The sequence below is a fragment of the Budorcas taxicolor genome, chromosome 24 (assembly GCF_023091745.1).
Source record: "Budorcas taxicolor isolate Tak-1 chromosome 24, Takin1.1, whole genome shotgun sequence".
NCBI lineage: Eukaryota > Metazoa > Chordata > Mammalia > Artiodactyla > Bovidae > Budorcas > Budorcas taxicolor.
In genome coordinates, this window is record NC_068933.1 from 15,594,353 (window position 1) to 15,666,159 (window position 71,807).

Here is a 71,807-nt window from a genome sequence, read left to right on the forward strand (position 1 = left end):
TTTTAGTGGTGCCTGTTGCAGTGTTGATTTTATTAAATGTTAACTTCCATTTTAGTGTACATGTGTGTGTGCTCAGTTGCTGAGTTGGGTGTCTGACTCTTTTCGACCTCGTGGCTAGGCGCTTCAGTCCATGGGATTTCCCAGGCAAGAATACTGGAGTGAGTTGCCATTTCCTTCTCCAGGGGATCTTCCCAACCCAGGGAGCAAACCCGTGTCTCTTGTACCTCCTGATTTGGCAGGCGGATTCTTTACTACTGTGCCACCTGGGAATCCCATATACTCAGGACAAAGAGCATTTATTCTTCATTTTGATTACTTAATAAAATGAATCTTTTAATGAATACTTGTGTTTCCTGATATTCGGACTTCTGAGGCATTAGAAGAAACAATTCTTTTGCTTACAAGTGTTTCAGGAAGGCTTACGTCCCAAAGGTTAATTAGCAGATTGGCTTTGTGGAAACAAAATCTTGTCTTTTACCCTGGTCACAGACTCAGGAGATGGCCCTGGCTGATTCACTTGGTTCCACTGGGATTTTCTGCCTGCTGATCTTGAAAATTATAGTGATTAACAAAATCTTAACTATTCCTACCTGACTCATTTGAAAAGACCCTAATGCTGGGAAAGATTGAAGGCAGGAGGAGAAGGGGATAGCAGAGGATGAGATGGCTGGATGGCATCACTGACTCAATAGACACGAATTTGAGCAAGCTCTGGGAGTTGGTGATGGACAGGGAGGCCTGGCACACTGCAGTCCATGGGGTCGCAAAGAGTTGGACACAGCTGATCCACTGAACTGAACTATTCCTATATCATAAGTGATGATGATCGTGGTATAATATATTCACATAGACTGTATTATTATAACCATTTAAAAAGTATCCTGTGTATAAGTTACTCCTTATGATTATTTTGTTTTACTTTCATTTTACAATTTTAAAAGGGTCTAATTATTGGAAATTGACATGAATAGCTTTTTAAAACCTTTATAGTTCTGGTATTCAAATATAAGGGAGAGTTGAAATGATCATGCTGAGATACTTTCTGTATCTGAAGCACTCATTTGTCTGCTCAATTTAGGAAGCATGTGAGATGTCACATTTTGGAGATTTGGTTTAAATATTTTGTATTTCATATTAACTGTATATATATATATGAATACAGAACTATTTAATAGTTCTGTATTCTCAGGGTAGGTTCATGTAATCCTAAATAAAGTACACTCGCTGTACTGCTGGTTCTGAAGAACTCTACAACAACGTGAGTATACGGAGAATTCACTTTCACTCTCACATTTATATGCCACCTTTATGCTTGAGATGTTAGTTTTATTGTTTTTTGTAAAGATTTGTTTTCTAACTGGGAAAAGTGAAAGTGAAAGTCACTCAGTCGTATAGTCCATGAACTGGACTGTGAGAGGCAACTGGACTGTCATGAGGCAACTCTTCTCATGAAGTGGCCAAAGTACTGGAGTTTCAGCTTTAGCATCATTCCTTCCAAAGAAATCCCAGGGCTGATCTCCTTCAGAATGGACTGGTTGGATCTCCTTGCAATCCAAGGGACTCGCAAGAATCTTCTCCAGCACCACAGTTCAAAAGCATCAATTATTTGGCGCTCAGCTTTCTTCACAGTCCAACTCTCACATCCATACATGACCACAGGAAAAACCATAGCCTTGACTAGACAGACCTTAGTCGGCAAACTAATGTCTCTGCTTTTGAATATGCTGTCTAGGTTGGTCATAACTTTTCTTCCAAGGAGTAAGCGTCTTTTAATTTCATGGCTGCAATCACCATCTGCAGTGATTTTGGAGCCCCCAAAAATAAAGTCTGACACTGTTTCTACTGTTTCCCCATCTATTTGACGTGAAGTGATGGGACCAGATGCCATGATCTTTGTTTTCTGAATGTTGAGCTTTAAGCCAACTTTTTCACTCTCCTCTTTCACCTTCATCAAAAGGCTTTTTAGTTCTTCTTTACTTTCTGCCATAAGGGTGGTGTCATCTGCATATCTGATGTTATTGATATTTCTCCTGGCAATCTTGATTCCAGCTTGTGTTTCTTCCAGCCCAGCGTTTCTCATGATGTACTCTGCATAAGTTAAATAAGCAGGGTGACAATATACAGCCTTGACGTACTCCTTTTCCTATCTGAAACCAGTCTGTTGTTCCATGTCCAGTTCTAACTGTTGCTTCCTGACCTGCATACAGCTTTCTCAAGAGGCAGGTCAGGTGGTCTGGTATTCCCATCTCGTTCAGAGTTTTCCACAGTTTATTCTGATACACACAGTCAAATGCTTTGGCATAGTCAATAAAGCAGAAATAGATGTTTTTCTGGAACTCTCTTGCTTTTTCCACGATCCAGTGGATGTTGGCAATTTGATCTCTGGTTCCTCTGCCTTTTCTAAAACCGGCTTGAACATCAGGAAGTTCACGCCTCACGTATTGCTGAAATATTAATATAGCTATTTAAAAATCATATTCATTGAAGAGCTAGCTACACGTGCCTGTAGTTAGTCACTAAGTCATGTCCGACTCTTTGGGACCCCATGGAGTGTAGGCTTCTCTGCCCATGGGATTCTCCAGGCAAGAATGCTGGAGTGGATTGACATTTCCTTCTCCAATATGTGCCTAACCCTATGCTAAGCACTGTGGGGTACAGCTGGGTCTGAGATGCACTGTAAGAAATGGGGCAGTAGAAGTTGAGGTGGGAAGGGATGCTCAGAGATGGACCTGGCCAAGGAAGGATTCTGGTGAGTGACAAGGAAGATGGCAGAACGAACTGTAAGATGGAAGGGAAGGAGGGAGACATGGCTTGGTGCTGGAAGACAGTCAGGGTACGCAGAGGATGGAACCATATTGCGGAGGGCATAGCAGAAGAGCTTAGATTTAAGGGGTTAGGTATTTTGTGCTTATTTTGGTTTTGCTTGTTTCTCATATTTATTTATCTATGTAGCTGTGCCTGGTCTAAGTTGCAGCACACAGTCTTTGGTTGTGGCATTCGGGCATCTGGTTCCCTGAGCAGGGATGGAACCTGGGTCCCCTGCATGGGGTACTTGGTATCTAAGCCATTGAACCACCAGGAAAGTGCTTAAAGTATTTTGAAGTTGTAACTGGGTGGATTTCTATTGGCAAAATTAGAAATTATCATAAAATTCCCTCTTGGGGTCTGTGACTTCGATTTACATGACACCTGGTTGAACAGAGGAACATAACTTGTAACTTCACAGTCCACACAAGCCAGACTTACTCTCATATAACACAAGGGGATTTGAAGCGTTTATTTTTTTTCCGATACATATATAAATCTGTATTAAAATAGTAAAGCATGATAATCAACTGATCACTAGTTACTAAGTACACCAGGCCATTCTTAGCTCTTGCAACCAAGCTTCAATCCATATTACTGCTCAGCGGAAAAACTGGTTCTGTGACTTTCCCCCCACCAGCTTAACAAAAAGTCACGAGGGAGGGGTCACGGCACTATTCAGTGATGGAAAACTTTTCCAGTTCTGTGTGAGAATTCCTGGGAAACCTGTTCTGAATTCTTAGCTCACTTTTATCTTAAATCATTTCTCCAGAAAACAGACTCCTGCATGGAGATTAACTGAAGCAGGTGTCGAGTTAAAAAATATTCACAACCTAAAAGTTGAGTCATGTTTTATTCGGCAGGAATGTTTAGAACTTCAAGCCTGGGAAGCAGCATCTCTAGTAACCCCGAGAGAACTGCTCCGAGGAGGCGAAGGGAGGAGCTGGGTTTCAGAGAAGTTTTACAGCAAAGACCAGGTAGTCTGAACATCAAAAGATACTTGTTAATTAAAGAAAATCAGATATCTCAAGTTAAGAAATTTAGGGCTTTTCCGCCTATGGGCTTCCCACGTGGCTCAGCAGTAAAGAATCTTCCTGCCAAGCAGGAGACCAGGGTTCAATCCCTGGGTTGGGAAGGTCCCCTGGGGAAGAAAATGGCAACTCGCAATAGTTATCTTGTTGGGAAATCTCACAGACAGAGGAGCTTTCAGAGGTCTACAGTCCATGTGGTTGCAGTCAGACACGACTGAACGATTAAATAGCATGCATGGGAAGGTGCAAGAGTCTGGGATCACTGAAATCATTCCTTTGATGTGCACCTCAGCTATCTGGGGCCAGTATCTCCTCTGAAGAGACCTAACCCTTGACACTTACAAGCTTCCTAAACATGCCTCCTCTGTAGAATGAGTTATAGAACTTTATCTTAGATCAAGTACTCTTGGACAGGAAGGGCCCAGGCTCCTAAACACCAGGAATGCATGGGAGGAGTCACAGGAGGGAACAACCTTAGGACCCACTGTTACTGATGCAAGCATCTGTACAAACCCAAAGCCCTGGTAGAAGAAAGGGCTTTGTCTTGGCTGTGGCCTCAGAGGGGACTCTCAGATCAGAGACTTTTCTCCACTCTGCTTGTTTGCTGAAGATAACCCTTCGGTGCAGGGGGATTTAAAGAGCTGTTCTGCTGGGGTTGTTTTGGTGTGAAGCAGCCTTGACTGGGATAAACACTGGGTCAAATGAGATCGTCCTTCCTCAGAGAGACCCGGTTACCTAAGCAGTGGTGAGAAGCAGAGGATCCCTCTAGACTTCCTGATAACAGTGATTCTGCAGCCTCTCCTGATGTAACTTATCTCTGGTGGCTCACAACATTCCCTGGCCTTAAAGGGCATGTGCTCCCAGGATCAATCCTCACCCAGAAGAGAGAGGAACAACCCTGCCCACCACCAGATCCACACTTCCTAGGGGACAGCAGGTGAGTTCTGGACAGGATAGCAGAGTCTACAGAGGGAAGGTGGTATTTCAGGGATGGTCCAGGACTGAGGTTAGGAAACAGAAGTTCTGGTTAATCTTTTGAATAGGTTCTTTTTATCATTCATTTTTACTTCTCTATGTATTTGGGGCTGGGTCGTCATTGCTTTCTCTAGTTGTGGGGAGCGGGGCTACTCTCTAGTTACAGCGTGCAGGTTTCTCATTGCAGTGGCTTCCTACAGGCTCTAGGTGCACAGGCTTCAGTAGTTGTGGTCCATAGGTTTAGTTGCCCACAGCATGCAGCATCTTCCCAGACCAGGGACTGAACCTGTGTCCCCTGCATTGGCTGGCAGATTCTCAATCACTGGCCCACTTGCGAAGTCCCTTAGCCCATTTTAGAAATTGGGTTATTGGGCATTTTTTATTGTTGTTGTTATTGAATTGTAGTTCCTTATATATTTGAGAAATTAATTTCCAAGTTTTAATGTGTGGTGGTGTGGGTGAGTTCTCACACAACCAAGTAGTCCTCTGACACAAGCTGGGTGTCCTGTAACTCAACTCAATTCTGACACTATCTACCTGGAGAGAGCGTTAGACCCCAAAGGTTGAGGGCTCAGTCCTACAAGACTGCCCCCTCCCCCAACTTCAGACAAAATCACACCAAAGTCACCACCTGATTGGATCAGAGTTCCCCGTGCCAACTCCTTGGGTTCCATTAATTTGCTAGAGTGGCTTGCAGAACTCAGAGAAATATTTTACTTACTAGATTGCCAGTTTATTAGAAAAAGATATAACTCAGGAATAGGCAGATGGAAAATATGCCTAGGGCAAGGTAAGGGGAAAGGGTGTGGAGTTTCCATGCCCTCCTGGAGTTCAGCCACTCTCCCTGAATCTACCGGTGTTTGCCAACCCAGAAGCCCTCTAACCCTCATACTTTGGGGGTTTTATGGAGGTTTCATTACATGGGCAAGATTGATTAAATCGTTGGCCACTGGTGGCTGAATTCAGTGTCAGTCCCCTCCTCCCCAGAATGTCAGTCCCCTCCTCCTCCAAACCTCTAATCACATGCCCAGCTCTGCTGGCACCCAGCCCCCATCCTTAGGTTCTTTTCACGTCATCTCATTAAGTTAAAGCCAGTTGTGGTGGAAAGGGACTTCTCAACAGTTGTGGTGAAAAGTGAAGACACCAAGCTTCACTTTTATGGCTCTGAGTATTTCAGGAACTGAGATCAAGAAACCAAATATTATAACAAAAGCTGCTCCCATTGCTCTTCTTACTGGAAGAATTTCGAGGGTTTTAGCTCCGTGCCAGAAATGAACAAAGGCCAACACATATTATAAATCACAATATCACAACCCATTATCAAATATACAGCTTACAAATGTTTTCTCCCATTCTGTAGGTTGCTGTTTATTCTTTCCATTGTATTCATTGCCGTGCAGAAGCTGTTTAGTTTGGTGTAGTCCCACTCGTCCATTTTTGCTTTTGTTGCTTGTGCTTTGCGGGTCATATCTGTGAAATCATTGCCAATACCAAGGTCTTGAAGGGTTTCCCCTGTATTCTCGTCTAGTAGGTTTACAGTTTCAGGTTTTATGTTTAAGTTTTTCATCCATTTGAGTTGATTATTGTGTATGGTGTAAGATGAGGCCAGCAGGTATATGGATAGATAATCAGCATCAGGGAATTGCAGATCAAAGCCACAATGTGATATCATCTCACATCTGTTGAAATGGATTTTATTGAAAAAACCAAAAGACAGCACGTGTTGGTGAGGTTGTGGAGAAACTGGAACCCTTGCACACTGGTTCAGTTGCTATGGAAAATAATATGGAGATTCCTCAAAAAACTGCAAGTATCAAATGATGCTGCAATCCCATTTGTGGGTATTTATCCTGTAAAACATTAATAAACAGAGACCAGAAGAGGGCGCTCTCATACCCATGAGGATAGCTGAGCCAAACAGGAAGAAAGACTCTCTTTCCTGGCAAGGACCCAGCCAATGAAAAGTCAGGGACTCTGTTTACTACAGCTCTCCTTACTTCGCTGGGTTTTCTTCCTCCCTAGAAAGATGGTTTCCTTCTCTTGTGTGGGAACTTGCACGTGGCTCACCCTGGTTATGGACCCCCAATTGCAATTCTATGCTGATCCCAAATTAGCTCATTTTTGCTGGAGAAATATCTGGCATTTGTTTCAGGTCAGCAATCCGAAAGAGTTACTGTTCAGGATCTCAAAGAGATACTAGCAGGTTCAATACACCACAACAGTCAAAGGCACAAAAGTGCAAACAACCCAATTATATATTATTATTGTCTATTATTATCTAATGTATGCATGCATCCGTGCTCAGTCACTTCAGTCCTGTCTGACTCTTTGCAACGCTATGGACTATAGTCTGTCAAGCCCCTCTGAACATGGGGTTCTCCAGGCAAGAATACTGGAATGGGTTGCCATGCCCTCCTCTAGGGGATCTTCCTGACCCAGGGATCGAACCCTCATCTCCTGTGTCTCCTGCATTGCAGGACAATTCTTTACCACTGAGTGACCTGGGAAGCCCTAATCTAATGTGTGTGTGTGTGTATGTATAATTATTTTTTATAATATTTATAAGCTTCTTAAAGGCAAATTTATTTATATACAGCTTGGACAGTAATTAACACACTATGACATTTTGTCCATGCTATATGAGAAATTATCTATTTTTAAAAAAGGAGATATTGGAACTTCCCTGGTGGTCCAATGGTTAAGACTCCAAGCTTCCAATGCAGGGCCCTCAGATTCCATCCCTGGTTGGGGAACTAAGATCCCACATGCCGTGTAACATTGCCAAATTAAAAACTAAATCAATAAAATATTCAAAACTTTCCTTGAACTCACCTTTCTGTGACCCCCTTCTTAATCTTCCGCTTTTCCTTGTGTGCTCATTGGCCACAGAGCTTTAAGCAACCAGGGAAAGCTTATGGCCAGTTACCATAACCTCAAAGAAATGACCGCTGGAGGAGTCCAAAGAGAGAAGGTCCTTGACTGTATTCCTGGAAAATTGATGAGGCAGTCCCCAACAGTGCTGTCGTTTTTGAAAACTGTTTAAATTTATCATATGAATTATCTCTGTGCTTTTTAAAACCAGTTTCCTCACAGTGGCCTTTTCTTGCTGTACTTTAAAAGTCAGAACTATAAGCATGATGTCCTTTATAATCTACTGAACTTTAAGCACTTAAAGTGTTATAAGTCAAAGGTAAGAATATTTTATGCCCGTCGTGCTTTGTATACCACTCCAAAATGTGTGACACTGGCATAAGCGTCCTTTTGACCTGATGGCAGTTGAGAAAAAGGACAACCAGGATGAGCAATCTGCATCCCTATCCACCTTCCCCCCAACCATCTGCATGAAAGCAGAACAGAAATTCTCATGTGAAGGTGAACCCCCCCCCCCCCCCACCGTCTGCATCAAAGCAGAACAGAAATCCCCATGTGAAGGCGAACCCCCACCACCAACTGCCACCCCCCAACCTCCTGAACCAGGAGCAGGAAGAGATAAGATGGCACCATGGAAAGGTCAACAGTAACAAACCTCACTAAGCAGCCGTATCATCCATTACTCTCCCCATGTTTTCACTGTCCCACACTTTGCTGTCCCTAGAAACGTGAAGTCCTTTTCCCATGCCTTCTTGATCTCAAGTCACTCCAACCTACAGCGCCTTTAAGCAGCATTTTGATTTTTGACCAGAGATGGAATGAGGTCTCAGAGTGAGAGTGCTGACCGGGGGCCAGTGACAAGGCCCCTGGCCCGTCAGCTTTGTGGAAATGAATTTCCACAATGTAATGGAAAGCAGTGAAATAAGTCAAGTGTTTATTAGTAGGAACCAGAGTGCCTGTGAGCAGGCATAGGGGGCAGAGGCAGAGAGTCATGCCCTCGTGGTACTTTGAATCTCTTACATGGGGCGTTTCTTCTGAGTTTCCTCTGACCAGTCACCTTGCTTTGCCTTGTTCTGAGTTCTGTGTTTGATTTAGCTCAGGGTCCTCCCATCTGGGCGTGCATCTCTTAGCCAAGATGGATTCCAGGGGAGAGGCCTATGGGTAGGTTGACGTCAGCACTCTCTTTTTGACCTCCACCGAGCCTTTCTGTACAAGTGTAGTCAGGAAGCTCTCCTTGACCCTGAGAATGAAGAACATGTGGTCTCTATCTCTTATCTGGGCAGGGCTCAGCCTCTTTTCTTATCCTCCTACTATGGTCTTCATCTTGGAGTGTCTGTCCACAGGGGAGGAACTCCAGCTGAAAACCTCTGCTCCGGGTGACTTTCCTCCTCTGGATCAGTATGTGCTTTGTAATCCCAGCCACTGGCTCAGTCTGTTCCAGTGTCAACTGCCATATGCTCTGCTTCAAGTGGAGAGCTCGGCTTTCGTGAATTCTTTGTATATAAATATTTGTTACCAATATTTTATCAGATGCTTTCAGTTTCTCTTGTTGATGCATTATCTTGGCTGGTGTTACAGAAAAATAGTAGAAATATTATTTCCTTACTGGGAACCTTCTTAACTTCACTCTTGTTAATCTTTCTTTTATCAGTCTTTTATTTTAGGGCCCAGCCAATGAACCTAAGATATAGAGAGGAAAATAATTTTCTTCCTCTTCTACAGTTGCAAACTTTTTTTTAGAGAACTGTTAACCAATCCTTTAGTTTCCTCTCTATTCCTCTTTTGGAGTGTCCTGCTTTGTGAAATGTTTTTCATGAAGATTCAGGGATTTTTCCTCCCCCTCCCATCCCCCAGCAATGACCTTGTTTTCAGATTTCAATTTATCAGTCTTTTGCAAGACTAACACATGTTATGGAACAGAAGTTCACGTGCTGAATGCACGGTGAGGCCAAACAATCTGAAAGGGCACAGTTTGGAGCAGAGAGAGGTTTACTGAATGGCCAAGCAAGGAGAATGAGTGGCTCGTGTTCAAAAAATCTCAAACCCCTCAATGGTTTTCAGCGAAATGTTTTTATAGGCTTAGGGTGTGGACTACAGGATGTGTGACTTTCTTCTCTGGTTGATTGCGAAATAAGAGACGTTCCAGGACTCAGGGGGAAGTTACCATCCTCCACGTGGGTGGAAACCTTAGTTCTTTCAGAACTCAAAGGTATTGGTCTCTGTGTCCTTTGAGGAGGAGCCTGGACCCTGCCTTAATCCCTGCACTATTGTTTCTTGATTGTTCCTCCTTTGTTTCCAAATTCCTTCATTTCCTTGATTCAGTTCAGTTCAGTGTCTGACTCTTTGGGACCTAATGGACTGCAGCACGCCAAACCTCCCTGTCCACCACCAACTCCTGGAGCTTGCTCAGACTCACATCCATTGAGTCAGTGATGCCATCCAACTATCTCATTCTCTGTTGTCCGCTTCTCCCACCTTCAATCTTTCCCAGCATCAGGGTCTTTTCCAATGAGTCAGTTCTTCACATCTGGTGGCCAAAGTATTGGAGTGTCAGCTTCAACATCAGTCCTTCCAATGAATATTCAGGACTGATTTCCTTTAGGATGGACTGGTTGGATCTCCTTGCAGTCCAAGGGACTCTCAAGAGCCTTCGCCAACACCACAGCTCAAAAGCATCAATTCTTCGGTGCTCAGCTTTCTTTATGGTTCAACTCTCACATCCATACATGACTAGTGGAAAAACCATAGCCTTGACTAGACAGACCTTTGTTGATGAAGTAATGTCTCTGCTTTTTAATATGCTGTCTAGGTTTGTCATAACTTTCCTTCCAAGGAGTAAGCGTCTTTTAATTTCATGGCTGCAGTCACCATCTGAGCCCTGAAAAATAAAGTCTGTCACTGTTTCCACTGTCTCCCCATCTACCTCCTTGATTAGCAGAGGCTTGAATTTGCCTTTTGGAACTCTGGGAAGTTCCAGGAGGCTGAAGAAACCTTTCCCTACAAACACAGAAAGGATTTATACCCAGGTGGACTCCGCAGATTCTTGCCCCCTTTCATTAGTCTTACACACAGTTACTATGTGCTAAAACTGAGGCTTTATACCAAATCACTCTCAGGCACAAGGCTGCTGTGTACCTCCCAGTTCACTTTAAGCACAAACTTGGACGTGCAGACCCTTGAAGTGGACAGAGACCTGCTGGTGAGACCTAAAGCCCTTGAGCCCGGCAGCCCTGCGGCCTGCACTGATTTCCTGTGCTCCGCTGGAGGGCAATGCAGCTGCAGGCGCTGCTGCCTGAGCCCTGGGCTTCATCTGTGCTGAGATAAAGAGGATCCTGTCAGTGTAACTCGGTACCTGCTGCTGCTGCCGCTAAGTCGCTTCAGTCGTGTCCAACTCTGGGCGACCCCATAGACGGCAGCCCACCAGGCTCCCCCGTCCCTGGGACTCTCCAGGCAAGAACACTGGAGTGGGTTGCCATTTCCTTCTCCAATGCATGAAAGTGAAAAGTGAAAGGGAAGTCGCTCAGCCATGTCTGACTCTTGGCAACCCCATGGACTGCAGCCCGCCAGACTCCTCTGTCCATGGGATTTTCCAGGCAAGAATACTGGAGTGGGGTGCCATTGCCTTCTCCAACTTGGTATCACATGTGATGAAAAACCAACATCTACTGAGAGCTTATCCTGTGGGATCATATCACATCCCAAGTATGTGTCAATTAATGTAGCTCTCCAAGTCCCATTATTTGAGATGGAAACTGTTATCACCCTGGGATTACAGGTGAGGAAACTAAGGAACAGAGAGCCATGGGTGTTGGCCAGTAGCAGAGACAGTGTGAACTAGAAGTCTAGCTCCAGAGGCTTCCATACCGTACCGTCTCCACCCAGGTGCTAAGCTAAATCTTTGTCTAATCAACAAATGCCTTTCCTTGCCCAGAAGTTTAGTTGTTTCTTTTATAAAATCAGGCTTCCCTGGTGGCTCAGACGGTAAAGCGTCTGCCCACAAAGCGGGAGACCTGGGTTCGATCCCTGGGTCAGGAAGATCCCCTAGAGAAGGAAATGGCAACCCACTCCAGTACTCTTGCCTGGAAAATTCGGGGTCACAAAGAGTCGGGCACGACTGAGCGACATCACTTCACTTTATAAAATCAGATTTGATAGTATTTTTCGTTACAGAATCTTGACCGTGGTGTCATGCTGAGACAATATAAATCCCTTAACAGATTAATTCCTCAGGCTGTTTTAACTTTCAGGTTTCCAAAACATAATATCTCTACATAGCAACATGGTCATCACTTCCTAATACTTTCTCAGTGATGTAGCCAAGCATCATTATACACATCAGAAAACCAATTAATTAAACAACTTAAGCAGGAGAGTTTTATCACATAACACACAGCTTTGACATTTCAAATAAAGTCTATCCAAAATCAACACTGTCAAAGTTAGAAAGGATGATTTGCTGCCTTTACTCACATTTCCCTACTCTGCCTGAGCCAGGCCATCATGGTACATCACCCGGGGCTCATGTTTTAAGAATGACATGCTACTGGTAATTAACAGAAAAGCAGGGTAGCCTCTAACATCTGTCTGAAAGACTGTTGACAGATGAACAATGGGTATAAAAGACCTAGCGTCTTGTGTAGAATTGTTTATCATGTTTGCAATTACTGTCGTTTTCAAAGGACCTTCAAACAAAAGGATCAATCACTTATCCATTGTGCCTTCTTCATGAAGCTGGCTGACCAGAAGGTTCTTACGTCCACTGTTTAAACCACGATTATATTTTTTTCTGTCCTTTTTATATATTCTGTCATCCTCCTTGTAGATTTTTTTTAGACAATTATGATAATTATTTTAATTTGTAGCCAGCTTTTTAGAGCCAATACACCCAGTGAGGAAAAGGAAATGGCAACGCACTCCAGTAGTCTTGCCTAGAGAATCCTATGGACAGAGGAGCCTGGAGGGCTGCTGTCCATAGAGTCGGACAGAGTCAGACACGACTGAAGCGACTTAGCATGCCTGCATGCGTTGGAGAAGGAAATGGCAACGCTCACCAGTATTCTTGCCTGGAGAATCCCAGGGACAGAGGAGCCTGCTGGGCTGCCGTCTATGGGATCGCACAGAGTCAGACCCGACTAAAGTGACTTAGCACAGCAGCAGCACACCCAGCGAAGGCTTTCATAGAGGTGCCAGAAAGATCCTATGATCATGAAGCACCCCAAATATTAACTACTACCCCAACAGTGTATTTGTGCCCTAGGGCTGTTATAACAAAGTGTCACAAACTGGGTGATTTTATTTTTAATATTTATTTATTTATTTTGGCCGTGCCAGGTCTCAGTTGCAGCATGTGGGATCTTTTCATTGCGGTGCATGGACTCTCTAGTTTCGGTGCATGGGCTCAGTAGTTGCATGGGCTCCAGAGCACGTGGGCTTCAGGAGTTGTGGCACATGGGCTTAGTTGCCCTAGGGCATGCAGGATCCTAACTCCCCAACCAAGGATTGAACCCACATACCCTGGTGGCTCAGCTGGTAAAGAATTCACCTGCAATGTGGGACACCTGGGTTCAATCCCTGGGTTAGGAAGATCCCCTGGAGAAGGGAATGGCTCCCTACTCCAGTATTCTGGCCTGGAGAATTCCATGGACTGCATAGCCCATGAGGTCGCAAAGAGCAGGACACAGTTGAGTGACTTTCACTTTCACCCTTCATTGCAAGGTGGACCACCAGGGAAGTCCTACAAACGGGGTGATTTAAAACGATAGAAATGTTTCCTATCACAGTTCCGGAAACTAGAAGTCTGATAACAGATGCCAGTGGAGCCAAGCCCCTCTGAAACCTGCAGGGAAGGGTCTTCCTTGCCTCTTCCTAACTTCCGGGGGCTGGCCTTCAAAGACTGCCACCCCTGGGCTTGCAGCTGCCTCACTCCAGCCTCCACCTCTGGCATTACATGATGTTCTCCTTGTGTGTTTGTGTTCAGAGATCTCTCTTCTTAAGGGTATTGGATTAGAGCCCATGCTAATGACCTTGTCTTATGTTGATTTTATCCGTAAAGATCCTATTAATATCTCCAGATAAGGTTACATACACACACAGAGTTAGGACTACATCGTATCTTTGTGGGGAACACAGTTCAGCCCATAACAGAGAGGCTACCTGCAAACACACCTCAGAGACAAACTACCTTCAAGGCTGGGACTTGAAAGAGCAGGAACTTTTCTGTTGGCCTTATTGACAGTATCTTAGTATTTAAAGCGGTCTTCCCTGGTGGCTCAGAGGTTAAAGCGTCTGCCCGTAATGTATGAGTCCTGGGTTTGATCCCTGGGTCAGGAAGATCCCCTGGAGAAGGAAATGGCACCCCACTCCAGTATTCTTGCCTGGAGAATCCCATGGACGGAGGAGCCTGGCGGGTCCACGGGGTCACAAAAGGTCGGACACAACTGAGCGACTTCACTTTCCCAGGTGACTCAGTGGTAAAGAATCTGCCTGCCAATGCAGGAGATGCAAATTTGATCCCTGGGTGGGAAAGATCCCTTGAAAAGAAAATGGCAACCCACTCCAGTATTCTTGCCTGGGAAATCCTATGGACAGAGGAGCCTGGCGGACTACATCCATGAGGTCGCAAAACAGTTGGACACGACTTCGCAGCTATACAACAATAATAGCATGTATGTAAAAAAACAGGCCAGTGCAATAATGGAAGTGGTTAGTAATGAAAGCATAGAAATAACTAAAGTTAGAGAGCTGAAGACAGGTGGGTGAATTCCCTGCTATTCATGGAGAAGGGTGATTTGCTCCTACATTGCTGCCCTCTGTATATGAAATATATATCATATATATGACTCACTCCCCTTGCTTTGATTCTGTGCTCAACTTAATTTGACCTCAACAGGAATTCCTCTCTTTGAGAAAGAGCAGACAACACTGCAGCTGTTATTACTTAACACATCTGAGTTGGATTTACACATCAGTATTTTATGAGTTAAGTTACTGGGGCTCCATCCTAAGAGGTTGCTCAGCTATGAAGGTCCTGGGCCTGTAAAATCAGAAACCCAGAGAGGTGGCAGCAGACAAGTGCAGCTCTCAAGGAACTGGGTGAGTTGAATCAAGCTTCACTCAGCAATGACCCTTTGTGCTGACTCTCCCTTCAAGTTACATTACTTGTGTTCAGAATCAATCTGATGATTAGGGGCTTAAACCCTGAAAGCTCATACTCTAGAAATGATCTGAATACAGCTTCTTATTAACCTTCCCTCCTATCAGAGAGCTGGCCATGGTTCATTTTGGCCTTTGGCTAAGTCCCAGATCTTTTGGAATCAGGGTTATGGTTCCCAGGTTTGTGTTCAAACTTCGTATTTTGCCCAGAGTCCTGCGAATCTGGTGAAGTTCTAAGGGTGATGGAGAAATTGGAGAGTGTTCCTTTAAGGCGAGGTTCAAGGAGGAGACCCAGGTGTCTATTGTAGACGCAGCCTAGGCTGCAGTCTGGGGCCCAATTAGCAGTGAGCTAATCCGGTTTTTGTTTAGCTTAGCAACCGCCTGCGCCGTCCCAGGGGCCCGTCGGGGTCTCTTCGGGGGCCGGAGGCCCGGGTCTGAGTCCTCCGCCCGCAGTGGCACCGGCGGCTGCAGGAGTCGCCCCCCGTGGGCACGGGGACCCCTGCCCTCGGAGTCTCGCAGCAGCGCTAAGGCAGAGAAGGATCTGCTCACCGCAGAGGGCGGCCAACCCGACGTCGGGGAAGGTCTGGCCGAGGAGTCGCGGGGCCGAGCGCCCCGAGGGTTTCCTCCGCGGGGAGAGAGCATCAGAGGCCCCCCGGGGGTGCGCGACTAGAGGGGACCCCACGGGCCCCGCCGCGCTCCCCCTTTCCCCCGGGCTCAGGGCCGCTTCGTCCCGAGCTCTGCGGGCGGCGGTGGATGGAACCCTGCAGCCCGGCTCCGCGTGGACTTGAGGTTCGGGCCACAGCCAGGACGGCGTATCTAGGGCCGGGACATGAAGGTCGCGGTGTTGGACCTTGGGTCTCTCTTTGCCAAAATCTTCAAGACCTCGACGGCGCCCCCTGCGGCCCCCTCGCCTGTTGCCTCCTCCAGCCCCTCGCGAGGCGCTGCTGCCGCGGGGACTGCGGGTTCCCGCCCGGGCACCTCGCTCAGCGCGGCCCGGACTTTGACCGTCCTCCCGGCCCTGGCCCCCGACTCCCCGTCCAGCTCTCGGGGGCCCTCGGTCCTGCTGCAGCCGACGCCCGTCGCGCTCCATCTGCTCGCCGCCCCCCACGCCCGAGTCTCCGTCGCCGGCCGCCGGGCAGAGGCTGTGGAGACTCCCGCTTCGCTGCCCAGTAGCCCGGGAGCAGCCAAAGTCGGGTCCTCACCCCTGCCCCTGCCCTTGGCTCTGCCGCCCGCCCCCTCCAGCGGCGGCCGCAGCTCGGCGGGCTCCCCCGCCCACCTGGTGGTCGTGGCGCGGCCGCCCCCGGACCCCGGCGCGGTCTGGGCGGCATATCCGTCCACCGGGGGCTCGGCGGGCAGCAGCATCAGCAGCAGTGTGACCGCGAGCCCGCGGAACCCTCGCCCCCCCTGCCCTGGGGAGAGAGAGCCCAGCGCTCGGGTGCCCCCCGGGCCTGGCCCCAAGACCCTGTTCTTCACTTTGCCGGACATCGGCGAGGAGTGGGCCTCGGACAGCGACTCAGAGGACGGCCGGCGAGGGTGAGTAGCCCCGCTGGGGCCAGGCAGGTCCTTCTGGGGACCCCACCCCTCCACCTGCCACAGCCACCTTGCCGGGCGCCCGGTTACAGAACAGCGCTATTTGCCATTACTTCCACTAACTCCCCTGGATCACCCTCCTTGCACTTTTCTTGGGTCCTGATTCCTTGGCTTTCTGTTCTTTTAAAATACAGGCTGTGACAGGCTTGCGCTCAGCTTTCTGGGAAATAATCCTCTGGTGTTTACCATCAGAGAGGGAGACACGATGAAACAGGGCTTGCAGGAAAGGAGGGCAACATTTTGTTTCTTTTCTGGCTGAAGCCTTCCCATTTAGATCATTTTAGAGTCTGGTTTCCTTAAGGACTTAGAAAGGAGCCTTTGAGTCCTTCTGTCTGATGCAGGATTGACAGATGTGCAGGTAACCCAATTCCTACACTGGCAGCTCTCATTTTAAGAAATGGTGAGACTCATGCCACCCCCTTTGTCAAGAATCAGCCCCAATTCTCATCCCTTTAAGTGGGATTTTTTTTTTTTTGTATGAGACACGGAGTTAATTTATGTATGTATAACATCACCTGACACAAATGGATTTGTTATATCTTGCATCCTAGAGCTCCTGCGTTCTTGCCATGGGGCCTTGAGATACTCCGGAAACACTGACTGACTTCATGGGGACCATCTCAATGGGAATTGGGAGACACTTCCCTCAACACACACATTCCTCTTGTAAAATGTGGATGTCAGAAGTCAGGCAAATTTTATTAATGAGCAGAAGATATAGCTATTCTTAAGTGGATATAAAGATGTTCAGCCTTTTGAATTTCACAAAAGGATATAGTCAAGGGCAAATGTAGTGAAAGGGTCAAGCACAAACCAGGAAGTCCCGTTCCAGAATGCAGATTTCTTCATTGTAGTCTATGAAGGAAGAACGGTCAGGCCTGCTAGCAGAAAAGCTCTCCTCTGCCCACAAAAATGGACTGGAAAGCTTTGGCATTAAGACTGATTCTAAGTCATTCAAAATTCAAATAACTATTTTCACAAAGCCACATGACACTCATCTCAGTGTTAGAATAAGCAGTTAAGTAGTAAGTTGTTTCTTTTCACTTGAATTATTGTATTATGAAATAGATGAATTAACTGATTTTTCCCCCTAAAGGAAAATCAGTTGCATTTGGTTGAGTGGCTAGAATCCCTGGAGGAGGGCATGGCAACCCACTCCAGTGGTCTTGCCTAGAGAATCCTCACAAACAGAAGAGTCTGCCAGGCTATAGTCCATAGGGTCGCAAAGAGTCGGACAGAAGCAACTGAGCATGCATGCCTGCAAGTGGCTAGAATACATATACCTAAGGAATCAGACCTTTGTCATTGGCTACTGGTCCTTAACATTTATGCAATTAATGTTTTATGAGCAAACAGATATACACACTGATCTTGAACTCTAGTCAGTCCTTTTTCCAGCAGGCACTGAAACAGGGCCAGTGAAAGCACTAGTGTGGTTTTCTTTCTTGAACATTTTAGTCTATGTTAGCATTGTCCAAAAATGCTCAATGGATACTTTTTTGAATTACACTGTATTTGGCACTATTTACAGTATGCTAATCTGCATTAGCAGAGATATCCAATTGTCCTGAAAGGGCAGACACTGAATTTTATAAAAGTGCTTTGAGGAATAATAGGCACAGATACATATGTTCAAAGATCTTCCTATTTATGCTTGTTTGTTCTCTCTGTGGAACACCCTACAACGCTTTTGAGTACATTAGTTGTTTATTTTTTTTTCTTTTGCATATACAAATAGTCATATTCCCTTCCTTTCATACCTCATTTCTTTTTTTAATCATGAAATTTACAAAGGGACAAGGGGGAAGAAAGAAAGAAATTTTTCTTTCAATCTTACAGACCTTTTGCATCTTGAAATGTATTTTCTCCCTCCTGGACATCTGGGTTGACTATAACACTGAATAAGAAAACATCCTTCAACAATGGATTTAAATTGCACAATTTTCAGCTTATCTATTTGTTTTCAGATAGCTGCTATTAATCATTAGCCCGCTTAACTAATAATAAAACCATATATTTGGTTTTCTCAAGCCAGGTATGTGAAGAGTGGAAGGTGGTTAAAGTAGGAATAAGAGAGGGAAGAGGGGGGAAGGCATAACTAAAGAGAATGTTAGATACATGTCAAACAAAGGTAAGAAAATCTTGAGAAACAGTTAATCTAATTTTAAGACCACCACTCATTTACGAAGAAAAGTCCTCATTCACAATTTATATATTTTGGAAGATCTATGCATCTTACCTTTGACCTGATTCTGTTCTTGGCCTTTACTAAAATTAAAAATACTGAAATTAGTTTCAGTGGGGACATATGCAAACTTTCTTTTAGTTCAGAGCCTTTTTCTTTTTCACTGAGGTGGTGTGTAATAGCATAAGTTTTGATCTCTGAGTCATAGATTAAATAAATGACTAGCCCACAGAAGAGGGGTTCGCTCTTTCCAGTGACACGTTTAAACCAGAGGCAGAGGTACTGAGTTGCCTCCTTTACCCCATTCTCCCACAACCCCCAGTGTGTGAGCCAGCACTTGTCAACTTCACCGTCATGTCCCTGTGTCTTTCATAGACACATTGTCCCTCCTTCACACTGATTTCCCGTCTCCCCATCCTTCATCACTACCTCCTTTTGCATTTCTGGTTTGATCTATACAATTATCACCTTGTTAAAGGACGTATTCTTTCTTTACGAACAGAAGAACTTCTATCAGTAGATAAGATAGGCAGATAGAGAACTGTTGTTTGTGAAGACTGGTAGATTGAAATTTCATGTGGTTGGAAAGTATTTCTATCTTTTTAAAGTTATTGCTGATAATATACAGTCATTGCTTTTGTGAGTGGTTGAGTTCCCTTGTTAAAAGTCTTGTAAGTGTGGAAATATCACAGTAGCTGTCTGCAGGACTTGTGAACTTGACTGCCAATGAAAAAGAATGCAGGGACTTCATTCTGGACTCTGTGAGTCCAGAGCTGGGGTGACTCTTCAGGACTCGGGCAGGAATCGAATGAGTTGAATTCCAATCTCAAACCATTTGCTCACTCTGTAATTCTGGGTAAGCTCTTCAGTTTCCACCATGATAAAATGGAGATAATAATGATGCTTTTCTCATACAGATGTTCCAAAAATTCATTGAAATAATATTTTAAGTGCCTAACATAGAGAAATGTGTATAACCCTGGAGGCTCAGATAGTGGGAGACCTGGGTTCGATCCCTGGGTTGCAAAGATCCCCTGGAGGAGGGCATGACAACCTACTCCAGTATTCTTGCCTGGAGAATTCCATGGACAGAGGAGTCTGGCGGGCTACACTCCATGGGGTTGCAAAGAATCAGACATGACTGAGTGACTAAGCGCATCTGATTCTTATCTACTTCTTGGCACAGAAATAGAATAAAAAAGTATGTTTCATTGAAGAATACATTCCAGGAGAAGAAAAGAGTGACAAAAATTCATTTATATTTATCATCTTGACTGTAATAAATGGAATCTTTTAGTGCAGTCATTAGGCAGAATAAATAAAAGTACACTCTAATCTTTCATCATTTTCCCTGCAAAGCTTTCAAAAGATACAGGCTACTTTAATTAGTATTACTACTGATTGCTGTACAGTATCTAGAAGAAAATGTATTTGCCACCTGGGGATCAAACTTTTAAATTTTAGAGACACTGCAGAGTAACCAGTAGCCTCACAAATCAAATCATATATGGCTAATACTTCATATAGCCCTTGACATTCCTACTCAATGATGTGTTCTTTATATGTACATCATATCTTTTTTAAACTATAAACTTTGTCTTGTGACATTTAAGACAGCACACATCCACAAAAGGCATTTAATAAATATTTATTAAATGAATAAATGAAAATATTTTCATTACAATACACTTTCATATGTCCCTAATCTTGTAAAAATCCAGAGGAAACTTAAATGTACTTACGTCTTGTTTTAATATGTATTTATTTATGGCTGTGCTGTCTTTGTTGCTGCTCAGGCTTTTCTCTAGTTGTGGGGAGCATGGGCTTCTCTCATTGTAGTGGCTTCTCATTGCGGAGCAGGGGGCTCTAGGCACACAGGCTTCGGTGGTTGTGGCATTTAGGCTCAGTAGTTGTGACCCACGGGTTTAGTTGCCCCATGGCATGTGGGATTTTCCTGAACCGGAGATTGAACCAGTGTCCCCTGTATTGCAAAGCGGATTCTTAACCACTAGAGAGCCAAGGAAGCCCTCTTTAAGAAAAAGAAAAGTATTTATTTGACTACGCCGGGTCTTACTTGTGGCACGTAGGAGCAACATCTTTGTTGTGGCATGCAGGATCTGGTTGCCTGACTAGGGATGGAACGCAGGCCCTCTGTGTTGGGAGGTTGGAGTCTGAGCCACTGGACCACCAGGGAAGTCCCTGAATGTCCTTCTTTAAGAATAATTGTCTCGGGCCTCTCTGTTCCCTTGTCTTGGAGTTTTCCCAGAGTTGGTAGTGCTTTCTGTTGGGACTTTGCATTCCCACAGGGATGAAAGGTGCGCTCAGTAGACAATTGTCATTTTTTTTTTCTTTTTATTTTACAATACTGTATTGGTTTTGCCATACATTGACATGACTCCACCACGGGTGTACATGCGTTCCCAAACATGAACCCCCCTCCCACCTCCCTCCCCATAACATCTCTCTGGGTCATCCCCGTGCACCAGCCCCAAGCATGCTGTATCCTGCGTCGGACATAGACTGGCGATTCGATTCTTACATGATAGTATACATGTTACAATGCCATTCTCCCAAATCATCCCACCCTCTCCCTCTCCCTCTGAGTTCAAAAGTCCGTTATACACATCTGTGTCTTTTTTGCTGTCTTGCATACAGGGTCGTCATTGCCATCTTTCTAAATTCCATATATATGTGTTAGTATACTGTATTGGTGTTTTTGACAATTGTCATTTGACTATTACTTTCTATTACAGTCAGATGACCATAAATTTTATTAAAAAATAGTAATGAATCTGACTTGGGCATTCATGCCTCACATTTGCTCAAACCCAAGAAGAGAATTTTGTTCTTAACGTCTTAAACAGTAGGTTTTTAAGCTTTAAATTATCTTCTTTACTTTATTACTTTGAAGGCTCAAAAACTAAACTTGAGCTATTATGTTCTTCTGCTGTGTATTTAAAAGACACATATTGAACATTTTCTAATGTCATAGCTAATGTAATAGCTAATGTGTGTAACGCTTGGTTGTTAGCAGTTACTGGTTACCATTCCATGATAAGTATGGAAAGTAAGGACAAATTCCTGGTGGTCCAGGACTCTGTGCTTCCAGTGAAGGGGGCATTAGTTTGATTCTTGGTCAGGAAACTAAGATCCTGAATGCCATGGGGTATGGCAAAAAAAAAATAAATAGATAAAAAATTTTAAAAGGATATCAAACTCCTTACCAAATTATATTATATTAAAAATAATAACCTTTGAAAAAAAAAGAATGAAAATAAATGTTTAGGAAAGTTTTTAGCAATTGACGGAGTAACATGTCTGTTGACTGATAAAACTTTTGGACTTTTTTGTGCATCTTTTCTTCCATTTTGCTTTCTAATAATTTATTTTTATTATACTTAAAAGTTATAACATCCACAATGAGTAGGAAAGAAAAATTGAATAGTCAGACTACACATTAGTCCTTGGGGTTGCAAAGAGGTTGCAAAGAGTCAGACACAACTTAGTGACTAAGCCTGTAAGCACATGTTAGCCTGAGAAGCACTGAAGCAGACTTTACTTAAACACTTGTAAACCACAATGAACAGCAAATTTCAGGACACCAAGAGGGAAAAAAACAGCTGGATGACCACACTAGCATTTTACTCTTCCTAAAATACAGGGCTAAGCAATGTTTGAACAGTATCCTCTGATTAAAGAAGACATTCTCTAAATGACTGTTCAAATCTAGAGTCAAGAATATGCTCTAGTCACAAAGTTTTTGGGAGCCCTGGCTGTGGGGATATAATCTGTGGCCAGAAGGAGGAGGTTTCTCACACTTAATGCCTTTTCTTTTTTTTTCTTTTAAGTTTTACACCAATGCTGTATCCGATCAGAGCTCATTCACAGCCCTTGATGGCAGTTGTTTCTCTCGTAAGGCATAACTTGCAAGTACAGATAATGTGTTTTTTGTTTTTAAAGGAACTTTTAAGAGGAAATTTATAGACATGACATACTTTTCTTCTCTTATTGCCAATCTGTAGTCTGTTTGGAAGAATCCCTGACTTACCACTAATAAACGATCAGATGTATTAATCCCTTCTGAACTGCGTTGGAGGGAATCATGTCCCATAGGAGGGAATCCTATGACCCATTAAGTTTTTTTAAGTTTAATTTACATTTGAAACTCACTTTCTTCCCCTGGTGGGAATGAAAGCCCAGTTATCTGGGATTGCTCTCATCTTTATCCTTAGACTTGAGCCTCATTCTGGGGGCTTACATAAGACCAGGGCATTCATCAGCGGGGAAGGAGCCCACTTGTTTTTTAATAACCTCTGTTACTGCTGAATATACTGAGATATCCGTAATCTTGTCCTTCGTAATGACGCAGGTCCCATGCCTTTATCTACAAAGGCCCTTCCAGTTAGGGGTCTCCCCGCTTAACTCTGTGGTATTTCTGGGAGGAGCCCACTGCTCTCATACCAACATTCTCTGTCACAGGACTTCCAGGAGGATGCCAACGCACACCACACAGCCTTCCTCTGGGGTTCTACCAGCCCACCCAGGCTGTGTACAAGGATCAGCGCCCTCTGATCCCTTACCTCGTAACATCGTCGGTCAGCCTCTGTTACCCCTGAGGTCTGCACTTTGTGCTTCTCGTCAGTTTCCTGAAGGACATCCTCTAGGAACTCCCTGGTGCTGAAAGGCTGATTCACGGCTCCACTGGCCCTTGGGAATAAGAAAAGAAGCACTCTTCCAATGATGGGCTGGATGGATTTCCGCCCTCATTAACTTCCTGGCCAGGCACCTTCCTTATGGTACAGTGTTCCACTGCTTTAAAGCATTAGTTTTGTGACTGTTTCTCAAATATGTATTATCCGATGGAGCCAAGGTTCTTAGCATGATGACTAGTATTTCCTTGTCTACCAGGTACCAAATGCTGTGTACATGTTCTATAGTCATTATCATGAATCCCCAGAACACACACAAGGAAGGAATTATATTTCCATTTACATATGAAGAAATTGAGGTTCAGAAAGGATTATAAATGGTCTCATTCAGATGGTTAATATGTGGAAATGAAAGATTCAAATTTAGGCACTCAATTTTTATCACCCACGCTTACGTGTAGCCAAGTTTTTTAAAGAGTTAAGATGGTAATAAGGATTAAAATCTACTTCTAAGGAAATCGGTAGCATTTTTTCTGAAACAAACTGACTCTAAGAAATTGTACTCTTTCCAATAAAAATTAGTTTGAACATAAAAACTCATGTTAATAAGTAAAATTATCTTTCTCAAAATAATATTCCTAGTAATACTATAAGGACACAAAAATTAAAGTGTACTTTTGTCCACTTTGAGGCACAGATAACATGATTTTTTTTTATAAAGCTAGAATTTCTTTAAGGCATTTCCTTTCTTTAAAGCAAAACTGTTGTCATCTCTCTTTTACTTTATTATGTATGTGTTTCGCATAAATTATTTTGTGTATATTTAATAGTAAATCAAATATTTTATTTGTACAAGTAAGGCAGATAATTAGCAAGCATTGCCTTACTGGCGAAAAATAACAGGAGAAGCAATTAGATATGCCTTTGCTAAGGGGAAAACGTACACATTAGCATTTTCTTAATTAGCCGTTTCACTTAAAGGGTTTAGAAGAAGCCTTATATTAATAATTAAATATTGACAACTGTAAAGATATGGGAATGGAGGTGAAAGGGCTAGTCTTGGTAAAACTATTTTTTAATTTCTAATTTAATTTAATTAGAAATTTAATTAATTTAATTTTTGGCTGTACCATCCAGCCTTGGTAGGGTCTTAGCTCCCCTACCAAGAATCAAACCCAGGCCCTCTACAGTTAGAGCACTAACTGGACCACTGGACCACCTGAGAATTCCCTACTCTATTTTTAAAAATGTTAATTACTGATAAAATTAGTCCTAAATTTCTTGGTTCAGATTTCACACAACTGAGACCGAGGTGAAGGACAATGATTTTAGGTGAGATGTGGGTAAGAAGAAATTGTTCTCTTACTTACAAAACAGACTCAGAGACTTCGAGAACAGGCTTATATTTGCAGGGGACTGGGGGGAGGAAGGATGTGGGAAGGGATAGGGAGGGAGCTTCAGATGGACTTGTACACACTGCTTTATTTAAAATCGATAACCAGCAAGGACCTACAGTATAGTACAGGGAACTCTTCTCAATGTTATGCAGAAACCTGGATAGGAGGGCAGTTTGGGGGAGAACTGATACATGTGTATGTACGGCTGAGTCTCTTCGCTGTTCACCTGAAACTATCACAACATTGTTAATCGGCTATACCCCAATAGAAAAGGTTGACATTAATACATGTAATAGGCAGTTGACTAAAATAAAAGCAAAGCAAGAAAAAAAAGTTAAGAAATTTTTCTCCATAGAAAATTTGTTTAGTAACCTTATCTTCAACAGTAACTCAGCTCAGTGTTATAAAAAAGTGGGACACCTCACTACATAATACCTTTTTTCCCCCTCCTTATAATGAGGAAAATGTGCTTTTACCTTTATTTTAGCCAAGGATTGACGTGTGTCTTAATGTTTCAGAGCTCATGATTCTTGTGAATTCAAAGTCAGTATGAAATTCAGTTTAGGAATGGAGCACTTTTCTTTACCATTTAATGTATTTAATGTTGCTCTTTTGCTTAACATGGACACTTTGAGTTTAGCATCGTGTGTGTGTGTGTGTGTGTGTGTGTGTGTGTGTGTGTGTGTCAACTCCAAATACACATAAGCCATCTACCTGTCCCTGTTGGAAACCTCTGTTTTTGCCTCAAACTGACTACAAAGCAGCAGGCAATCTTGTTTTCACCATAAGTAACAGTGAATTGTTCTTGCATTAAAGAATTGCAGGAGGGACGGGGGCCTTCCCTGGTAGTCCACTGATTCATCCTCTGAGCTGCCAGTGCAGGGAGTGAGTTTTCCATCCCTGGTCAGGGAACTAAGATCCCTCATGCCATTCAGTGTGGACAAAAGATTAAAAAAAAAAAAAAGAATTAGGGATAAAAATGTGTATTTTCCCTTGGGAGATGAATGGAGATTTGTATCACACATTGTACAATATTTCAGTGCAGAAATTTCCTTCATTCTACTTCCAACAGTGACAAACTAGGTTGTTTTAGGAAAACCACCACCTGAGTGCATCTAGAAGAGCTGGACAATAAATTTTAAAAAACCACTGAAGTTTTTATAAACTGGAAATAGACCAGCCTCATAGGAACTGAAACCCAGCTTTAAATCTTCTTAATTCCTGATTGGATTTAGGTGATTTGAATTTGCTGGCGCTGCTAGCCCTGTCTGCTATAAGAACCTAATTTAATCCCCTCTGTATTGAAGATTATAGCAACAACTGTATATTGTTCATCAAAGACACAGTTTATAAGAATACAGAAATATTGAATATAAATGTTTATGGATGAAGAGTTTGTACATGCAATTTCTAATGAAAAGAAACACACACTTAGAATTTCCACAGCAGAGAAGTAGTAATATTAATCATCTGACAAATTATGCTGGTACAATGTCATTTTCCAGTTTAGACTGCTTTTTAATAAAGGGTTACCTTTTCTATACAAAAAAGTAGTCACCTTTTAGGGTTTCTGTGAGGTTTGGGAGTAAGGTATGTAGGTCCCTGACCCCTAATTACCTGCCAAGCTGAAAGCACCATGCATGGAGGGTGTCAGTGAGGTGACACTTTGTGTTGACTGCGCAGACTAGATATTGTTCACTGAAACAGTGATTTCTGACCTAAGCAGGTTCTATACCTGTGGTGGTGGTGGTAGTTTAGTCACTAAGTCATGTCCGACTCTTGCGACCCCATGGACTGTAGCCCACCAGGCTCCTCTGTCCATGGGATTCTCCAGGCAAGAATACTGGAGTGGGTTGCCGTTTCTTTCTTCAGGGGATCTTCCTGACCCAGGAATCGAACCTGGGTCTTCTGCATTGCAGGCAGATGACCTACCGACTGAGCTATGAGGGAAGCGTATATCTGTACTATAATGAAAATTCACTAAACCTTGCAAAAGCATTGTTGTTGTTCAGTCACTCATCCATGTCCCACTCTTTGTGACCCTATGGACTGCAGTACGCCAGGCTTCCCTGTCCTTCACTATTTTCCGGGATTTGCTCAAATTCATGTCCATTGAGTTGGTGATGCCAATCCATCCATCTCAACCTCTGTCTTCCCCTTCTTCCCCTGCCTTCAGTCTTTCCCAGCATCAAGGTCTTTTACAGTAGGTCAGCTTTTTGCATCAGATGGCCGAAGTATTGGAGCTTCAGCTTTAGTATCACTCCTTCCAATGAATATTCAGGACTGATTTCCTTTAGGATTGACTGGTTGGATCTCCTTGCAGTCCAAGGGACTTTCAAGAGTCTTCTCCAACACCGGTCTTCTCCAACAGTTCAAAAGTATCAGTTCTTTGGTGCTCAGCCTTCTTCATGGTCCAACTCTCACATCCATACACAACTCCTGGAAAAACCATAGCTTTGACTAGACAGACTTTTGTCAGCAAAGTAATTTTTCTCCTTTCTAATATGCTACGTTTGTCATAGCTTTTCTTCAAAGGAGCAAGTGTCTTTTAATTTCATGGCTGCAGTCACCATCTGCAGGGATTTTGGAGCCCGAGAAAATAAAGTCTGTCACTGTTTCTGTTGCTTCCCCATCTATTTACCATAAAGTGATGGGACCAGATGCCATGATCTTAGTTTTTGGAATGTTGAGTTATAAGCCAGCCTTTCACTCTCCTCTTTCACCTTCATCAAGAGGCTCTTTAGTTCCTCTTTGCTTTCGGCCATAGGTGGTGTCATCTGCTTACCTGAGGTTATTGATATTTCACCTGGCAATCTTGATTCCAGCTTGTGCTTAATCCAGTCCAGCATTTCTCTTGCCTGGAAAATCCCATGGAGGGAGGAGCCTGGTAGGCTGCAGTCCATGGGGTCGCAAAGAGTCGGACACGACTGAGCGACTTCACTTTCACTTTTCACTTTCATGCATTGGAAAAGGAAATGGCGAACCACTCCAGTACTCTTGCCTGGAGAATCCCAGGGACGGGGGAGTCTGGTGGGCTGCCGTCTACGGGGTCGCACAGAGTCGAACACGACTGAAGCGACTTAGCAGCAGCAGCAGCACCCTGCATATAAATTAAATAAGCAGGGTGACAATATACAGCCTAGGTGTACTCCTTTCCCAATTTTGAACCAGTCCATATTCCATGTCTGGTTCTAACTGTTGCTTCTTGACCTGCATTCAGATTTCTCAGGAGGCAGGTAAGGTGGTCTGGTATTCCATCTCTTTCAGAATATTCCACAGTTTGTTGTGAGCCACATAGTCAAAGGCTTCAGCATAGTCAATGAAGCAGAAGTAGATATCCTTCTGGAATTCTCTTGCTTTTTCTATGATCCAATGGATGTTGTCAACTTGATCTCTGACTCCTCTGCGTTTTCTAAATCCAGCTTGTACATCTGGAAGTTCTCAATTCACATACTGTTGAAGGCTAGCTTGAAGGATTTTGAGCATTACTTTGCTAGCATGTTAAATGAGTGCAGTTGTGCAATAGTTTGAATGTGCTTGGCATTGCCCTTCTTTGGGACTGGAATGAAAACTGACCTTTTCCAGTTCTGTGGCCACTGCTGAGTTTTCCAAATTTGCTGGCATATTGAGTGCAGCACTTTCACAGCATCATCTTTTAGGATTTGAAATAGCTCAGCTGGAATTCCACCACTTCCACTAGCTTTGTTCGTAGTGATTTTTCCTAAGGCCCACTTGACTTCGCACTGCAGAGTGTCTGGCTCTAGGTGAGTAATCAGACCATCATGGTTATTTGGGTCATAAAGATCTTTTGTGTATAGTTCTTCTGCATATTCTTGCAACCTCTTCTTAATCTCTTCTGGTTCCTTTAGGTCCGTACTGTTTCTGTCTTTTATTTTGCCCATCTTGTATGAAATGTTCCCTTGGTATCTCTAATTTTCTTGAAGAGATCTCTAGTCTTTCCCTTTTTATTGTTTTCCTCTTTTTCTTATACAAAACATAATGGAATTAAAATGTTAACTGGGCATGGTTTTCAAAGTGCGAGAAGGGTGCCATCTAGTGCTTGTGTGCCAGTATTGCATGCAAACAACTCAGTTTTAAGGACTTGGCTCCCATTATTGTGGCTGCTGCTGCTAAGTCACTTCAGTCGTGTCCAACTCTGTGCGACCCCACGATGGCAGCCCACCGGGCTCCCCCGTCCCTGGGATTCTCCAGGCAAGAACACTGGAGTGGGTTGCCATTTCCTTCTCCAGTGGAGGCGGTGGTAAATCCCATACCTGCAGGGTAGATCAGCGGGCTAAAAACCCAGGGGAGAATTTTAGTTGCAGTTCAAGTCCAAAGGCAGTCTGCTGGCAGAACTCTTTCTTGGTCTTCAGAGCCAAAGGACGGACATGCTCCCAAGGAGGAGGCTTCTCTTCCTCACTTGGCCAGGACTGGGGTGATGACATTTTAGGGGATTCTTGAGAGGCCTGAGTGTACTGGGCATGTGGGAGGGATGGAGACTCAGAGAGGATGATGGCAGAGTAAAGGAGTCTGCAGATTCTTTACCCTTTTCCCGCTGAGAGAGGCATTCTGTCTTCCAGCAGGAGGGAGAGATGGGCTTCTTTATACCTGCTCAGGGTTAGAAGGCCTCGGATCTCACAGGAGAATGGACGGCCAGGGCAGGCCGTGTCCCCTTTATTCGTCGTAATTATTAAGAACTTCTTAGTGGGAAAGGGCACACCCCAGGTAGTGCCCACCTTTGGACATCTTGCTTTGATAATATATCTTACTTCAGCCAACTCACTCTTGTTTCTTTTAGTTTATGAAAGCAGTGGCTTGGCCACTTGGCTGTCTCACAGCATAGCTTCTGGTGACTCTCATCCTGGTGTCATTGTGTGACTTCAAGACTGAAACAAGCACATATTAATAAACCAAAACAAGGTGTCTGAGAGAAAGCATCTGAAGATGGAGACACCGGACCGCACAGGAAGTGAATCCGGGTGCCTAATGAGACCTAGTGCTGTGTGTGTGTGAGACAGAGAGAGAGAGTGAGTGTGTGTGTCTGTGTATGAGAGAGAGAGAGTGTGTGTGTGTGAGAGTGTGTGTATGTGAGAGTGTGTGTGAGTGTGAGTGTGTGTGAGTGTGTGGCAGAGTGTGTGTGAGTGTGTGTGAGTGTGGCAGTGTGTGTGTGAGTGTGTGAGACAGTGTGTGTGAGTGTGTGTGTGTGAGTGTGTGTGAGTGTGACAGTGTGTGTGAGACAGTGTGTGTGAGTGTGTGTGAGTGTGAGACGGTGTGTGTGTGAGAGAGTGTGTGTGAGACAGTGTGTGTGTTTGAGTGTGTGAGGGAGTGTGTGGCAGTGTGTGTGTGTGTGTGTGTGTGTGGCAGAGTGTGTGTGTGTGTGAGACAGTGTGTGTGAGACAGTGTGTGTGTGTGTGAGTGTGTGTGTGTGTGAGAGAGAGTGTGTGTGTGTGTGTGAGAGAGTGCGTGTGCGCGCGCACAGACTCTTGTGACTCCAAGGAGTGTAGCCCGCTAGGCTTCTCTATTCATGGGATTCTCCAGACAAGGATACTGGAATGGGTTGCCATTTCCTACTCTAGGGGATCTTCCCTACCCCAGGATCAAACACCCCTCTGCTGCTGTTTCCTGCACTGGCAGGCAGATTCTTCACCACTGAGCCACCTGGGAAGCCCAATGAGACCTTGAGTTCCCTGTTAATCAGATTAGCATCTTGCCTTTACCAGACTGAGACTTCACTTTTTATTAAACCTCCCTCTACTTACCCTCACCCCCACTAGGAATCCTTTGACGCGAGGAGGGATGTGGGTGAAATGGTTCCGTATTCCTTCTGTTGATTAAAATTCTGTTTTTAAAGATTAAGGATGTCAGACACCTGTCTGGGCAGACCCCGGGGAAGGGGGTGCGAAGGCCAGATCGGTGCGCTCTGGAGGCGCAGAGAGGGCAGTGGAGCGGGTGGACGCCTGCGGTCAAAGCTCAGGGCACTGGATTGTGAAAGGTGGCCCCTGGCAGCGGGAAGAGGGCACGCGGACCGAGGCCCTGGGAGGCTTGGTGGGAGCAGGGAGCGCCGAGAGTCTCTGGAAGACGGGGACGCAGCCAGGGAACCAGCCTCCGGCACTGCCAGACCTCCGCGAGAGGCGCGGCAGCCACGGAGGCGGAGGGGAGGGCGGGCGCGGGCCGGGAGGCGTCGCCCCGCCGCGCCGGAATCTGGCCGGAGGAGCCGGAGGGGGAGCAGCGCCGGGCGCCCGACGATCGGCGATCGCAGTGCCCATGGTCCGCGCTGCCTGGGCCCGGACGCCCCCGGCCGCACCCCTAGAGACTCGCGGTTCCCGGCGGCGCCTCGGAGGCACATGCAGGGCTAGCTAGTGGGCTGGGGCGCAGAGCTGGGCGGCCGGGGACCCCCCGCCCCCGGGGCGCGGGGGCGCCGCCTGCAGGGTGCGGGTTGGCAGCGCCCAGCGGTGCCCAGGCCTCTGGGCTCCGGGCCCGGCCCACAGGACGCAAGCCCAGGCCTGGGGCTGGTGGTGATTGGGTAAGTCCTGATCTGGAAAGGTAGGAGGCATGAACTTGCCTCCGTATAGATAGCATTTTTGAGCCATGCGCTTGATTTTTATTTTCCCCCCACTGCTTGCAAAGCCAGAATCCATCTGGTCGGTTCCTCGGCATCCATTCATGAAATCTCGTGCTGACATCATCCAGCCTCCTAGAGCCAAGATGCTCGCTTGGTCTGACGAGCATTCGTGGCGTCTGAGATGACTTTTCATCAGTCCTGAGGGCAGAGAGCCTCAGTTGCTTCTAGGATGTGCGTGTGTAAATCCGGGTTTATCATCCTGCATTTCAGCCCATTCACGTTTCAGACAGTCTTTTAAAGCAGAAATATGCATTTTGAAAGCTGCGGTTACTGATTACTAATCGAATTTCTGTAGAGCAAAGTGACAGAGGTTTGTGGGCTATCGAGGGTTTTTTTTTTCCCTTTCTGCTGTGGGGCGCTTGTAGGATATCAGCTCGCCAACCAGGAGGGAACCCTGGCCAGGCAGTGAAAGTCCAGTTAACTGGACTGCCAGGTAACTCCCAAGAGGCAACTTAGAAAAAAAAAGTCGATTATCTAGTCATTTCCTTGACATGGAATAGAGTGACTGAAGGAGACAGAGTGCACGTGCATGCTAAGTCACTGAAATCGTGTTCGACTCTTTGCAACCCCGTGGACTATATCTGGCCAGGCTCCTCTGTCCATGAGATTCTCTAGGCAAGAATCGTGGAGTGGGTTTCCATGCCCTTCTCCAAGGGATCTTCCCAAACCTTAGCCTTAATTTAACTTTCATGTAGCAACCAATTAGTGCAATAGAGTTCAGTGGTTGCCTGCCCTTCAGTCTTCCCTAAGACCCAGATCCTGTGCCCAGATCAACAGCCTTAAATGTACCAACTAGTGGCATTTTACTATTTCTAAAACTTAAGCAGAATGGACAGGAAATAGTGTAAAACTCTTATATGTCTGTGTATCATGTAATATAAGCTCACTAGACATCTCACCACTTTAAAGTTTTAAGATATTTATAAGACATACTTTTAAGTTGTGTTTACTTTCCTAGACTCTATAGATGACAGAGGAGTTGACAGTTTACAGGATATTAAAGATGCTCAACATTATGTCTGATATAACTATAGTACATGGTTAGAGGACAGAGAAACCACAAGGTTCAAAATAAACTGTAAAAGGAAACATGACCAGTTTTATACATTTTATCCTTCATTCACTGCCTCAGTAACTTGTGGTTCCTGGAGAGACATCCAGATTAGACGGCCTGGGTCCCAGGACCAGCTCCAACCCTCTCTTCATGACTGAGCAGTCATTGAGTTTGTTGGGCTCAAATTCCTCTTCAGAATTCCTCTGAACTTTGTGGTCAAATGTATTTGCTGTTCAGCTGAACTCTGATGTTGAAGGTGTCCCACAGAAATACAGGTGTTTCAGAGAAGATGAGGCAGGGAAGAGGTGAGGAGAGAAGAGTTGGAGAAATGGTGTGGAGGTATTTTCAGGCATCTGTTTTCCAGCTATCTGCCCCCTCCCAGCATCCTTGCATCTTTCAGTCCTCTTGTCCTCAACTACACTTTGAAGTGAGTAGGAATGCTGATCTGAGCAAGAATATGGTGTGATGTGAAGAGAGGGGTTCCTTCTTCAATTTGTAAACAGCTTTCTTCTTCGTCTGAAAAGATATCCCCTTGCTCCCTTAGAAAAAGGATGATTTTTTTGGAAGAAGAAATTACTGTTCATTGAAAACAAAGCAGACTGGCATGAGTCTGATTAGTGAATTTAACTTTCAAATGCAGAAAAAGCAGAGGAAGAGCTCAAAATGAGAAAGGTGGACTTGAGTGGATTAGGTGCTCCATAAATAGTCATTTTTGGAGATAGCAGCTATGCTAAGAACTGTGAATCTTCTTTCTTTATCAAGGATAAAGAATTCTCCAGCAATATCTTAGATGTGGAGGATACTTTCATTTTGTGTTAAACAGAAACATTCAGAGTGATTAGAGGGCCAAAGCATGCTCTTTGAGGTACTAATTTAACTAGGGATCCTTGCAGCAAACTGAGAGCATCTCTAAGTGAAAGGAAGTATTTTGGGTGCTATAGATGGAAAATATTAATAAGGTATCAGGATCATCCCAAGAAAAAACTTAAGTAGGGGCTTCCCTGGTGGTCCAGTGGCTAAGACTCCACGCTCCCAGTGCAGGGGGCTGGGGTCAGTCCCTGGTTGGGGAATTAGATCCCACATGCCTCAACTTAAGTGTTCGCATGCCACAACCAAAGATCCCACGTGCGGCATCTAAGGCCTGGTGTAGCCCAATAAATAAATAGAAATATTTTTTAAAAACTAAAGTACCCAGACAGATGAATAATAGGAAATGCTGGGAAAAGTGAAATAACGTAAGAACGCAGTGTTTTCATTGAGTGGCATATGCCAACAAAGGAGTGATTTATCTGGCCTGATTATGTAAACACTTCACATATTCATCTAGTTTAAGTCTCACAACAACTGGAGAAATAACTTGGTCAAGCACACAGCCTTGGGCAAGATTCTAATCCATGCTATTTTGTTCTATAGATATTACCAAAGAATAATATTTTATCTAATTTACCACCCTGGCATTTAAAATTTTTTCTCAATAACAAGCAAATTAACTTATATATGAGTATGTATTTTATAACACTCAAAGCAGATCTATTTGATACAATTTTTTATTGTATCTTATGTCATAAGTATTTTTATGTTTATCTAGAGTTATAGTGTCATGTGGAAATGACTGGATAGGGTTAGAGGTAAGGCAGTGTATTAGCATGAAAGCTTGCCTATATTCTTTTCTCCATTACTCTTTCTTTAACAGCTTTGCTCTTAAGATTGCTTGCTTGTACTTATGACTATTAAACAATAAAGGGAGGGGAAAAATCCTATAATTCTGCTATTCTCCCTTGTAAATATATATATGATTGCTCACTTTTGTGTAGTAATAACTACACAAAGTAATAGTTGCTGCTGCTAAGTCACTTCAGTTGTGTTCGACTCTGTGCGACCCCATAGACAGCAGCCCACCAGACTCCTCTATCCCTGGGATTCTCTAGGCAAGAATACTGGAGTGGGTTGCCATTTCCTTCAGTAATAGTAATTAACTTGTTAAAAATTCTCTTTGTTGTAGAGTTCTTTAGTATATAACAAAGGGTAAAACTGATCCTCATATTAATATTTTTTAAAACTCCATTTACAGTCAGAAACACAAGTGTTGAAAATTACATACCATTTATTTGAAAAGCAAATTTTTAAATGAATGCTAGAGTGGTGTCCCTATTAGAAATATTGAAAATTGACTTTCCAATTAACTACCATATCTAAAGTTAATATAAAACATGTGGGAAAATATGACTTTGATAAAAGAACAAAAGTAGTTTACTGTTAGAAAGGTATTTTGATTAGAGGGAAGTAAATGTTTTAAGAGGTTCGTTGAAAGGACATTTTAATGATTAACACTAACTGGACTATACCAGCCAAGTTTAATGCCATATTTAAAATTGAGAGGTTTCTTCTGTTTTAGTTTTCCATTACTTTTAATATTTTAAAACTATCTCTTTTTTTTTTTTTTTTTGGTACAAGGCTGGCTGGCTTTTGCAAGCCCAAGGGCACCTGGGGTCAAGAAATACCTGGGACCTGAAATCCAGCTCACGTTTCCATCACCAAGTTTTGGAGTTAGGCTGTGTCCACCTAGGTTTGGGGCAACCTTTAGACCAATCTGGTTGAGTCACAAGAAGTTGCTTTTATGTAACAGTGCATATAGGTAAATAACAACCTTGATTTTTTAAAAATTAATTAATTTATTTTAATTGGAGGCTAATTGCTTTACAAAATTGTGGTGGTTTTTGCATACATCAACATGAATCAGCCACGGGTGCGCACGTGTCCCCCCATCCTGAACCTCCCTTCCAGCTCCCTCCCCACCCCACAACCTTGATTTTAAGAAAAATAAAAATGGTAGGGAACTAAGCCTCAGTGTCTTGAGGTGTGTGTGGGGTGTTTGTGTGCGCTCATACATGTGTGTGTTTAGGGAGACATGATGGGAAGAGAGGGGCAACTTTCTATGAAAGGAAATTTTAAATGTCTTAATGAATAAACTTATTATATTACAGTTACTTTTCATATTTTATTTTTTCAGAAGAGGACTGTCAGAAGGATCTGGAAAGCAGAGTTTCGCTGTGAAAAGCAAAGATCCTTTACCTACCCATTTTACAAAAAATGTACAGAAAGCCATTGCTAAATACAGCCGGTAAGAATTAGCCTTTTAAATGCTTCTGATCACAAAATCAAAACTTGCCTGAATGAATATGGGAAACAGAATCACTGATGGGCCATGGATTTCTACAAGGTAAAAAAAAAAAAAAAAAAAAAGCTTTATTTTTAGCCAAGTGAAATATTACACTGCATAAATCTTTTAAAATCAGTGTAGTGTGAAAATTAACCAGTATATTTAAAGGAAGAAAGAGGAAGTAAGCTCAGAGAGGTGAAGCCACTTCCCAGTAAAACCTGTTCCCAGTAACTGTCGTTTATGTTACTTATATTTCTTCCTGCAGGGAATCTGCGTCATCATTTTCATCAAGTGGGAGCCCCACGCCTACAGAAGCCCCCAACTCCTGGTCTGGGTCTGGGACACAGAGTTCAACAACTGGTTTATCTACGGAGAGGAGCTCCGTTTACTCCTGGAGAGATGATGTATGTCTCACAAAATTTTGGATAATCTCATGGTTATAATTCATAACGATGATCTAAAGTTTTTACCAAATTAAAACCTTTACCTGGTACACTTGTACATACACATAAATATAAAAGCACTGACGTCACACATAAAACTGAAAATACACTCTTAAGAAAAATTAAAAAGCTCCCATAACCACACAGTCCAGCATCTTAGCTATTGATAGTTCTGTTTATCCCACATCCAAACCCCCTATCAGGTTGTTATATATGATTTCTTGCATAAATATCTGTGGTTGGAAATTCAGGAGAGATCTGACAATTAGGAACTTGAATAAGAGAAAAATTGGGGGAAAATAAAAGCTGTTTAAAAACAAAAAAATCATGATTAGGGAATTTCCCCTGAATATTCTAAATCAGATATTTTGCATCTAATCCTAGCAGATGTTAACCCAGTAGTGAGACTGAGCTGGGTGGGACTCTAGTCTGCAGCCCAAGCTTGCCATTCAAATCTGTGTGATTGCACAGTCTCTGACCTCTTCATCCCCTCAAGAGTCTGAGAATTCTGGAACACAGGCTTTTGTGACGCCCCTGTGCCCATGGAAGATTCCGGACTAGCTCCTTGGATGGTCTCATTCCTGCTGTTTTCTTGTTTGTGTTCTGGTTTCCTTTGCTTTCTTTAAAAGCAGCTCTCCGCCCTGGACTGTGCATGTGGGTCCACTCCCCGGGGATGGTTTTACATGGTTTTATAGCAGCGGTTCTCCAAAGGGGCCAGAGGAAAAGGGTTGTGGGGTGCAGGGCAGGGGTTGAGGGGGTGGCTGAAAGGGAGTCAGCCCTGAATCACTCGGGCACTTTTCGGAGGAGATGTGAGTCTGTCACTGGGATAAACGCCGCCCGCTCCCACCCACACTCTTTGGTCAAAAGAGGGCAGATGGGAAGAAGGCTGAGAACCATTGCTTTATGAAGCATTAGCGTCCAAATGCTGGGTTCCTTTCCTACAAAATTTCAAGTAATTATCCAGAGAGAGTCTTACGACTTCCATTTATAGAGTTTAAATTACTCCAGTCCCTAAACATTGTTTTGCTTTGAATTTAAAAACGTTTACTTACTTTTCGATAGGTAATATTTGTAAAAGCAACAAAATACAAAACAGAGAAAAATGAAAATAAGCCCTCTTCACACCCCAGCCAAATATTCTTCTGAGTTTTCTCCTTATTTTGTATTTTAAAAGAGGTAATTCAGCTACCCTGCAATCTGGGAATCTAGTTTTTTATCAACTAAGGGGAAGAAGTATCATGGAAAATATGGAATAGCAGTCTGTGAAAATCAGCCTGAATTGACCATTTTGGATCAGATATGTCAGGCTGAATTTGTGGGTTAGATTTCACACACCCGCCCTGGGAGAAAACGGACCGGACCAAGGCCTTTGCCCTATAAGCCGATAATTGGTTCTTCCAGTTGTGCTTCTGTTCACGTTTTCCTCACTGACTGTAAGGGCACGAGGCCTGTTACTTCTCAGTCATTTTCAATATACAGAAAAACTGAAGGGTTTTCTCCCTGACAGTTCACTGCGCCCTCAGCCCAAGAATCTCTTAAGACCAGACAGGAAAAATGAATACTCTGGTCTCATCCTAATAACCACATCTTTTCGGATACCTAAGGTGGTTTTTTTTTTGTTTGTTTGTCTGTTTTTCTTGAGTGAAAGAAAGTGATTCTTTCCCTTTCCATGAAATAATATTCCTTTGCATTAGAAAAAGATTGCAATTTGCAAATGCAGTTAGGTGTCCAAGGCACAACTACATGAGGGACACATGTCTGTGTACACACAAATGTGCATGTGCTTGGATATATGGTGTGTGTGTTTCCAGCGTTATCAATGTCTATGTCAGTATGTATATTCATAGCTGTAACTATGTTTATGTAAAATCTTGGATTATGAGACTTTCTCGTAGTAGAGATTATCTCTATTTAACAGTTAAGGAAACTAAGTCTCAGTTGGGATGTACTTTTTCAGAAGAGTAAAAATTGGAGCCCTGGTATGTCTGGTTTCGATCGAGTTACGCTCCCTCCTATTGTATAAATTTGTAAGTATCATTGATTCTGACGCCCTTATTGACAGCTTCTAGTCCTGTAACTAAATGTGTGTTTCTATATTTTAGGAGTTTGACAAAGCCAGTGCACAGAAGGTGCAGCAGTTATTCTGGGAGGTCGAGGAAATGTTGTTTGAAGGGAAAGGAAGCCCTCAGACCCAGAATCTCCAAGCTGAGTGCCGTGAATGGGCAGGCCGGTCCCTGCATCTGAGGTGAGGAGGTTGTTCACAAAAATTCTCCAGAAGGGGGTTGGGAACTGCTCCCTGTTGACCTGTTCAATACGTCGGTATATTTTCAGTGAAAGTGCTTGTCAAAATATGTACCGGGAACACACGTGCTTTACCGAGAAATCACTCCCTTCGAAATGGTGTCTGAGGAAATCTGGAGACCTTCCAAGTGCACTTTAATTTGTGAGACGCGAATGGAGCTCATGCTCAGAAAGGCATTGCATGCATCACAGATGCAGGAATGGAAGAAGGGAGGGAGCTATCCGTGCCTTCCCACTCCCTAGTCTGTGAGCAGCTGTGTCCGCCCTCGAGGAGCAACGCATGGGGCAAGGTCTGGGCAGGAAGAGAGAGATTATTTGCATGGATGAATCTGACTATCTCATCAAGATCCCTTATGTAGGAGAAGGTCATCTATTTCTTTTTAATATCAAAGACAAAGGATATAGATCGAGTATATAGATTGTCTTCCTTCAATTACTCAGCCAAACCTACTTAGAGGGTAAAAAAAAAAAAAAAATCCATGTCCGTTATCTGAAGTTTCTCGGGGTTATATCTGGGGAGACTACATTAGAATTTCCATACAGATGTTGATAAATCTTCTAGTTATCTTAGTAACTAAGATTTTTAAAAAATCCTGACTTAACTAAGATTTTTAAAAATCTTTACTTGATAGGTTTAATTTTTCGTCTCCAGGCCACTGTAAGCCCCTGCCTTAGAGTCCACTAGACGTTAACAATGCACGTGGACTTTCCTCGGCATCACGGTGCACTTGCCTAAACCCAGGAGCTCAGATCTGTTTCTTTCAGTGTTGTCCTACATACTTAAGATAAAAATGAAGGAAGCGAGAGGGTAGAGAAAAGAAAAGGTGGCAAGGACTGTAAACCAAGTATATATATTCACATTATTTTCCTTTGTTGCGTATATATCGGTTAACATAGGGAGCTTCCATGTGCCTAGCATTACCCTAGCTGTCTGAATGTGATTATACTGTCTCTAAGCTACTTGTTAGTCCTACAAGGGAACTGTTATTCTACTTTGCATACAAAATGGAACAGATGAAACCAGTGGCTCAGGGAGCCTGCAAACTTTGGCTCAGGGCTCTCCATCAATGGCAAGAACAGTGTAGTATGTCCCCCCTCAAAGCCCGTACGTTTCTTGTGATCCCGTTACACTGTTCATGTACCTTATCGCTTCATCCTTTCAAAACTGCTTCAAAACGTCTTCCCCTTTCCAATAAAAAATGTCAGTTTCCTTTTTTTTCCCCTCGCACTTTCAGAGTATTAGGAAGACAGCTCATCCCGCCCGCTGATGAAGGAGTTGAGCACTTCCAGAGCAGCCGGCCTGCTTCTGCCATCCACGGACCCTTTCTTGATGACTGTGGACACAGCAGCAACATCAGAGAGTATGTTGCTAGAAGTTACTTTCGAAAGTGAAAGTGTGAAGGTGTTAGTCGCTCAGTCGTGTCTGACTCTTTGCGATCCCATGGACCATAGCCTACCAGGCTCCTCTGTCCATGGAATTCTCCAGCAATACTGGAGTGGGTTGCCATTTCCTTCTCCAAGGGATCTTCCTGACCCAGGTATCGAACCTGGGTCTCCTGCATTGCAGGCAGATTGTTTACCAACTGAGCCACCTGGGAAGCATATTTTAAACTATATATTTAAATAAATAATAGCCAGAATGTGCACGTACTAAGTTGCTTCAGTTGTGACTGACTCTTTGCGACTCTATGAACCATCCATGGCTCCTCTGTCCATGGGATTCTCCAGGCAAGAATAGTGGAGTGGGTAGCCATGTCCTCCTCCAGGGGATCTTCCTGACCCAGGGACTGAACCCACATCTCCTGTGGCTCCTGCATTGCAAGTGGATTTTTCACGGCTAAGCCACTGGGGAATCCCAGTAGCCACAACTGAAGCAACTTAGCACACACACACATATCCATCCGCTGTTACGAGCAGATGTGCTCACGCTCAGTCATGTCCGACCCTGTGGACTGTAGCCCGCCAGGCTCCTCTGTCCATGGAATTCTCCAGGCAAGAATACTGGAGAGAGTCGCCATGTCCTCCTCCAGGGGATCTTCCTGATCCAGGGATGGAACCTGAGTCTCCTATGTCTCCTGCATTGGCAGGTGGATTCTTTGCCACTGTGCCATGTAGGAAGTCCTAAAAAGTATTTTCAAATGCATTTTAGTTATACTTTTTCATGTCTATCTCAGCTGTGATCCTTGGCTTCACCAACTTAGAAATTTAGATTTCAATAAAGGGCCAGCGCAGAGCACTTTTTTTTTTTTAACCCAAGATACTTCTGATTCTAAACGGATGATGCTGTGTGCATGTAATACATATATCAAGACAGTTAACTTTTAAACTGTTGTTTCAAATACTCTTGAGAGGCGGGGGCTAGATGCCAAATTAAGAACTGCCTCATGGTAATGGATACTAAGCCTCAAGACAGTAGCAGAAGAAATAAAGCTCTATTCTGTGTTATTTTGCTCATGAACAGATTTTGGTAAGTCCCTTATGCCATTCACACATCTTAGGGACTATGCCATGATGCTCCTTCATCATAGCAAAGAAGACACAAACTCGTAGAATGATTTAGACTTTTAGGAAGCCCTTAAAAATTTTAGTGATGCCTGGGTTAAAATGTTGCTTTTAAGCATATGACTTTTGTCAAATGTAGTGTTTAGTGCTTTTTAAAATTTGGAAATCTGTGGCGTTGTAACTAATTTAAGGGCCCACCCTGATCATGTAAACATTGTATTGTTGACCCTCATGCAGAATCTGCTTTTCCCCATAGGCTGTGCATCTCTGGGTCTCAGATAGTCCCGGCCGTGCTCTCAGCCCCCTCCCTGCCGGGTCCTGATGGTACCAGGGTTGTGGACCTCATGGCACATTCATCTCTGGAAGAAGAGGTTTTTGATGTGGATGGAAAGATTGAAGAGTATTTTGCTTTTGACCAAAAACAAGAGTAAATAGAATTTTATTCAACATTGACTTAGTACAATAATATTTATTGGGCATGTGTGTTGATTATAGGCTCATGTAGTGTTTTGTGCATTTTTCACTTATCCGAAAGATTTTCCATTCTTTTGAGAGTCCTGTGCTCCCCAAAGTTTTTCAGTTCCTGGCAGGATATACATATGTTAGAGCAGTGTTTCTCTTTCTTACTGACAAAGTGGCACTGATAGAAAATAAGAATTGCGTTTAGTGCGTTGGTGAAAGTGGGAAGGCTTCTAGTGGGCTTTGTCCCCCAGGGTTTCGGAATCTGGCTGCCCAGGAGAGTAAAGGGGAAAAGGTCCAGGTCCAGTCTCTGCTCTAAATGCGTATCTGATTCTTAGAGAAAAGCTATTGGTATTGTATAATAAAAATTTGGTACTAAAAAATGCTGTTTGTTTATATACATACAGTATACATATATGCATGTGAGTTGGATCGCTAGAGGAGTAGCATTCTTTTAACCTCAACCATTGATAGCTCAGTAATGAGAATGGGTTTTGTCCTTAGTGGCGAGGACTGTCCTGAACAAAAGCCAGCTCGTCGTCGCAGGACGTGGTGTACGCATGGACTTCCTCCCGTGTCGCCGCACGACTGTATCAGAGACGCAGTGGCTGCGGAAGTGTTTGATCACGTCTGGATGAATGTGGTGGAGGTGCTGGAAAAGCTGACCAGAAAAAACTGGGAACTTAGAGGTACTTAATTTGTAGAATGTGACGTATTGAAAAGAAAAAGTAACCCCTGCTCCTCAGCTTTCTGTCCCATTTGCTTGACTTGGCCAAATCTAGGACATGACTGGAGTGAGAAGGGAAGTGGGTTTCTGCCTTTATTCACAAGTAAACTTTAATCACCTCAGAAATGATATTCTCGTGTTTTGAGCTATAAAAATAAGATTGAGGTATTCCTGAAAAAATACAGAAATACATTAGAGAGAAGCTAGAAGTCACTTTTTAAATTCTGATTTTAAAAAATTACCTAACTAATCTCTAGTAATGGGATATTGTTTTTTAATTCTAGATGACATTATTTATAAAATAAAAGGTCAACAAGCTAATTTATTAATCACTTCATTTACCTGTATAAAATGTTTTCTACTCGAAACCGAGCAGAAACAAATGATAAAAAATGTCAGTGGTGTACAGTAATGACTCGTGTTAACCAATTTTCACAATAGTATAATAATCATATTAATTAAATATTACTTTTTGTAATCAAAGGGATTAATTGGGATATTATAAAATACCAAGAATCATTCTTGCCTCAGTGTATAACTCTGATTTTTTTTTTTTTTTTACCTACCACTGAAAGGATAGGGATTTCATTAGATGCTCTTGGAAAAGTGTCAAAGCCCATTGCTCCATAGGGTCTGTTCTCTTTAAGGTTCAGTGGCCACCGCAGACTTGAGGTATCTCAAGAAGAAATACTCTCTCTGAATAGTGAATTTTAAGTACATATATAGTATTAGATAATGTTTCTTAATAACCTTGGTTTTTCTTTGGCACAGAAGGAAGAAAACAGAAAGAAAAATTGAAAGTAGCTGAGAATAAATCTCCACCCACGGTTATTTCCCGCATTAATGCTGATGTATCCAGTGTTCCGCCATCCAGAAGCTCTGAAACTCGAAGTGTATCCCTGGCTTCTCATCTTAACCCACCGCAGGTAGGTGCTTTCTCGCTCTCTCTTTCTTTCAGTCTTTGTATATCTGGCCTCAGGTTGTCCAGAGTGCCAGTGTCCAGTGTTAAATTCTGTTATCAAGATATTTGAGTCTGTTGGCCAATAAGACCAAAATTTTAAAATATTTTATGAAGTTTAATAGAATTTCCAGATTGTCTGATAGAACAGGGACACTCAGATGAAGTTTAATAAAATCGCCAGATTGTTTGACAGAACAGGGACACTCAGATTTGTGACTTGCCAGCTGTTTGGAGGGGTAGAACTGATTCCACAATTTTTGAAAAGAAAACATGCTTTCCCCAGTATTTCTAGACAAGTTGAAGGTTACAGATGTTCTCCTTCCCTCCCACCAAAGCAACAAAAGACTCAATCAATGAGTATGCATTGAGTTCATTCAGCATTTATTGAGTTTGTATTAAGTGAACTGTATCGGGGCTTCTTAGGTGGCTAGGTGGTAAAGAATCTGCCTACCAATGCAGGAGACTCAGATCCGATCCCTGGGTCAGGAAGATCCCCTGGTATAGGAAATAGCAACCCACTCCAGTATTCTTGGCTGAGAAATTCCATGGAGGAGCCTGGTGGGCTACAGTCCATGGGGTTGCAAAGAGTCAGACACAACTGAGCACCACACACCAACTGTATTAGGTGTTTTAAGGACATACAGAGATGATCACAGCGTATTCTCTGAAATAGTCGAGTGAGAAGTATTATACAGGTCAGATGCAGTGTCTTCTCTAAGTGATGTACAAAAGAAAGGTTGTAACAGAATGCGGACCAGGATGATTTACCCTGCCTGAAGCGAGGCTTCATCTTTTAGGTTGGAGATGAAATTTGAGCCAAACATGAAGAAACAGGTAGTTTTCCTGGGTGGGAAGACTGTGTGGGTCAATTCAGACAATTGTCACTTGGAGGCTTGAGGGAGGGCGGCAGAGACGGACAGAGGGCTGGAGAATGGGGCGCTGGGACCAGCAGAGTCTCTGTGGCAGGACGTGGCGTTGGGAATTGAGACCCGTAAGGAGGATTATCTTGGATATGTTGTTCAACTTTTCTAAACTCGTTTCTTTATCTGTAGAATGAGGGCAATCATATGTTGTGAAAAGGGGGTGTTGTGAGCACAGAATCATACAAACATGTACTGGGAACTCAATACGGTTTTCTTGAATTATGTCCCTATGCAAAGATCTAGTAGAAAGTGGGCTGGAAAGGATGCACTTGTTCATGGGATACCTTCAGGAGGACTAAGGAGTTTGGACTTTATGTTTGCACAGCCCATCTGGTGTGGGGAAGCAGACAAAAGAGAAGAAGAAATTCCTGGTTCTTACAAGTTAATTGGAGGGCGTCAAGCCATGGCAAAGAGTACAGTGCGCGCGCGTGCGAACACACATATATACACACACACAAACACACACACACACACACACAGAGGCAATCTAGTGGATATGTTTAGAATAGATGACAGTTGTAGCTTTAGATATAGGCTACAACTTTGGAGGATGACAAAGCAGAGGCAGAAGTAGGCACCCAGCATAGGAGCAATAGGGCGTGAGGTTCAGGGAGCAGTGGATTAAAACAGAAATAACTAATAGAATTTACTCTCTAGTGCCAGGGCTTTCCACTTAGTCTTTGCTTGTGCTGTTCAAAAGAAACTTTCGAAATTGCTACCAGCTTAATGTATGTTTTGGTCTCTTTAAATTGCTGACAGGCTCAGTAATATTTCCCACTTTTCATGTTAAAATATGAAATATGAATCACATACAAGTGAACAGTTATAACAACATAGAAGAGAAGCTTTAACTATCAGGCAGCATACATATAGGGCTTCCCTGGTGGCTCAGAGGTTAAAGCGTCTGCCTGCAATGCAGGAGACCAGGGTTCGATCCCTGGGTCGGGAAGATCCCCTGGAGAAGGAAATGGCAACCCATTCCAGTACTCTTGCCTGGAGAATCCCATGGAGGGAGGAGCCTGGTAGGCTACAGTCCACGGGGTTGCAAAGAGTCAGACACAACTGAGCTACTTCACTTCATGTCAACATAAATATACTTGAGAAATATGGAAAATTTTCAAATCTAAGGAAATTTTTCAACAGATATTTTGTTGTCCTTATGGCTTTTTATGGTTTTTAGAAATGTTTTTTATAGCTATTCTGTTTGAATGTGGATAAATGTAAAAGAAAGTGAATGGGCAACAAAGTTAAAAAATAAAATCCTAGTAGAGTTTATTTTGAAATAGGCCAAGCATGTTGTGATAATCACACTAGGTCTTAGTTTATGCCTCTGACATTTATTTTTATAGGTATTCCATATGAGGAAAATGGGATTAGGGTTGCCACATTTTTCTGGAATTAGAATTCTAGTTTCAGAAACTCTGTTTGCCTGAAACTAAATATTGTTTTAAATCTACTTGGCCGTATTACAGGCCGGATACGAGATGAGTAATAATGTAGCCTTTATGTCACGCTTTCACCAAGGTTATCAAATTGAATTCTCCTAATAACCCTGTGAAGTTGGACTTGTTACCACCGACATAAAGATTGAGTGAGTGAGTCAGTCGCTCAGTCGTGTCCAAGCCTTTGTGACCCCATGGGCTGCAGCCTGCCAGGCTCCTCTGTGCATGGGATGGATTCTCCAGACAGGAGTACTGGTGTGGGTTGCCATTGCCTTCCTCAGAAGATCTTCCCAAGCAAGGAATCGAACCTGCATCTCCTGCCTTGCAGGAGGATTCTTTACTGCTGAGCGGCTGGGGAAGCCCATTTGGAAATTCAGCCATTCTTTAGTAATTTCTCTTCACATATTTTTAGAAAATAGAGTCCCTTTGTTAAATGCACCTCTTATTAGCCAGTTTGAAGTTGTCCTTTACCAGTAATTGCAGTGACCCTGGATGCTTTTTAATTTTTATTGTGTTTACTTTCCTCAGATACATCGCTTCTCCAACAATTTTTATAGTGACTTGAATGGTGTGATGACAATTCAAGCAAAACCACTTCAGCAGAGACCTACCTGTTTTGCAGATAGAACACAGTGCGTATAAAAAATAGTGATCCACCCTCTTCCCTGAGCTGGATGCAGTCTAGCCCTAAAGACCACGTGCAGTCAGTGTGTAAAAGGATGATAGTCAGGTGTCAGCACAAAACAGTTTGTTAGGTTGGGGCTGATAAGAAAAGGGGACTGTAGCTAAGAATTCTGCCTCTTGTGGGCTATATGGTTTGGTGCAAACAAGAAGAAACTTAGATCTTTTTTCCCTGTTGATGATCCTTCTTTGAAATTAAAATTGAGCTGGAAATGTTAGTCTGTTCATTCACTGAACAAATGGGACTATGTTCTGCATGCCAGGCTCTAGACAGAGTCTAGTAAAGGATAAATATTGTAAGTGCCCTGTTCTCGAAGAACTTACCCCTGAGCAATTAAGTTGCTTTCTCTCCCCCAGGAGTGAGCAGGAGGACAGACCACTGGGTGTAGGATACGCTGTTCTCTCCTCAGCCCCAAACCGTCTGGCCCGGATCACAGATGCTCGTGGACCACAGACCTCCGCAAAGAAAACACTTGCACACAGGAGGCTGCCTTCTCTTACCTCGGACTCCCAGAGACTAAAAATCCCCAGTGTGTACAGTGATGAAGTTCTTAGGGGGACAAAACTGTAAGTCTTGCTTCTCTCTGGTGGTAAAGCAAAGATCACAGAGGACAGAGATGCTTGTCAGTTTGTTTGTGGTTTATTCCAGACAGAGCATCCGCTGTCAAATTTTATATGAACATTTTTCTAAATGGTTCATTACTCTGGATATTTAACATGAATTAAAGTAGTATACTTAGTTGGATACTAGAATATAAAGTCAGGCCATGTACCTCTAGCACAGGGAGCCAAACAAAAGGAAGTTCTTTGAGGGAGAGGGTCTTGGATGGGTTTCAGTGACTGAGTCTGTAAAACTAATAATTAGCTAATTATTAGCCTTTACAGAACATAATTGATACTTTCATTGTGATATGTAAAAGTTGATGTACATAGCTATTAGAGTAAGTGGCTCAGCGGTAAAGAACCTTACCTGCAAAGCAGGAGATGTGGCAGGAGCTGTGACGGTCGATTCTTGGACTGGGAAGATGCCCTGGAGAAAGAAATGGCAACCCGCTCCAGTATTTTGCCTGGGAAATCCCATGGACAGCCCATGAGGTCACAGAAGAGTCAGACAAAACTTCAAGACTCAAAAACAACATACCTATTGGTCCTATTTATCGCTAAGGACAAGTTTCAGTCTGTGTAGGGAATTTCAGAAAATCTTTTGGCCTTGGGGATCAACATCAAATCATTGCCTTATTAAAAAGGCATTTGGCACTTCCTTTAATTGTAGAATCACAGAGGAACAGTTTTCTCAGTCACCCAAGTGTCAGGCAATATTTAGGTTAATAGCTAGTGTCTTGTTGATTGCTTTGACATTCCCAAAATAGGTTTTATAAATGTATTTTTGGCTGCTTTGGTTCTTAGTCACTGGACACAAGATGTTACATTGTGGCACATGGGATCTTATCAGTAGTGCCTCAACCAAAGATCGAACCTGCATCTGCAAACAGATTCTTAACCACTGGACCACCAGGAAAGTCCTGTAATGTAGCACTTTTTCCTACACTTTTTCACTTAAACATTATTCATATTTTCCATGTTATTGCATATTTTTGAAAGCATGATTTTAATGACTATAATTATGTGAGTATATGTGTTGCCCTGTTACTGGAAAATTTCATTTCTTTTATATTTTCACTATTATAATATGCAGTGAATATTATCTGACATAAATCTTAGTTAGGGTGTCTTAAAATTGTTTCCTGGTGGGGAGTCCTAAAAGTAAAGCTACCAGGTCAAAGATTATGGATATTTTTGAGGCTCTTGAAATATTTTTTCAAAGTTCTTCTAGGAATGGTTCTACCAATTTTTATAGATCCCCTGGCAACAGACAAGACTCTTCCCTTTACAGCCTGTAAACTTTAGGTAGTATGTGTATTTTAAAACCTGATGAATCAAAACCTGTCATATTTTAATTTGCATAAGTTTATGATTAGTGAATAAATGAAAAATGAATTAGAATTCATTTCTAGAGTAACCATCTCTATTCTTGTGCATGAGTTGGATCATTTAATTTTTCAGTGTTATTATCTGGTAAGGAAGGTGTCTTATCATCCTTACTCTTCTTTTATTAAAATTTCTAATCCATCCTGATAAATTTTACAATCTGGTTGTCAAATTTTAAAAAAAGTATCACATCGGACCTCATAGCTTTAAATCTATTTAAAATTTAGGAATAACTGACATGTTCACAATATTTAATTTTCCCATCAAAGAACATTATCTTGCCTCTTAATTTTATGACCTTACATAAAATGTTGTGGTTTTCCTCACTGAAGCCCTGCACAGTAGAATTAATTTTATCCTGCATTGATGGCTCTATTCCCTAAATTTCTACAGCAGTTGTAATAAGAACCAGATGCTGGACATAGCACTATATTATATCAACTGCATTGCCTTGTAATCTAATTACTTACGTGTCTTCATCTTGCTTTCAATAACTTCTAATCTCCCTGAGGGCTTCCCTGGTGGCTCAGTGGTAAAGAATCCTCCTGCCAATGCAGGAGACGCAGGTTCAATCCCTGAGTCCAGAAGATCCCCTGAGGAGGAAATGGCAACCCACTCCAGTGTTGTTGCCTGGGAAATCCCATGGACAGAGGAGCCTGGTGGGCTACAGTCCACGGGGTCACAAAAGGTTGGACACAACTTAGAGACTCAACAACGACAAATCTCCTTAAGGGGAGGAACTAGACCTTCAGAAACTTGTGTGTTCCGTGCATAGCTGAGCACTTATTAAACACAGGCTCATGGTCCTTGCAAAACACAGGAGTGACTGGAGCTGGGCCAGTCCCCTGCCCACATTCATCTTCAGGAAACTCAGCTCATTCTGCTAGGCACTGGAGGCAGGCTGTGATCAATAGCTCAGGTAGGGAGCTTTGCGGAAAAGTCTTTCATCTCTCTGCACCTGGGTGCTCAGGTCACGTTGTTGTGTTTACAGGCAAACTGGTGTGGAGCGTATGGGCTCCCCACCAACTCAAACCCCAAGGAGCCGGCTGCCCCCAATAGGCTCTGAGACTGGAGAGCACCACACGGCAGGTCCCGGATCGCGCCCTGTTTCCGTAAGACAAATGTCTTGATACTTCAGTGCACCATTTTCACTGTTTGTTGGAAAGCAAGCAGACATAATTTGAACACTTTCACAAGAGCTCAGTAGCATAAAACATCTCCCTGATCTGCTTCCTGAAAGTCAGTGTCTTGTGAGAATTTACAGGAGGTCAGAGGGTTGATTATTTTGTGAAATACAAACATGGCCTGAATTAAATCAGAGAGTCCAGGTGTCAAGGAAATATCTGATGGTCAGGATGGTGTAGTAAGAAAAACAGTGTGATGGTTAGGTCAGGAGGGGCTTCCCTAGGGGCTCAGATGGTAAAGAATCTGCCTGCGATGCAGGAGACCTGAGTTCGATCCCTGGGTTGGGAAAATCTCCTGGAGAAGGAAATGGCAACCCACTCCAGTATTCTTGCCTGGAGAATCCCATGGACAGGTAGATCTGTGTTTGAAGCCTGTCACACAAACTCTCTGTATGATTTGGTACAAATTAATCTCCCTTAATTGTCTTATTTATAAAAGGGCAATAATGATTCCCACCTCAAAGAACTGCTATAAGGATTACATGAATTTATAGATGTTAAATAATGCCTGGCATAGATTAAAAGCACAGTAAAATACTCTGCCATTTTTAATAGTTCTCTCTTTTTTTTTTTTTTGGCCCTGCCACATGGTATCAGGGATCTTAGTTCCCTGACCAGGGATTGAACCCTGGCCATGGCAGCGAAAATGCCATGTCCCTAACCATGGACTACCGGCGCAGCCCTAAACTCTCATCTTTATAGCTAATCTGTACCATGTTCACTGCAGTGTTGAGGCACTGTCTTCTTCACCCAAGCTCAGTTCAGCCAAGCAATTACAGAAAGCCTGAGGAAGCTATGCTGCTGGTAGGAAGCATAATCAGATTTCCCCCAGATTTATACTGACTGCTCACTGCACTCCAGTATAAGCAACTATTTATTTTTATTTTTGGCCATGTAGCATATAGAATCTTAGTTCCCTGACCAGGCATTAAACCCACACCCTCTGCTTTGGAAGTGTGGAGCCTTAACCATTGGAGAGCCAAAGAAGTCCCTAACTTGTGTCTCTTTGATAAAATATAGAAGAATGCCAATCGTAGGGACATAAGGCCTAGACAGAGAAAAACCAACTGAGGCAGTGCTTTCTCTCACACTCCTTCCGCCTCCTTGGGCAAAGCAATAAAACTCATTCCCAGAAGGCAAGAGTTGCAAAGCTTTAATATTTATCCTTAGAATATTGTGGCTTAGAGTGGAATCATAGAAGCAGTCAAACATCACATTTTAAAAAGTCAGATGCTTCAAAAATGCACCCATGCTGCATTCACAAGTGCAGAATAACATTTCTATCATAATTTAATATTAAGAGTTTTATGTGGTTAATGTTTTAATCCATATTTACTTATTAGGGCTTTCTCAGATTAAAAGGTACAGTTACTTACACAAAGTATATTTTGATACTTGGGTTTAGTAGACCTTATACTTGGCAACATCTAAATAAAAGTTTTTCAAATAAGCGAATGAAAGAATGAATAGAGGAGAGACTGATTGAAACATATACAGATTTTTCTTTTGTCTTTTTAAGAATTGCATTTGTTTGAACAAGAATGTATTACCCTTTATTTAGCTCAGAGGAAGACATCTACAAAACCATGGGCTGAGTGCATTACCTGATAGTGTAGAACGGTCACCTCTTCGAGAAAGATCTCTAACCGTGGAACAGTTTTCAAGGCCCAGCACTACCCATACATTTCGGGTAGGTTCTCTGTTAACCATAACTCTGATTCTTAAAAATATTCGAAACACTAGAACTCATCTTTCATTTTATTTTTCTTCTAACAGTCAGATACACCTCGAAAAGGTTCATTGACACTGATGGAATTTGCTGGGCACGTGTGGACAGGTCAGAGTTTTTTAACAGGTCAGTGCTTTGCATATACAAACAAAACGATGTATGTGAAGTTTCAAGTTTTCAAGATTATGTACCTTGAGAGGATAATTTTGACCATGTTTGTAGTCTTTGGTTGTATCTCAGGAATTTTTATAAAGAGCAAAATACAAAGGCAAGCACTTCTCTACTGTTGGTTAAAAAACAAAAATCTTCTGAGTACATCTGAAGATCTAACTAGGTTTTTTTTAAACATTTCATGAATCCAGTAGCATCTCATCTGGCAGATACTCTGAGGAGTTGCACAGCATGGACAGCTTTTATAAAAGGAAGGCAGGACAAGGAAAGGAAGTAATAAGTAAAGAAAAAAGAAAAGTTCATTGGAGGAAAGGAAAGGTTTAAGTAATAATGGCTTCTCATTGGCTGAGCTGCTGGGCTTGTTGCTAGGCAACAAGGAAGTCTTCCCTCCTGCTGGGGTAGGAATGTGGCTGGGCTGCTTGTTTGGGAGACCAAGATAGTTTCTTTCTGTTGTGCTGTGCTTAGTCACTCAGTCGTGTTCCACTCTTTGTGACTCCATGGACTGTAGCCCACCAGGCTCCTCTGTCTGTGGGGTTCTCCAGGAGTGGGCTGCCATGCCCTCCTCCAGGGGATCTTCCCAACCCAGGGATCAAACCCAGGTCTCCCGCATTGCAAGTGGATTCCTTATTGTCTGAACCACCAGAGAATCCCAAGAATACTGGAGTAGGTAACCTATCCCTTCTCCAGGGGATCTTCCCAACCCAGGAATTGAACTGGGTCTCTTGCATTGCAGGCAGATTCTTTACCAGCTGTCTTCCTATTGGGATTTTTGAAGGTGAGTGGTAAGCAGGCCACGAGAGCTCCCTCTACTGGCCTTCTGAGGTTGGCTGAGGTTTCCTTTTATTAATTTTCATAATCTTAAAGGAGAAAATACCCAAAGGTTCTGAATAACTTAGGGCCTTGCTGCTGTTGCTGCTAAGTCGCTTCAGTTGTGTCCGACTCTGTGCGACTTTGGGCCTTACCCACGTGAAAAAGAAAATGCTGTCTTATGAATCTTATGAGAAATCAATGTCTTTCTCTGTTGTAGAGTTTCTACACTTTTCTTCTAAATGAAACTTGATCCTTTTAGATTCTCTTTGAAGATCTAAATATAAAAATGCTTCACAAAAGTAATAATACAAATATTCCAGTTATTTTATGATTTAAGAGTTTTACAGATAAATACTTATTCTCAGCTAGTATGCCATTTAATGGAGTATTCTTGCCTAGAGAATCCCAGGGACAGGGGAGCCTGGTGGGCTGCCATCTGTGGGGTCACACACAGTCGGACACGACTGAAGTGACTTAGCAGCAGCAGCATGCCATTTAAAGAATGACGTTTCTAGACTGAACTCAGGCCAATGATATTTTAATTTTCAAAACCATTACCAGCATTTTTATTTAAGGAGGTAACATAGCATTGTCCCCTGGAAAAGAGATATGGCAACCCACTCCAGTACCCTTGCCTGGAAAGTCGCATGGACAGGGGAGCCTGGTGGGCTACAGTCCATGGGGTCGACACCACATAGCGTTGTCGTGAGGTGTGTCACTCTGGAATCAAATGCCTAACTCTAGTACCTATTGGCTGAGCACTTTAGGAGAGCCTCAGCCTCTCCTGAGGGGCCTTCCTTGGTGGCTCAGTGGTAAAGAATCTACCTGCCAATGCAGGAGATGCAAGAGAGGCAGGTTCGATTTCCAGTATGGAAAGATCCCCGGGAGGAGGAAATGGCAACCCACTCCAGTATTCTTACCTGGGAAAATCCCATAAACAGAGGAACCTGGTGGGCTACAGTCCATGGGATCACAGAAGAGTCAGACACGATTTAGCAGCTAAACAAAGACAACAACAACCTCTCTGGATCTTAGTTTTTTAATAATAGACTAGATAGAGTAATTATTGGAAAAACGTATGGAAAGGACCTAGCCAGATGTCAGGGATACATTGTTCGCTCAAAAATTATGAACCATTTGTATTATAAATAATCTGAAATGTAGAGGACAATTTGCTGTTTTAAGGGAAATACTTAATATAGTATCATTTTAAAATAAATCTAGTATAATTCAAGCATTGGGACAATCTAGGCTTATTACTGTTTACATCAGCCCAGCATAGTGAGGTCAAAGATTTCTTGATTTGTTTGAAATTTCCCTTGCTATGCTCATAGCTCTAAGCTGCCAGGGCTTTTTGTTGCTGTTTTCCTTATACGTTCCCCGGCAGTGTTTGCTGTCGTTTCCAGCAACAGTGGTTCTTTCTGTAAATGGCAGCCATGATGCTTGAGAGATAGGAGTGAGGGGTGATAAATGTGATCTCTGCAGATGGTGCAGAGGAGTTCTGATGAATTTGATTTTGGAGACGTTGATCGAAGTGTGCTAAGTGGAAAAGTGGAATAGCACGCAGGAAGAGAGGTTAGGAAGGGGAAACTGGGCTCTGAATTTGTTTAAAATCTACACTCTTACGTTTTCACCAAATACTAAGTTACTGTATTCTCTTATCAAAAACTTCCTGACAACTATTATTATTGCTGGTTGGAGCCCTCTTTCATGTCTATAGAAGTGATGGAAGGGAGACTTCCTTGGCGGTCCATTGGCTAAGCTCCATGCTCCCAATGCAGGGGGGTCCAAGTTCGATCCCTGGTCAGGGAACTAGGTCCCACATGCTGCGACTGAGACGAGGCACAGCCCAAATAAAATTAAAGTAAAATAAAGTAGTAATATGATTTTTTTAAAAGCAACGAAAGGTACATAAGAGAGATGATCCTGTATTTCTAATGATGTATTTTCTCTCTGACAAGCAGGCATGTGGTTTCTGCTTACCTTTGTTCCCAGATTCAAAAGCAGCAAGAGCTATAAACTTACCAACATTTGCTCTGTAGCAGGAAAAAAGAAAAAAAAAAGAAATGAGAAACTGAGAGGCCAGTAGTGGGAAGGACTTCTTAAGGCAGCTGACAGTTATCTGGGACAACTCACAGCCAGGATTCAGGCCCGGTTAAGGGGAGCACCCCTCCTTCTTCTCAGCACCCCAAATGGCAGTTTCTCCATATGACTGTTACCTGATTTCTGTAAAAGTGACATTACAATTTTTTTTTTTTAATGAAAAAAAATATATATCATCTGCATGGAACATACAAACATGACCCTTTTGAGAGCTGGGGTTTGTAAAAACATTTGACTGAGAATTTTGCTTGGTGTTTTAGGCTCACAGTATCCACCTAAATCTTTCCAGAGGACAACACTGACTTTAAGAAAGAGATTCCAAGTGGCCTCCTGATGTGACGTCACCAGAACTACAACCCTCCTGGAGCATTCAAAGCCTCAGCACACCATTCATCACTTGAAAAGTGGAAGAAGTATTATGTTATGTATCTGACAGTCTGAGATGTTAGACTGCCTGAGAGAAATGCAAACAAATAAACAATTTAATTTTGAACACTTTGCATTGTTAACAGAAAATGAGTCAAAATTACCAACCTCCTCCTTTATCGGAAGCATTCCAATACAGATTCTTTAAGTTTTACTTAGACGAATCTAGTATGTGTTTATAATCCATCCTTTTATCAGTTGTACACAGACATCCACATGCTTAATGTGTTATTCATACACTAATATATGGAAGTATATTATTTAGGAATATGCCTTTTTATCTAGCAGTATATAACTGTCTATTGACATTTTTGTCTTTCTGTTATTAATGCCATCACAATCCTAGTAACTAATAGATACCATTCCCTCTTTAAAAGGGGAATGATTCATAGAATAGTTGGTACAGTGTGTTAGGTTGACTAATATTCAGATTGTTCTAGTCATTGCGCTGACTTAGAGGAAGGTCAATGGCTAAGTGTCTCAAACCAATTTTGTTTTTACTAGTTTTCATGCTCAAATTCACGCAGTCTATTTAAAATACAATAAAAGTATCCCAAATTGATTGCTTTTGTAAAAGCTGAATATAAAGGTATTTAAACCATATTGCATATGGTTTCATCTTTACTATTAACGACAGAAGTGCTCATCCACTGGTGGGAAGTTTTTGCAGACGCATCCTCCTCATTTTAACACAATCTGATCTCTGCTTAAATGGTCACTGCTGCAGAAAACCTTCCAGACCCCTCTGTCTGAACAGCAGCTCTATCTACCCTCTGCCCTCTAGCCCTGCCGTATTTTTCTTCAGAGCACATGTCCTGACCTGATATTAACATAGAAAATTGAACAGAGAAGGTGTGGGAGCAGTATTAATTGTAGGCAAGCCTCTGCTATACTGCTGCTGCTAAAGTCGCTTCAGTCGTGTCCAACTCTGTGTGACCCCATAGACGGCAGCCCACTAGGCTCCCCCGTCCCTGGGATTCTCCAGGCAAGAGCACTGGAGTGGGTCACCATTTCCTTCTCCAATGCATGAAAGTGAAAAGGGAAAGTGAAGTCGCTCAGTCGTGTCTGACTCTTTGCAACCCCATGGACTGCAGCCCACCAGGCAGGCTCCCCCGTCCATGGGATTTTCCAGGCCAGAGTACTGGAGTGGGGTGCCATTGCCTTCTCCGGAGGCAAGCCTCTAGGGTCGTTTAGCTTCCTTTTCCCCCCACCTACCATTGTTTCCCTTTAATAGTGACTGAAATCCTTGGACTCAGATATTCTCAGATCTCAAATGGCCATGTCTTCTTTTCTGTCAGAGAAGTATAGTCTATGCATATAAAGTGCCTGTAAAAAAGAAGGCAAAAGAAAGTCAGCACGATGACTAGAACAATCTGATTATTAGTCAACCTGGCATATTGTACAAACTTTTCTAAAGGAGGGAGTAATATCAGTGACTAGGATTTTAATGGCATTAATAATAGAATGAGACAAAAGACAGTTATATATTGCTAGATTAAAAAGGCATATTCCTAAATAATATACTTTCATATATTAGTGTGAATACATGAACTAAGCATGTGTGTGACAGTCATCCTGGATTTATTACTTCATCAAATATTTATCAAGCACCTGCTTCGTGTAAGATTCTAGAACATTGGGCTGAACAAGACAAAGACTTTGCCCTAATAGAACTTATATTCTCATGGAGGACATAGAGTATAAACAAATCAATAGAAATATAAGGTCAGATAATAATAAATGCTATGAAGAACATAAAATATGGCCATGTGACAGGATGGACAGAGTTGCAAGTTTAGACAGAATGATCAGGAAAGGCTTTATTGCAAAGAGTGCTTAAGCAAAGACTCAAAGAAAATGAGAAAAGAAGTCATATAGAGATGAAAAAAAAGAATTCTAGATAGAGGGGAAAACACACAGCCTAAAACAGGAGCATACCTGGAGGTTTAGAGAGCAGTAAAGAGGCCAGTGGGACACAGGATGGACTTAACAAGGGAGTAAATAATAAGAGATGAGATCAGTAAAGTAACAGGGGCAAGGGATTAAGATTCTTTTTGGCGGTGGGAGTTACAAGTTACCTGAAACCAGAAGCCACTGGAGAATTTTGAGCACAGAGTGATGTAATCTGATGTGAGATGATGTTTCAGATTAGATGACAGAGGGGCAGCTGGCGACAAGTCAGGGACTTTGGGTGTGTTCTCAAATGTGAACCAATAGGATTTGCTGTTGGATTGGAAGAGGAGGGCAACAACAACAAAAAAGAATCCAGGTTGACCCCAAGGCTTTGACTTAATACTTGGAAAGATAATGTTGACATTTACCAAAATCAGAAAGAATTCAAGAGAAGCAGATTTAGAAGCAGGTTGGGATGTGTGTGTTTGATGCCTATTGATGTCTAAGTGGAGATGTTACACTGGGGTTTAGAGAGGAGGTTCAGACTGGGGGAATATATATACATATAGAGATAGATACAGATATATATATATATATATATATATAATACTGGTATAATTTAAGTACTGAAATGGATGAGCTAACCAAGACAGTGGAGAATGGAAAAGCAGAGAAAAAGAGTTCAAGCTCTAGGTGTTTTGACATCCAGCGGTATGTGGTGTAAGGAGAAACTAGCAAAGCAGAAGGAACGGCTGGTGAGGGAGAAAGCAATCCAGAGAATAGGGAATCCTCAGAGTTAAACGGGGCAGGGGTTCAAGGAAGTAAAAGCACTCACATATGTTGAATGCTGTTGATAAGTCAATTTAGATAGGGTCTGAGAAATGACTTAAAAGGTTAGCTACATGGAAGATAGGGCTTCCCTCATAGCTCGGTTGGTAAAGAATACGCCTGCAATGCAGGAGACCCCAGTTCGATTCCTGGGTCGGGAAGATCCCCTAGAGACAGGATAGGCTACCCACTCCAGTATTCTTCTCTTGTGGCTCAGAGGGTAAAGAATCCGCCTGCAATGCGAGAGACCTGAGTTCCATCCCTGGGTTGGGAAGATTCCCTGGAGAAGGAAAGGCTACCCACTCCAGTATTCTGGCTGAGAGAATTCCATGAACTGTATAGTCCATGGGGTCACAAAGAGTCAGACACAACTGAGAGACTTAAGAAAAAAAAAGAACATGGAAGATATTGGTGATCTTGACAAGATCTGTGCTAGGAGAATGGTCAAGGCAAAACTTTGACTCCAGAGGCTTCAGGAGAGAATACAGGGAGAGGAATTGAAGGCAATAGGAATTAACACTGATGGTTTCATGTGTGTGAGTATATAGATACCATAGTTCTGTATCCAGCCAGAATTTGTTTTTGAGTCTAAAATACCTTTTTCATATTGGGAGCCATTCCAAGTGACAGAAAATTAAAGTAAATCCAAGTGTCAATATTTACAAAGCCCTTCTGTAGTTTATAACATATTCTGGCCTACCACTTTAACTGTCAAAAGCACTTATTTCAAGCTGGAGAGAGTGGCAAAGACCTTCCAAGTAAGAAGGAATTCATCCTTTGGAATGAATCTTCAGGAGGGAAGGTTCACACCTTCCTACTCAGTCAGATTCATTCCTCTAGGCTGACAATCTACATGGTTACAAAGGTTGATAGTCTTGACCTTGGCAGAGCACTGTTCCCTACACAGAGGATCCTTCCACTTTATGGTGGACTCACTGTGTACTTTGTTGCCAGGAGAGAGGATGGTGCTGTACATTTCTTGCAGGCCTGGCCATTGGACTGGTTTCATCTGAAATTTCAATATTCCAAGGCAATATGAGAAGGTCCCATCTGGTAACAAGGAAACCACAGGAAAGATGAAAGGGAACAAAACAGAAGGCTTTTACTGCATTGCCTCTTAAAACAACAACAACAACAAACTTCAGTGCCTCTTCCTCACTCACAAATTATCTTCAAAATAGAAATAAAATGTTTAAGCCTGGCAGTCAAGCTTTATTTCAGCTTGCTCCATGCCGCTAGTCAAATTATCTTGCTCTTGTCACTGAGTTGACCTGTGTGCAAACAGGAGCCCCTCCATTGCCTTTTGAATCCCTCATATCCTCCCCATGGGTGGGGGCATTTCTTGGCTCACATTTGCTGCTCCTGGGATCACCCTGTTTCTCCACTTTCGAGGGCAGCGCTTGTATGTTATAGTTCTTGTTTTGTCCACAGAGATTAGCAGAGAGTCAGATATATACAAACCCTGTATTTTTATGTGTATAACTGACCTTGTAGTTCAGCCTCGATCCATTTTTTGGAGAGATCTTAGTCATGTGGGATCTTAGTTCCCGACCAAGTAGAAGAGCAGAGTCTTAATCACAGGGCCACTGGGAAGTTCTATCCTTGATCCTTTAGAGAGGAGGAAATCAAAGTCCAGGAAGATATACTAACAGATATTGCACAGATACCCTTTTTTAAAGTCTTAAAGTAATTAAACAATATAGACGTGAATTACATAAAAGTGCAAGTTTCTTCTCCATTCCCAAATGATCAAGTTGCTCAGTATTTTTCTTTCCAGATATCAGTCTAGCAGTAGAGAGAGAAAAAAAAAGTCTCCCAAAGAGGGTATTAGGTTATATACTTGCTTCTGCGACTTGCTTATTTTTTTCACTTAATATTTCATAAACATTGTTCTATATCAGTAAATGTTGATGACTTGAAATCCAGTTAGAGAAAAGTCTTAGGTTTCCTCTGCAGGTGGCTGTGAACAAACTATACAGTAGCTGCTGGTAAAACTAATCCAATAAAACAAAGTAAAAATGCAGGATATTCTCTTTGCATCCCGCTGTTGTGTGAAAATTGTATAAATCTTAATTATGCTGAACTGGTTCATAGTGCTTTTCAGGTCTACTATATCCTACTTTTCTGCCTATTCTATTGATTTTTGAGAGTTTGATATTGAAATTCCAACTAAAAATCTTAATTCATCTACTTTTTGATATGGAAACTCCAAGTAAAAACCTTAATTTATCTATTTTAAAAATAATTTTAATATATAGTGGAACTGAATGTAACTGTGTTCTGTATTTCTCACGGCTCCTGTAACTGTGTTATCATACTTTCATAATTTAAAAAAGAAAAAATGCAGGGTATTCTCAATACTTCACCTTCCTTGGCACTTTTCCTACAATTTAGGGACCTTCTGCTAGGAGAGGAACACTCCCCTCTCAGCCCCTTTTCTAGGCAGTATCAAGAGTAGAGGAAAGGAGAGTCAGAACTGGGCACCTGGAGAAAAGGGAGGAATTGAGAGAGAACCCAGGCCCTGGGCAGAACCGGAGCGTCCTTCTCACTGTCTTACCTTTTCCCTCTGTGGGCTCAGCGGCGTGTCGTCTTTCCCTTTTCAGCGTGCTCCCCAACTGCTGTCTCCTTATCAAACCCTTCTTTCCCAGCATCTCTTACCTTCCCCACTTTCAGAGACCCCCACCTCCATCCTCACCCACCCGCCCTTTTCTTGTTCTCTTGGGGTGCTAACTTTTCTTGGTCCCGAAAAATATTCTGAAAAATACTTGGATCACAGCTTGGATTACTCAACTCGTCTGTGTCGCAATCAGCCGCCCAATGCAGCCTGATAACTGGTGCCCCGAAGGTCGTGCCCCTAAGGCTACTCAGCGTCAAAGTAGGTAGCTGCCCGGGTGACCCTAAGAGGAAGCCAAGAAGCAACCCATCTCCACCCGGGCTGGCAGCGGTCCTAGCGGAGTGCAAAGGAGTGAGCTTAGATACCCAGCCGGGGGCGAAAAATGAGCTCCAGACGCTGAGCTTCAAACCAGATGCCTTTTTTTTTTCTTCCCATTTTAAAACATCCAGCTCGCTGTACCCTGAAGTTGTCCGGGACCCAGCAGCTGGCAGTACCACCGGCCCCTGGACGCCTCTCCATCTCTAACCAGCTTGCTTCCACTCGACCTTCATTATCCTCCAGTCTCCACCCACTAACGTGCCTCCGTTTACACCCGCACAGCCTATTGAGCGCTCAAGCCGCTTTCCGAACTTTCGTTTTCCACTGGAAGCACAACAGAGGCCAGTGCGCGTTACGAAGGCTTTGACCGGTGGTAACAAACCCCGCCGGGCGTCTTCGGCTCGGAGAACTGAGTGTGAGCCAGGCGGGTGCCCACCCCCTCCAACGGCCGGAGGGGGAAGTGGCCCTGCCCGGCGCGCCCCCTCCTGCGGCTCCGGGACCGCCCGCAGGCCGGGAACTCCTCCCAGCGCCCGCGCACTTGACCTCGGGGGGCTGGACCGCGCCGGCCGCCCGAAGCATCCCGCCCGGCGGTCCCCGCGGTCTCGGCCCGGGTGCACAGCGGCCCCGCGAGCGCGATGCTGGCGCCGTGGTTGCTGAGCGTCGGGCCAAAGCTGCTGCTCTGGGGCGGGCTGTGCGCCGTCTCCCTGGCAGGCGCCACCCTCACCCTGAACCTCCTGCAGATGGTGTTGAGCTACGCGCGGAAATGGCGTCAGATGCGTCCCGTCCCGACCATTGGGGACCCCTACCCCTTGGTGGGACACGCGCTGATGATGAAGCCGGACGCAAGAGGTAAGGGCTCCGGCCGCGTCCCCATCTGAGGGCCCGGGATTCCGGCGCGCGCCGCCCGCCGGCTCTCCTGCATATAGTCTGGACACTGAAGTGCCCGGCCTGCCGACGCCGGAAGAGAGAGAATTTGTCACCCACTCATTAAAAGACGGGTGCCCAATTCTATCCATGTTCCCTATGACACCTGGCAAAATTGCGGGTGCATCTGGTCCAAATGAACTTTGTCTGCCTGTGCAGCACAGATCGCAAGCTAAGCTCTTGTCCTGCTTTTTCTGCTGCTGCTTTTTCCACCTCGTAGCTGCTCCTACACCTCAGAACACTGCTGTCTTTGCTTCTGTCTGGGCTCTTAAAGCCTTTAAGGGCAGAAACTCCCCTGTGCCCTTGTGCTAAGTAGCTGCAGTCGTGTTCCACTCTTTGTGGCCCCATGGGCGGTAGCCCTCCAGGCTCCTCTGTCCAGGGGATTCTCCAAGCAAGAATACTGGAGTGGGTGGCCATGCCCTTCTCCAGGGGATCTTCCCAACTCAGGAATGGAACCCAGGTCCCTTACATCTGCATTAGCAGGTGGGTTCTTTACCACTGGCACCACCTGGAACAAGATAGATCCCTTAGAACACAGAAGCCTCTGTTTGTCTCTCTCTCTCTCAAAAGGCACTTGAGATTCTTCCCTATCTAGACATCACAAGACTTGACCACAACTTTGATTCCTTCTTGACTTTCATATTTTAGCCCTTTTAAGGAGGTTATATAATAACAAAACTTACGGCCAGGCCTTCTTGAAAACTCATGCAGGAAGTTTCAAAACTCTTATTTAAGAGTGAATTTATTTTTATTGAGATCGTCTTTTTGAAGAGAGAGATTTATATTGTTTTGTTGATGGAAAAGATCGCTTTAAGCTAGAAAAGTCTCAGAAGTATCTGAGATTTGGAGTTCTCCATTAGGGGGGATGAATTATTAACAGATATGAGCACTTTATTTTCAGAGCTTCCCAGGTGGCGCCGGTAGTAAAGAATCTGCCTGCCAATGCAGGAGACCCAAGAAACTGGGGTTCAAAAGGACTGGGGTTCGATCCCTGGGTTGGGAAGATCCCCTGGAGGAGGAAATGGCAACCCACTCCAGTATGCTTGCCTGGAAAAAAATCCCATGGACAGATGAGCTTAGTGGGCTATAGTCCATGGGGCTGCAAAGAGTCAAACACAACAAAGAACACGCACTCTATTTCATAGGGGTATAAATTGAATTACCCAGCGCTGAAAAGATTTGCTCAATATGACATGTTTTAAAATAAGTCAGGGACCAGAACCCAATTCCTCCTCCAATTAATTGTAAATACCAGTGGTTTTACAGGCTGAAGAGTAACTGTGATGCTTGAAGGGTTATTTTCCTTTGTTTTCTCAAGCAAAACAATACTGTCATCTTAAACTCACAAGAATACCACGAGGCCTTGTGGGAGAGTGTTTACCAAAATACTGAACATATTTTAGGGCAGAAGAAATCCAAGTAAACTTTTCACCAGCCAAACATCAAAGTGACTAACGTCACAAATGATCCAACACATTTATTTATATCAAAACCACATTTGAAAAGTCATCTTGAAAGTGTTAGTTGCACAGTCGTGTCTAACTCTTTGTGACCCCATGGACTGTACTCACCAGGCTCCTCTGTCATTGGGATTCTCCAGGCAAGAATACTGGAGTGGGTAGCCATTCCCTTCTCCAGGGGATCTTTCCCACCCAAGATTAAACCCAAGTCTCCTGCATTGCAAACAGATTCTTTACCATCTAAGCTACCAGAGAAGTCCCTAATACGTAAAAGCTGAGCTAACTTCCCTTTCTATCCTAAGGCTTTATAATAGTAAACAAAAAAGTTAAGTAAAAATATAGACCTTCCCATCCCCACTAAAGAAACTATGCTTAAGGAGCCTCATGTTCTTTTTGAGAATTTTTCTAATTGAAATCTCCACTGAATAAAACCTATTTTTAAACAAACTGCAAGTTGTCTTTGGAATTACTTTCTGAGTGAAGAGAATGACAGTGTACTGTCTTTCATAAAGGGCCATTTTAATCTGGCATATAAATACTGGATTTTGGCATCAGGCAAACCTTGGCTCAATTTCCAGCTTTGGAACCAAGTTGTTTGATTTTGGGAAGTTGTTTAAAACTCTAAGGGTGGTTTCTTTTTTTTCTTTTTTTTTAACCATGGATGTACAAGTCCATGGTTAAAAAAAAAGAAAAAAAGAAAAAAATACTTGTAATACTTGTAGTATTACAAGTCCATGGTTTAAAAAAAGAAAGAAACCACTCTGGCCATTAGTGCTAAATGAAATGTCTGACAAAGAAGATAAGTGTTGTGTGATCTCACTTCTCTGAGGAATCTAAAATAACGTAAGGAACTTACTACAAAATTCTTGTCTTTTTTTAAAAAAAGTATTGTAGTATAGTTGATTCACAATGTTACATTAGTTTCAGGTATACAACAAAGTGAATCAGTTATACATATATATATGTGTGTTTATATATATATATATATATATATTTTTTTTTTTTTAGATTCTTTTCTCATATAGGTCATTACAGAGTTTTAAGTAGAGTTTCCTGCACTCTACAGTAGATCCTTATTAGACAGAATTCTTGTCTTGATTGACTTTAAGGTTAAATATTTCTCCTAGATTTTTTTCAGCAGATAATTGATTGCACTGAAGAATTCCGACACCTGCCGCTGCTGAAACTCTGGCTCGGGCCCATTCCTCTCGTGGCCCTTTATAACGCAGAAAATGTAGAAGTGAGTATGTGGCAAATAGGGTCCATATTCCACTGTTTGATGGAGTGGGAATCTCATTAGATGTGGTCATTCTCCACATTCACCTGCCTCTCCGCATTGCCCTCAGTACATTCTCTTTTCAGTTCCTAGCTGGTGGCAGACACCAGGAATTATCTTGGGTGTTTTCTTTCAATTCCATTTAGTCCTCAAGAATGAATGACAGTTATATGTTCAAAACTCTTAACTGAATTTCTTTGAGGCACAGGAATAAAAATGAATCCCAGAGAAATAACAATTATGAAATCTTATTTTAAAAAATAGTTGTGTTCTAGCCAGATGTTCTTATAATTGATATCATTTTGATGTCTATATCTCTCTTTTTTTTTCTCTCTTTTTGAGGTAATTTTAAACAGTTCAAAGCACATTGAAAAATCCTATATGTATAAGTTCTTAGAACCGTGGCTTGGACTAGGACTTCTTACAAGGTATGTCAGTGGAAATTTGTAAAGCTGTCTTATAGAAACAGTTTCTTCTCTGGGTAACTTGTTATTTCAGGAACTGACCCAAAGTATTCTTCCAATAACAAGACTGAGCTCTGGAGAATTATGGGAGCAGGTGGAAGGAAGAGTCTAGTTAACAATGGGCCTTTGATTGACAGGAGTCCTGGGTATATGGTAATGTCCAGGCACTGTCTTCAATAGTGATAATCACTAGTGTTCCAAGAACAACGAGGAGGTACTGATATATGAATGGAGTAAAGCAAAGGCTAGTTTGGAGGAGAGAAATCTTGAAAATATAATTAAAAAGCAGTCACATCCCCCCAGAGAAGTGTATCAAACATAGGGACCTCAATTCTGGAGTCGATTCAGAAACAGGACTCCAGAAAAGATGGGACCCTTGTGGGGACTTTAGATAATTCAAAGATAATAGAGATTAAAGTAAATCCTGGAGCAGTGGCTCATCTGAGGACTATGGTATTGATAAAAGGGAGAAAAATTCTAATCTTTAGAACCTCAGAACTTAGACATGTAGGAAACATTTTGTTTCCATTTTTAATAAATGCCCCTGTAAATATTAGGAATATAGAACAATATCCAAAATATTCACATTCTGTAGCTATACATGAGTCTTTGTCATTGTGATCAAAGCAATCGAGAATCTACAGAATACGCTATTTCAGGAGAACATGGTGACTTGACTATATTTTATCTGTTTCAGATGTTGCTTCTTTTTCCTTTGTAACCATGTATTGTATTTCTAGTACTGGAAACAAATGGCGCTCTAGGAGAAAAATGTTAACACCCACTTTCCATTTTACAATTCTGGAGGATTTCTTAGATGTCATGAATGAACAAGCAAATATATTGGTTACTAAGCTTGAAAAGCATGTTAACCGAGAAGCGTTTAACTGCTTTTTTTACGTCACTCTTTGTACCTTAGATATAATCTGTGGTAAGTCTCACTGATTTATTTTTAAAGTTAGGCTGTAAAGAATATGGCCCAAATAGAAAATAACAGTTCATGGTGTATGTGGAGGGGGTCCATTTAGAAGGAATCTGGGGTTCATCTGGATAGTCAGTCCTAGTACTAAACTAGCCTCCTGAGAAGCAGTGGCCATTCATAGGACTTCAAATCCAGCAGTTACAGAGCCAACACGACCAGAAGGTCAGAGGGAAGGAAGGGCAGGAGCTGGGAGGAAGAGAAGCAGAAGATTCGAGAGAAAAGGGAAAAGAATTCTGCAATATATCAGAACAGGACATAATGTCTTTTTAAAAAATGTTTGACACTGGAAAATGTACCCAAGGTGTGTTCGTGAATTGAATGGTTACTTCTCACTCTATTTTACAGAAACAGCTATGGGAAAGAACATTGGTGCTCAAAGCAATGATGATTCTGAGTATGTTCGAGCTGTTTATAGGTAAATGAAATCCTTTCAGTTATTTCTAAAACTGTTACTGATTAGGGCTTTAAAAATTATTGCTAATCACTTCTGTCTATATTGTATATTTTTCATAATTTCAAAATGAAACATTATACTAAAAATCAACCTAATCATTAAAGCATGTATTTCAATAGTAGAGGAAAAGTTGTGTAAATTATAGCACATTCAGATTACACAGTAATTTTAAATGATTATTTTATAATATACTGAGAGATTATATTTTGATGCTAAGTTGTAAGAGAAAGATATACATTTTCATGGAAAAAATGAGAAGATACTACATCAAAATGTTAGCTGTGTATATTGTTATTGTGTGTGTGCTTCTTTTTCTTATTGTGTTTTATTTTGTTGTGGTTCATTCTCCTTTCCTATATTTTCTACACTTGAGTATGTATTATTACTTAACAGAAATAATCAACTTTACTTTTAAAATTGCTCACGATTATTAAGAGGCAGCACCAGGACCTGATTCAACATATCCTGTGTTTAATCCATGGCTCCTTTCACTTAATCTTATTAATTGTTGAGCATCTAACCTGCCATTCACTGCACAAGGTACTGACTAGTTTTATACGGGCACATAAAACAGTAACAGGGGAGACAGGCATTGAAGCAGCTGACTAGAAACTTATAAATTATGATAATGACTTGGAAAGAAAAGATCAAGTTGACGCGAGAGGGGAAACAAGGATAAATTTTACAGATTGAGTGGCCGTGAAAGGTCCTTTCTGTGGAATTGGCATCTAAGCTGGTCACAAAGGAGGAGGTTGTGTAGGTCTTTCTGCTTTTCGCTGGAAATGCTGAGGGTGGTGCTCGTGACAGCTGTGTGACAGACGAGGATTAATGAGCACTTTTCCTTGTAAGAGGGAAGTCAGTTGTTTTGTTGGCACTGAAGAGGAGTAAGCAAGCGAATCAGTGGGCATTAAAAAGAGGCAGGTTTCATACGATCTTGTGGTGCAAGGGCCATGTGTGGCCTGGGGAGGGCAAGACCTCTCCCTGGAGAAGAAGCAGCAGAGACCAGATGGCCATCTGGCCAGAATGTTTTATAATGGATTCTTCGTTCCTCTCAAGAACGCATTCAATGTTTAAGCTTCCCTGGATAGTCCATGCCTTCATGTTGATGGTGAAGCTTGGAGTTCTCAATAGCCTGAGACGAATCATCGCCATTCCCCAAATCACCCATGCTGAGACGACGCATCACATCAGGGCCCAAGAAATACACATTCTCAGTATGTCAGCTGATGTGTTTTTATCCTGTTTATAGGATGAGTGATTCGATACATCAGAGAATGAAGACACCCTGGCTCTGGCTTGACCTTATATTCTATATGTTTAAAAATGGACGAGAACACAGAAGGAGCCTAAAGATTGTACATGATTTTACCAACAATGTAAGCCCTCGATTTTTTTTTTTACTTGTGATAATACATACTCAACATAAAATTTACCATTAAGTGCATTCACGATGTTGTGAACCCTCGCCACTCTCCACTTCCAGATCTTTACAAGTCCAAGATTTTTATATTGTGTTACCATAGCCTGGAACCTGTGTCTCTTAAAAGGTGAATAATAATGGGAAAAAGTAGACAGCACAATTGCATCTTAATTATGTGTTAGCATTATGTATGTGGTTACTGGCAGGAGATGTTGGATGAATGAAGTTTTAGATCAAGGTGGCCACAGTGGAAGACAGAGTAATCTCCATTACTGGGTGGTGGGAGAATGACCAACAGTTTGTGTCTTTTAACTATAATTAATTATTTTCTCAAATTACATGCATTACTATCAATGCCAATAATTAATGAACTGCAAATTGGATGAAGGATACTATTTACTTAGTAAATATTGAAAATTGCATACTGAGTGCCAGGCATTAGGGGTTTCCCCAAGGATGAAGAGAAATATGGTGTTTTGTCCCCAAAGAACTTAGGATCCATTCATTCAGACCACTTAGCATCAGGTTTGGTCAATTGCTTGATAGGAGGAGAAAGTTGAAATACATGACCAAATTAAGTTTATGGGCTTTAGTTTTTCTATTCACTCAGAAAAGATCTAATGAACGTCCTAAAATGCCAGGCAGTGCTCTGAAAGTTAAAGTGAAAGTCACTCAGATATGTCCGACTCTTTGCAACCCCATGGACTATACAGTCCATGGAATTCTCCAGGCCAGAACACTGAAGTGGGTAGCCTTCCCCTTCTCCAGAGGATCTTCCCAACCCAGGGATCAAACCGAGGTCTCCCACATTTCAGGTGGATTTTTTACCAAATGAGCTATTAGGGAAGGGTTGCAACTAACATCAGTGAACAAAGACAGATTTGCTGCCATGGGGATGCTATATTTGAGGTATGCGTTATATTATACAGCAAGTATAATATAATGTCAGGGGCTGCTGCTGCTGCTGCTAAGTCGCTTCAGTCGTGTCCAACTCTGTGACCCCATAGACGGCAGCCCACCAGGCTCCCCCATCCCTAGGATTCTCCAGGCAAGAACACTGGAGTGGGTTGCCATTTCCTTCTCCAGTGCATGAAAGTGAAAAGTGAAAGGGAAGTCGCTCAGTCGTGTCTGACTCTTCGCGACCCCATGGACTGCAGCCCACCAGGCTCCTCCATCCATGGGATTTTCCAGGCAAGAGTATTAGAGTGGGGTGCCATCGTCTTCTCTGAATGTCAGGGGGTGAGTGAAATGGAAAAAAATAGAGTTAGGAAGATAGTGCTGGAGACCGGGGTAGCAGTGATATGGGAAGGTCTTTCTGATGGTGTGCAGAGAGAACAAACCTTAAAGAAGCCGGGAGCCAGCCACACTGGTGTCTGAAGAGAGAGACATCTAGGCAACAGGAACAGCAAGCACATCAGGTGATGTCACCTATGAACTAGCTGTTTCTTTTCTCCAACCCAACCAGTAATGAGAGCAATCCATCATTAGCCTCTTATATAATGACTGCATTCTCTTCACCACCCAAGCTTTTTCTCATTAGCTCATTCAAATCTCTGGTGCACTGTTTAGGGGACTACCAAGTCTATTCCTGTGTTAGGAGGATGGCACTTGAATATGCTGAGTTTTTCTGATGTTAAATTTGTTTTTAAAAGTCTTATCAAATAATGTCTTAAAATGTTAACAGGAAGCTTTATCTATATTTTCCACAACAGCCTAAGTTATTGTCGAGTCAGAATAGGAAAGGTTTACAAAAAAAAAATCCATGAAAGAAACTAGTATATTTTCATGGGAAAATGTATTATGGGGCTATATCAAACTCCACACAAGAGCATATTATTTAAATCATACAGGTCATCACTGAACGAGCCAATGAAATGAAGAGACATGAAGAAGGTACATGTAACGACAAGGACAAGGACTTTCCTCCACGCAAAACTAAATGCAGGGCTTTTCTGGACTTGCTTTTAAATGTGACTGATGACCAAGGGAACAAGCTGAGTCATGAAGATATAAGAGAAGAAGTCGACACCTTTATGTTTGAGGTATTTTATCTTGTCATATTATTTTTGGGTATCATTTTTAAAATTCCAGTTATGTTTTTGAATCTTTAGCATTATTTTTTAAAGTTTATTTGTTTTAAAGTAGCTTCGTATAACTGAGGATGAGTCACTAAATTACAACTAGCAGTTACAAAAGAGCCTGATTAAGTTATCAGATCAATTTCCTTCTTCAGAAAAAAGCCTTTGACTTGTGGTGAGTAAAGCAGTTTTCTTGGGATAACCTAAAACCCGTCAGACTTTTCCAAGTAAAAAAGCAGCCAGAAATTTCTCAGTTCCCTGTATTGCTTCATGCTTAAAAAACAGAAAAACCCTGAAACCCACAAGTCCATGTTTTCACTACCTCCTTTTTGAAGTTCTAGCAAATGAACTCCTGCTATGAGCTGCCCAAACTAAAGAAGATTAGCAAGAGCCCTCTGATAGCGAATTTAACTAGTTTGTGGATTCTAAAGGGATTTCTGGCCTTCACATCATTAAAAGAAAGTTGCGGTTTTTACAAAAGGTAATTCTAGTGTTATTAAATATTATAAAGAATGAATCGTTCAGTGGATGGATTGCCAAATAAAGATGAAGAAATGTTTTAAAAAGCACCACGTGGTAATATCCCGGAAGTGGAGGAACGTGAAGTGCATGGGTGGTTTAGCATGGCTCAGTGCAGGCCGCCCCCGGTGGGTTGAGCCGCCCTGCCTGCGGGTGTCTGGGGAACACACATGCTCCTGAGGGCGCAGTGTAGGAAAGCAGGCTGTGTCGAGTGTCCCTAGACCTGAGTTCTCCTTCTGGCTCGCTCCTGATTAGCCTTATGAGATGCTCCTAGTCACCCCAGATCCTTGTCACAGCTTCCCTATGCTCAGCAGGCATCTCTTACTTGTTTGGATCAGGCTTCCGCTTACAAATTCAAGAGTAGTTATTAAGAATTATTTAGCAAGAGCACCTCCTTCTGTGGCTTTGCTGAACAGCTGAGTGAAAGGGGCCAGATCTTGTCTGGAGTTCAGGGTGGCTTCCGTGAAGGCACTGCAGGCCGGAGAAAAGGCCAGGACGCCAATATCAGAGACTCCAAAAATACACGTTTTATAAAATTGCAGAATAAGCCTCAAACAATTCAACTTAGAGGCTTCCCTGGTGGCTCAGTGGTAGAGAATCTGCCTGCCAGTGCAGGAGATGCAGGTTCGATCCCTGGGTTGGGAAGACACCTTGGGAAAGAAGTGGCAACCCACTCAGTGTTCTTGTCTGGGAAATCCATCGACAGAGGAACTTGATGGGCTATAGTCCATGGGGTCACAAAGAGTCTGACACAACTGAGCGACTAAACAACAGCAACAACAAATTCAACTAGAAGCTGTTTTAGGAAGTAGGTGCTTTGGAGATTTCTGCCCAGAGAAAGAAAAATGACAATTATCACTTGTGTTGCCTAGAGAAAATGGAAAAGTGAGAACTTCCACAGAGGAATAATTTTGCCTTTAGTGCCCCTGAAAGTCTTATTCATAGAGCTTATACTATTATTATTGATTTTCCAAATAATTTTTTTTTCTGAAGGACTCAGGTAAACAATTTTGGGATCTGTTTTTAATCTCTAAAGTGTAAATAGTGGTATCAAGTATTTCATGGAGTTTTTCTGAAGAATAATTGAGTTAGTTTCTGCAAAGTACTTAGTATTTTGCCTAAAGCTCAGCCAGTATTACAGGAGGGAGCGTATCAACTTCTGGAAGTGGAGGATGTTACTCAGAACCACACATAGACTCCTGGCCTCCAGGGTCCACAGGTAAAGCCCACCTTACAAAGGCTAGAAGGTGCAGGAGTACAGGTCTGGCAGACTGGCTCATGAAAGTCAGACATTTCCCCCTTAAAAACAGTCTAGAGCACCTTGTCCCCTTGGGAAACTCCCTTATCACAACCTAGCCACTTCCCCCCACATATGGAACCTTGTGTGTCATTGAAATGTCTCTCCAAGCATGAATCTCCCCTCTGAAGGACTGTTTTGTTTCTTATCAAGGTGAAATACTGCACCCAGTTAACTTATTATGTTTGGAGTCATGGTGCAGCTGTCAGATCCAGACAGTTCAAAATGGAGTTCTCTCTTCTAATCTTTGCCATACAACTCTGCTAAGCTATTTTTTCCTTGCATTTGTAGGGCCACGATACAACTGCAGCTGCAATAAACTGGTCCTTGTATCTATTGGGTTCATATCCAGAAGTCCAGCAGAAAGTGGACAGTGAACTGGAAGAAGTGTTTGGTATGTTCAGCCCCTTCGCTAGTTACACTGTGGGCACCATGTCCACTGAAGCAAGAGTTGATCTTGCTCAGGAAGGGTATGCAGTAGGATCTGTTCTAAAGGTACCACACTAAGCAGGAAGGCTCCCATGTGGGGTCCCTTCCAATGCCAGTTTTCTTAGCAAGGCCTGGTTAAGAATATAGACATTTGCTAAGTGCCTGGCATGTGGTGCACAGATAAATGTTACAATCCTCAGGCATCTCACTGGTTCATAGATGAAGCAGATGTACATGCAAAAGCACTGAGTCATGGGGTCAAGGAAACCTGTTTCATCCCGCCTCGCATCTAGCCACGAATGAGAGAAAAGACACATTAAGCTGCTAGGATGTACATTTCTATTACACAGCCAGCAATCTACAGGCTGACACCAGCAGTGATGTCCTCAGATTCCCAGCACCACAAAAGCAAACCCTGTCTCATTACTTGACCACTCTCCTCTCTTCCCTCAGCCCCTGGCAATCTCGAATTTACAGTCTGTTTCTAATGGGACTTACTACCTGTTCTG

General features: G+C 42.8%; 2 protein-coding genes across 2 annotated transcripts in view; both read left to right on the forward strand.

The window, feature by feature from the left end:
- The first annotated feature begins 15,663 nt into the window (after positions 1 to 15,663).
- Positions 15,664 to 54,299, forward strand: FAM149A (family with sequence similarity 149 member A). The gene is made up of 14 exons (XM_052661468.1): positions 15,664 to 16,367; positions 35,342 to 35,452; positions 35,757 to 35,895; positions 38,037 to 38,179; positions 39,471 to 39,596; positions 40,994 to 41,164; positions 41,701 to 41,885; positions 42,695 to 42,849; positions 45,778 to 45,881; positions 46,288 to 46,497; positions 48,911 to 49,031; positions 50,665 to 50,793; positions 50,880 to 50,958; positions 54,177 to 54,299. The coding sequence occupies exons 1-14, from the start codon at positions 15,664 to 15,666 to the stop codon at positions 54,248 to 54,250; spliced, it is 2,451 nt and encodes an 816-aa protein (XP_052517428.1). The 3' UTR covers positions 54,251 to 54,299.
- Positions 54,300 to 60,630: 6,331 nt separating this feature from the next.
- Positions 60,631 to 71,807, forward strand: part of LOC128068363 (cytochrome P450 4V2) — a 13,402-nt gene continuing 2,225 nt past the window's right edge. The window contains exons 1-8 of the mRNA XM_052661513.1: positions 60,631 to 60,844; positions 63,507 to 63,619; positions 63,998 to 64,083; positions 64,860 to 65,050; positions 65,447 to 65,516; positions 66,805 to 66,931; positions 68,826 to 69,017; positions 71,161 to 71,263. Coding sequence (XP_052517473.1) covers positions 60,631 to 60,844; positions 63,507 to 63,619; positions 63,998 to 64,083; positions 64,860 to 65,050; positions 65,447 to 65,516; positions 66,805 to 66,931; positions 68,826 to 69,017; positions 71,161 to 71,263 — 1,096 coding nt within the window. The remainder of the gene's footprint in view (positions 60,845 to 63,506; positions 63,620 to 63,997; positions 64,084 to 64,859; positions 65,051 to 65,446; positions 65,517 to 66,804; positions 66,932 to 68,825; positions 69,018 to 71,160; positions 71,264 to 71,807) is intronic.

Excerpts from the sequence above, each read along its gene's own strand:
- FAM149A (XM_052661468.1), top strand. The coding sequence starts at position 15,664 with ATGAAGGTCGCGGTGTTGGACCTTGGGTCTCTCTTTGCCAAAATCTTC. Across the intron at positions 35,896-38,036 it reads TTTACTCCTGGAGAGATGAT|GAGTTTGACAAAGCCAGTGC; the intron begins GTATGTCTCACA and ends TCTATATTTTAG. Across the intron at positions 50,959-54,176 it reads AGGTCAGAGTTTTTTAACAG|GCTCACAGTATCCACCTAAA; the intron begins GTCAGTGCTTTG and ends TTGGTGTTTTAG.